The 72,089-nt window shown below is 41.5% G+C and overlaps 1 pseudogene; it reads left to right on the top strand.

The window, feature by feature from the left end:
- Positions 1-71,442: 71,442 nt before the first annotated feature.
- LOC122039322 lies at positions 71,443-71,514 on the top strand (annotated as a pseudogene).
- Positions 71,515-72,089: the final 575 nt, after the last annotated feature.

The raw sequence follows: 72,089 nt of genomic DNA, 5'->3' as shown, positions 1-72,089 counted from the left end.
ATTTTCGGAGGCAGTTGGAAGGACCATTTGCCATTGGTAAAGTTCGCCTACAACAACGGTTTGCATTCGACTATCCAAATGCCACCGTTGAAGTGTTGTGTGGTAGGCCTTGTTGGACACCCACCCTCTGGATGAGGTTGGGAAAGCCTAGTTGTTGGGACCTCATAGAGCCTAGCATGAGGCAGAGTTGGTCCGTACTATTAGACAAAGGATGTCAGAGGTATAAGACTGCCAAAAGAGTTAGGTAGACTAGAGTCGGAGACTCTAAGAGTTCTTTGTTGACGACCATATTTTTTTTTGCGAGTTTCAACCACGAAAGGGGTGAAGAGATTTGACCTCAGAGGTAAGCTGGCTCCGTGATATATTGGACCTTTCCAGGTCTTGGAAAGGATTGGAGCAGTAGCTTATCGGTGGACACCACCACCGTTCCTGACAGGAGTTCATGACGTATTATATATGTCTATACTGAGGAGATACATACTTGACCCGACACATGTGCGGACAAATATCTTAGTTTCCATTCAGCTTGACGTTACTTATGAGGAGGTTCCGGTACGGATTCTCGACCAGAAAGAGCGTCAGTTGCGGAACAAGACTACCCGACTGGTTAAAGTCGGATGACAGTATTATTTGGACGAGGAGGTTACTTGGGAGCTCGAAGATACGATCTGAGCTCAATATCCCCATATTTTCACTTGAGGTATATGACGTTATGGTTCCGTTCAGCATTTATATTGTTGAGCATTTGCTAGTACTTGCTGATAATAAATAACGAAATTTGGGGACCAAATTTTTATTAGTGGGGGAGAATGTAAAATACCGGGAAATGACGAATAATGATAAGGGAATTTTCCGGAATTTTTAGAAATTTTTTTGGGTATTTTTCGGAGCTTGTATGGACGAGTTAACCGGGACAAAAATGGGGTCCGGAAAAACCTGTTTAGGCTACCCATTTAAGCGAGGAAATGTTTTATTTCTTTTTGTTTTCTTTTCTCTTTTCTTTTATTCCCTTCGCCGTTTCTGCCTTGTCGCGACCCGAGCCCTAACCACCTCACGCCGACGCCTTCCTTCTTATTTTCTTCCTCTGCCGGCACAACCACAGGTGGAGCTTCTCATCGCCGGCCGACGAGAGCCAACCGAGGGTCTCCGTTCCTCTCTTCTGGCCGACTCCGAGCTTTTACCCTAGCGCCGGCCACTGACCTTGAGCCCTAGATTTGTCTCGGCCGTGGAGATCAGGACGCGCCGCAGCCATCTCGCGTCGCTCCGGTCGCTACAATTGGCGCCGACGCCTGCCGCCCATCCGAGGCCCTTCCTTTGATCACCGAGAAGAGCCCCTTCCTCTCCTCTTCCACTCACCGATCAGCCGACCGAATTCTTCTGCTCTAGATCTATTCCGCGTGGTCTTCACTGTGCCCTGCCGATGCTGCCATCTCTTGACCCGAACAACGCCGACCTCCTCCATGCTGTGTTCTAGTTCCAGATGCGGAGTCTGTTCTTCCACTGATCTGGAACAAAGATTTGGACTTTTTAGTTTACTGAGGTGGATCTTGATGAATTGTTGATTTGGTTTGCTTGTTCTAATTCCAGCAGCAACTATCTCTTGGCGTGGATCAGTGAGTACGAGGGTAGTCTTGTGCTGTGGATTATGGTGGATCTGGCAGTCATTGACTTCAGCAAGTTTCAGCAACTTCTTGTTCTTGAACAAGGCTGTAAATTGAGGTAAGTGTAGGGATTTGATATGTGTTGTGGATAATGGATTGATTTAGGTATGATTTGATTATGTGGTCATGTGTAGGTTTGAATTGGAGGTTGTAAATGGTTGTTGAGTATAAATTAGGTATGTGTTGAATTGGAGATGATATGGATTACTAGATGGTTAGTATATCACTAGTCGATGCATGATTAGTGTGGTTAGATTTAATTGCTTAGAATCTAGTCTTGTGGATTTTATTTAGCTATTTAAATTCTTATGAATTGTAGCTAAATAAAATATATTTATATTGGTGACACGGGACTTTGACGCGAGACGAGTATCTTGACGTCGTGTTCGGAACAGATTGGACTTTTCTATTGGAGGTGGGTACCTCTTGACTTATCTTTTATGATATTGTCATTTGGATATGCATAGTACTTTATAGCTGTAAACAATGAACATGTTTGTCTTTGGTATGCCACTGTTTGATATCCATAGCATGTTAGGTTTGTCGCTTGTTATGTATCCGTGCTTATATCTCGTGATTTGTTACCATGAGTATCTTATTGCCATGAGTACTTTATTACCATGAGTACCTTAGTTCCTAGAGTAAGTGACATACCATGCTCTACTGAGGTTAGGACTAGGTTCTGGATTTTTATTTCTGGCAGGTGTATCTAGATTATCTGATACCTAGGTTTTTATACTATACCTGACTTGTGTACCTCTATTTGTATATCATATATGATTTGTGTACCTAGACTCTGATTTTTTGATCTGTGTATATTGTTGGTACATATGTTATGGAAAGAGGATATGTTTAGGATCTAGGTTGTTATACCATAGAGGATCTGTATACCCTAGATTCGTGGATTGACCTACTGATACTATGGTACCCATATTATGTATATATGGATTTTTCTATGCTGATCAGGTTATTCCATACTTATTATGTTCAGGACATAAGTTTTTGATATTCTATCTGACCTGTGTACTATAGATTTTGGTATGTGACCATCATTTTTACAGTACCCCTTTTGTATATATGGATATGGTTGTGTTGATCAGTTTTTGTTATGCATAGTGACATGCATCATGATTGCATGCTGTGCGATTGTCGGCTCCACTATGGTTGAGCACATCGCCAGTTACATGTACTGCACACACCACCACTCATGGATTTGTGGTATATCAGGCAGGTGTGTGGCGGTTCTGCTGTTTGGCTACGTTGGTCATATGACTCGGCGTGGTAGCGGCGATCGATTCCTTCTGTTTAGCTCGGCATTTAGTGTAGCGTAATGGCCAGACGGTGGACTCTGTTTAGCTCCGTTGGTCGGTGACTCGGTGTGGTAGCCGTGAGATACCTCCCGTCATCGTGTCTGGAGATGAGAGCATTGAGCTTCCCATTTATGATTTGGGGTCACGGGACAGGAGTACTCCGACAGCATCCGTCCACTCGGTCACTCATCGGGAGTAGTGACGAGAGTGCACGGTTGTCACGACCCTACCCACTCGGTCTCACCATTTGTGTGTGAGATGGCTGACCGTTAGGGGTGACCAGGACACATCATTAGCATCATATGCATTGATGCATTTATATTCTTATGATTGTGTTTGCTGCATTGGTTGTTGCATTTTGGTTGGATGCATACTTTTGACTGCATACGGGATTATTGACACTTACGTTTGTGACCCTTTTATGCGGATAGGAGTTCTGGTGATCTGACTTCCTCGATTACCTTTCGGTTTGCCAATTCCCTATATATGATTAGGAAGTTTTATTTTGTTGCTATTAGATATATCTTACTACTCATGTCCATTGGTATTATTGAGTTGTTGAACTCACCCCGTTGACACTATCTTTTTCTACCGGGTTATTTATGGTGTCGCTTGGAGCATCCTGTCTGCTGGTCCCCACGTCACATCAGAAGACTTATCGGTTTCACGTATGTTTTGCTTGTTTTATGTATCAGTTTGTTTAGCTCTGTACTCTGGTTTTATTTTTGGAGGGTTGATGTTGTTATGTGGTGTTTTGTATTTGTTATTGGTTGTGTAAGCCTAGCCGGCTAGCAGTTTTGTGTTTTGGTTTTTGGTACAGCCGAGTAGGCTGCTTTATTTTTAACTGCGTGGTTGTGTCAGCCAGAGGCTGAATTTGATATTAACTGCGTGGTGTTTGTTTTCTTTTATTGTTATTATTCCAGCCGCATGTGGCTGAGGTATATAGTGCTTGTAGAAAAGTTTCAGATTGTCCGCCGTACAGGGGAGATGCTGCCGAAATTTCTTCGGACAGAGACTCCTCTGGGACGTGACAATTATCTCATACGCAAGCTAGCCAAATCCAATGTCTGAGTCAAGTCACTCTAAAAGGAGGTAACAACCCTTAAGGAAGTGACTAACCTAAGTTCCTTGACTAAATCTATTCAGACTGGAACTTCAACTCAAGTCCAACAATTTGAAGAAGAAAATTTTCGTCTGAAAAGTCAAGTAAGGAACTGAAGGATACATTAGAAAGTTTACCTTGGGTTCTAAGAATCTTGATTTGATTCTTGGAAAGCAAAGAGTCATATACAATCGATCAAGACTTGGGTATAAGGCTAAATACAAATTTAAATCCTATTTGTCTCTCATTAATTGAACAAATAGAAGAGTAGTCCAAGCATGAGTCCCCAAGTCTAACTTGATTAATCAAGTTAGACTTGATTAATCAAGTTAGACTTGATTAATATTGGATCCCCAAGAATCAAATCTACTACCTTGATAGACCCTATCGAGGCTATGATCCAGGGAGAGCCAATAGAAAGATCATCTTTATTATTAGATAGATTTGCTTGATGTTTGTGCTATTACTTTCCTTATATATGCTTAGACTAGGATAGTTAAAGACTCAAGCTTGATCAACACTTGATTAGTTAGACCTAAAATTTCCAGAAAGAAAATTAAACATTTAATTTCTTTAAAATACTTTGTTTAGAAGTGGTTGTTGCTCTAATACCCAAGAAGGCCTAGTGCCTCGTCACAGCCTGGAAGTCAATTATTGAAATGAATATTTAATTGACTAACTATTAAATCTTAGTATAACTCAAATATAAATCAATCGTTAGATATTAATCTAAGTTAAAGATAAAATTAATCATCTCACGAAATAGATAAGGTTCCCTGATTGATAATTTAGAAAAAGGGTGAGATGGATTTAAATTAAAATAAAAATTAATCAAACTTAAATTAACCTTAATCGAACCAAAACCAACTTAAATGAAATCAAATCAAAATTTAACTTAATTTTAAATCAAATCAAATTAAACTTAAAATTAAATTAAAATTTAACTTAACTTTAAATCAAGTCAAATTAAACTTAAAATCAAATCAACATTTAAGTTAACTTTAAATCAAGTTAAATTAAACTTAAAATCAAATCAAATTAAAACTTAAATTAAGCTTAACTCAAATCAAATTAAAACTTAAATTAAACTTAACTCAAATCGAATTAAATCAAATCAAAATTAAAACTCAAATTAAACTTAAAATCAAATCAAATTAAAACTTAAATTAAACTTATCTCAAATCAAATTAAATCAAGTTAAAACTTAAATTAAACTTTACTCAAATCAAATTAAATCAAATCAAATTTAACTTAAACTTTAAATTAAATCAAATTTAACTTAACTTTAAATCAAGTCAAATTAAAATCAAATCAAATTAAAACTAAAATTCAACTTAACTCAAATCAAATTAAATCAAATCAAAATTAAACTTAAATTTAAATTAAGTCAAGTTAAACTTAAATCTAATTAATCTAACTAAAGTTAAAGTCAATCAACCATCTTACAATCACCCATAGGTATAACATGATTGACAACCTATATTGGGTGAGATGAAAAATAAGGGGTGAATTCAATCAATCTATCTTATAATCCATTTAAATTGGATCCAAATCAAATACTTTATGGATAGGAGCATAATGATTTGGACCAATGGATATTAGATAGTGGATGCTCTAGACACATGAATGGAAACCAATTGAAGTTCATGAAGCTAAAAAAACTTAAGATAATCAGAATAGGTAATATCAAACTGAGTTCTAATTTTATAATTCAAAAAGTTTTATTAGTTGATATGTTTAATTTTAACTTACTTAGCATAAGTCAATTGTATGACTTTGGATACTTAGTAATGTTTTCTAATCTTGAATGTTTAATTAAAAATGTTGAAAACCTTAAAATTACACTTTAGGAAATTAGGAAAAATAACATCTACACAATTGACTTACCAACCTCCTCACTAATGTGTCTTTTGTCACAACAAGAGGAAACCAAATTGTGGCACAGAAGACTGAGTCACACTCATATTAGACTCATTTAAAAAATGAGTCAAAATGACATAGTTAGAAGTCTACCTAAATTAAAAAAACTTAAAAATACAGTTTATAATGCTTGTCAATAAGGTAAACAAATTAAGTCAACCAACAAACCTAAATCGAACCAACTTAATATTTGAGCTCCTAAATTTAGACCTATTTGATTTATATGGAGTCAAGTCACTAAGTAAAAACCAATACTGCTTAGTTATAATTGATGATTACTGAAGATTTACTTGGGTAAAATTTATAAAAACTAAGGATGAAACCTTTGAAATCTTTAATAATTTTTACAAATTAATAGAAAATGGAAAAGATACAAAAATTAAAAGAATAAGAAGTGATCATGGAGGGGGGGGGATTCAAAAATCATACGTTTACCAAACTTTATCAAACTAATGGATATTGATCCTGCCCGAGCGCTGAGTCGACAGACGCTGAGGACGTGGCATACTCCGCTGTCTCCGACTGGTGGTGTAGATCTCCGGCGAACCTGCAAAGAAGCCGAACCGGGAGGGGTTTCCCGGCGACGACCCTCCGACGCTCAAGTCAGGCAACGAGAGAGGCAGCATAATGTGGCTACAGTAAAGATTTGCGCATACCTTCGTCAACGTCTGGGGATCCTTATATAGGACCCCGGGGAGGCGTGGGCATGCTTCCCTATGCGTGCACGCTTCCCCAAACATACCTTAACAAGCCTCTGTCAGAAAAGTACCTTTGGCACCATTCCGCAATCATCCGAGCATATTCCGGATATGACGGTGGAAGCTTCCACCGTATGATCCTGTGTACGGTTCGGCCGCCAACTCTGCTGCTTGTCGGCGGCAGGTGTCTCGAGGATGATGTTATCCCCTGCCTCCTTTGTCCTCTTGCATTCCCTGTCTGTTCCAGGGCCGAGCGGGTCGATCGCTCGGCAGACATGTCACTTCTGCATCGGTCGTATGCTCGGATGAGACTGCTCCTGCCTATGTTGCCTTGTGCATCGGCCGAACGGACATCCCGCTCGGCCCTTGAAACCTTTTTACCTTGAGCATCGGAAACCCGACCCCTAGTCGGGTTGTCTTTCATTCGGCTCGGGGGGGGGGGGGGGGTTCACAGCCGGTCGGCCCGATTCATCCGCTCGATCGACCTTCTTCGCCCGGTCGGCCGGGTCTTAAGGTTGAATCTCTTGACCTTTGACCTCCACGCGTCGTTGACCTTCCGCCAACGAGGGTCCCCCACCCTTACCACCGGATCACATGCCTCCCCCTCAAGTCTAGTCGAAGGAGGCGCTAAGTCCGACTGATTGGACAGCCGGTTGGCCTGAGTGATACCGCCCTACCACTCGGGCATGTTCTTCCAAACGGCCGCTCGGCCCCTTCCGAGCGCTGGCTTTGCTGTCGTGTCGATGTTCCTCGCTGATGCCCTTCGGATTTCCTCGGGATTCATGTAAATCTTCTCCATTAAGACCAAGCACGCGCACTGTGCGCCGTAATGGCGCTCATTAAATATGCCCCTATGACATGTTGCCACGTGGCGCATCTGCTGGCGTCATCGTACGACTCGGCGATGTGTCCGATGGGACATTGGCGGTTTGAAATGAACGGCCCGATGGGGGCCTCGGTTCCTGTGACCTGCATCGGACGGTCGAGGTCGATCGGGCCCGACCTTATAAAGTCGTCACCTTCCTCCTCTGTCGTACTTTTGCCTTCGCGTGTCCCGCCGCCTTTCTTCAGTGCTTCTGCATTCCGGCGACTCCGCTTCACTATTTTCCGACGATTCCCCACCGTCATCCTTTGATCCCCAGCCTCTTCATAAGATTCCTCCGCCTTTCATCTCTATTTTCCTCGTCTTTTTTGTCGAGTTCTCATCTTCTGGTCGCTGTCCCTTTCATCGTCTCCTTGCCGTGTGTTATTTTCTATTCTCTTGGCTTTTGCTTTCTTGCCCGATCGGCTAATGGCCAGTTCATCCCGACCCGTAGATCCTGCTTTAGGTCCCTGGTATACTAACATGGAGTCTCGCTTCGATCGGCGTGACGCCGAGGCTTTGCTTGATGGTTTTGACATTTCGTCTGACTTTGAACTTATTCTACCCTCACCAACCGCTCGACCTCACAAACTGCCAAGCGGAGCCATTTGTTTTTTCCGCGACCAATTCACAGCCGGTCTGCGGTTTCCTCTTCATCCCTTCTTCGCCGAGGTTTGCAACTTCTTTGGTCTTTCGCTTGCCCAATTAGTTCCCAACACTTTCCGCCTTTTGTGTGGAGTGGTTGTACTGTTCAAGATACACCGCATCCCTCTCTGACCGGAAATTTTTTACTATTTTTATTATCCCAAGCTGTCCGAGCTGGGTACCGATCTATTCCAAGCTCGGCCCGATCTAGTCTTCTTTGATAAACTTCCTTCCTCTAATAAACATTGGAAGGAGTATTACTTTTATCTTCGTTTCCCCGATCGGGCTCCCTTCCGAACCAAATGGCAGGTCGGACCGCCTACTTCTCCTGAGCTAAAAAGATTTAAGACCCGACTGGACTATCTCGAGGCCGTGAACCTGCTTGCCGGTCTGAAGCTCGATATCACAACAAGCTTCTGCCTGAAGGCGTGCTGTATATATTCGACCTGAGTCCGAGCCGCACTCCACTTCCGAGCAGCTTCGGTAAGGATTTCGCTTGCACATGTACTTTGAGTGCTAACTTATTTTCTTCTTTTTCCTTTGTAGCAAATATCGTCATGGAATCCGTGATGCTCGGGATTTTGAAGAGGAAGGCCGAGGCGCTTGAGGCGGCAGCCGCCAAAGAGATGGAGCAGTTGGGCATCACCCCGATCGGCTCTCACGAGGGTGAGAGTGAGACAAACGCGGAAGAGTCGGCTGCTCAGGCCTTCCCCATGGAGGTGACGGGAGGTGATACTTCAAATAGGGAGCTAGCCGTGCAAGAGGAAGGCTTCGATCGGGAAGGCGAGCTCCCGCTCAGACAAAATAGGTGCCGGACGGAGACACCGTTGCGATCGACTACTTCTACTGTCCGCGTATCCGATCGGGCGGGATCCGATTCTCGAGGGAAAACTCCAATGGTGGAGGCATTATCCTACGATCGGACTCCATCTCAAATAAACTTGCCTGCCAACCCTATTGAGGCTATGCCGGTCAGCACTCTTCCACCTGCCCCCCGTCGGGTCCCGCGCTCAACTATTTTTTCCAAGTTCTCCACCCCGACCTTTGCTCCCTCTGCATCTGCTCACACGTCTCCCGGTCAGAGCCGCACCATCAGGGCCACCCTGCATCTTCCCACCGAGGAACTTTTGCCCGAGTCTGATCGACCGACCGCACCTGAGCATATGATCACCATGAAGGGGCCCCTCGTCAAGATGTGGGCCAATGCTCGGGCCTGTGTTGCGATGATTCCGCTCGGCAAACTGGCCAACAGCCATATGCAGCAGGCCACTGGGGTAAGTGTGTTTTCTTCCGAAGTCCTTTATGCCCTCTTTCCGACCGACTATCAATACTTTTGTTTATGTCAGAGATGGGTGGAGGAGATTGCTGTCTCCAATTGACTGGCCATGGTGGACGAAGAGCTGAAGAAGCTGAAGGGTTCCAGCGGTCCGTCCTCCCAGAGCCCCTCATATGCCGAGCTGCAGAAAGAGTTCAAGAAGACTAAAGACTCATTGGAGGCGGAGCGAAAGAAGACGATCGACCAGGCCCATACTCTGGCTGAACTCGAAAGACATGTCAAGACACTTGACCGGAAAATAAGCCTAGCCACCGATCGGAAGAAAATGACCATCGCCGATCTGGAGAAGAAAAATGTTGAGGCGCGGGGCCTGGAACAACGAGTTAAGGAGTTGGTGGAGCAGTTGGACGGCGAGAAGGCGAGCCGCTCGGGTGAAGCGATTAAACATAAGGACGAACTGAAGAACTTGCAGGAGGCTCTTGAAGCTTCCCAAGCTGCCTTCAAGGAGTATCAAGAGGCCGAGCCAGGCCGGGTCGCATCCCTGAAGCAGCAACACATCCGCTCGAACGAATTTTCTGAGAAGGTCTGCGAGCGGATGTATACTGCCTTTGAGTTGGCCATTACTGCCACGATTGACTACCTGAAGTCCAAGGGTCAGCTTCCTGACTCCACAACCATCCCGGCTGAAGACTACGTGGCGCTCCTCTCTTCCATCCCGAAGATCGTTTATGATTTCCTTGAGTAGTGTTTTTTGTAACCCTTCCGATCGGCTCTAAGAGCCTGAATTTTAATGAAGATATGCCGTCTTTTTATTAGCTTACTCTTTTTTTGTCAATACTTGTGTCTTCCGATCGGAGCGCGAACTACTGCCGTTCGCGTCTCCCCCTTTTTCTTCTCGTTAATCGTTTCTCGTCCTGCCTTGCTTTCCAAAGAAATTTTTCATGAAGTATTCTCTGTAACTAGGCCGCTCGCCAGAACACCCCCACTTTTTTAAATGGAATCCCCGATAGATGTTCACGAAGTACCTTTGGTAACTTGGCCGATCGACCTCTTGACTCACAGGTCGACCTTTTTATTATCTTTTCCCGACTGGAGGGTTTATAGTAGCCGGTCCGACTCTAGAGTTTAACGTCGCCGCTCGACGGTCTTCAAGCCGGGGGGTTTATAGTCGCTGGTCCGACTCTAGAGTTTAACATCGCCGCTCGACGGTCTTCAAGCCGGGGGGTTTATAGTCGCCGGTCCGACTCTAGAGTTTAACGTCGCCGCTCGACGGTCTTCAAGCTGGGGGGTTTATAGTCGCCGGTCCGACTCTAGAGTTTAACGTCGTTGCTCGACGGTCTTCTAGCCGGGGGGTTTATAGTCGCCGGTCCGACTCTAGAGTTTAACGTGGCCGCTTGAAGGTCTTCAAGCCGGGGGGTTTATAGTCGTCGGGCCGACTCTAGAGTTTAACGTCGCCGCTCGACGGTCTTCAAGCCGGGGGGTTTATAGTCGCCGGTCCGACTCTAGAGTTTAACATCGCCGCTTGACGATCTTCAATAATGAGCCTATGGCTCGGATAATATACGCCCAGCCGAATGGCACGGGGTCTTTGCCATCGAGCATATGTCCCGGATAATCTACGCCCGGCCGAACGACACGGGGTCTTCGCCATCGAGCATATGTCTCGGATAATATACGCCCGGCCGAACGACACGGGGTCTTCGCCATCGAGCATATGGTCCGGATAATCTATGCCCGGCCGAACGACACGGGGTCTTCGCCATCGAGCATATGTCTAAGATAATATACGCTCGGCCGAATGACACGGGGTCTCCGCCATCGAGCATATGGCCCAGATAATCTACGGCCGGCCGAACGACACGGGGTCTTCGCTATCGAGCATATGTCTCGGATAATATACGCCCGGCCGAACGGCATGGGGTCTTCGCCATCGAGTGTATGTCTCGGATAATATACGCCCGGCCGAATGACATGGGGTCTTGGCTACGGCATCATGCAGCTACCCGCTTGGTGCACCATGATCATGCCTTTGCTTTGTTCTTATAGCTTTCATTCCTGCAACCAAATGATACATCCGAATGGAATATTCATGAAATACATTACATCGGCGCACCTTTCATCCGGCCCGATAGGGCTGGAGGTGGTTTGCGCTCCATGGTCTCTCTAGCCGTCGTCCATCCTCATCCTCCAAGTAGTAGGCTCCCGATCGGAGCTTCTCGATGACTTTGAATGGTCCTGCCCAGGGCGCCTCCAGCTTGCCTACGTCCCCGACCGGCTTCACTTTCTTCCAGACCAAGTTGCCCACCTGGAATGCTCGGGGAATCACGCGGCGGTTGTAGTTCTGTTTCATTCTCTGCCTGTAGGCCATCAGTCGAACGGACGCTTTGGCGTGCTCCTCGTTGATCAATTCCAATTCTAGCTGCCACCGCTCAGAATTATCTTTGTCGTAGTTCTGGATGCGGACGGACTCTACGCCAACTTAGACTAGGACGATCGCCTCGCCTCCATACACCAGGTGGAACGGTGTTACTCCCGTTCCCTCCTTAGGGGTCGTGTGGATGGACCATAGGACTCCCGGCAGCTCGTCCACCCAGCTTCCTCCCATGTGGTCGAGCTGAGCCCTAAGGATTCGGAGTATCTCCCAGTTGGCTACTTTAGCTTGACCATTGCTTTTTTGGATACGCCACAGACATGAAGTGCTACTCAATGCCATATCCCTTGCACCATGTTTCGAGCTGCTTTCCGACGAACTGTCGCCCGTTGTCCGACACGAGCCGACGCGGGATGCCGAACCGACAGATGATGTGTTGCCAGATGAATTTCTTGACCATCTGCTCGGTTATCTTGGCCAATGGCTCATCCTCCACCCACTTGGAGAAGTAATCGACTGCCACCAGTAGAAACTTCCGTTGTCCGGTCGCCATAGGGAAAGGTCCTACGATGTCCATGTCCCACTGGTCGAACGGGCAAGATACTGTGGACGCTTTCATTTCCTCCGTCGGCTTATGCGAGAAATTGTGGTACTTCTGACAAGAAATGCATGTTGCGACTGCCCGAGTGGCGTCCTCATGCAGAGTTGGCCAGAAGTATCCGGCCAGCAGGATCTTTCTAGCCAGAGACTGCCCGCCCAGATGACCTCCGCAAGATCCTTGTGTACCTCTTGGAGAATGTACTCGGCGTCTTCCGAACTGACACACTTCAGCAGAGGTCGGGAGAACGCCTTCTTGTAAAGTTGATCCCTGATGAGCGTGAACCGACCGACTCTCCTCCTTAGTACCTGAGCTTCATCCCGATTGGACGGCGTGGCCCCTGAGCGTAGAAACTCCATGATGGCTGTTATCCAATCGCTCGGGAATGTGAGGCCTTCCATCCGGTCTATGTGCGCTACCAAGGATACTTGCTCGATTGGTTGCTGGATGACAACCGGTGATATTGAGCTTGCGAGCTTGGCTAATTCATCTACCGCCTGGTTCTCCGCTCGGGGTATCTTCTGGACCATCACCTCGGTGAAGTTAGTCTTGAGTTTTTCAAAAGCCTTCGTGTACAACCTGAGTCTTGCATTGTTTATCTCGAAGGCACCCATGAGTTGTTGAGCGGCTAGTTGGGAATCTGAATGAATCACCACTCGGCTGGCTCCAACATGTCGTGCGGCTTGCAATCCGGCTATGAGGGCTTCGTACTCTGCCTCATTTTTGTTACCCGATAGTCCAGTCGAACGGACAAATGCATCCGCTCTCCCTGAGGAGAAAGTAACAGGATCCCAATTCCGCTTCCGAGCTGAGTGGACGATCTGTCCACATATATTTTCCATGTAGCTTCGGGCTCAGGCTTTTGTACCTCGGTCACGAAATCTGCCAAGGACTGTGCCTTGATCGCCGAGCGGGGTTGATATTGGATGTCGAATTCTCTAAGTTCCATTGTCCACTTGATGAGCCGTCCGGATGCTTCAGGGTTCAAAAGTACCCTTGCCAACGGGCTATTCGTCATCACAATAATGGTGTGCGCCAAAAAGTAAGGGCGCAACCTCCGAGTGGCAAGGACCAAGGCGAAAGCCAACTTCTCGAGACCGGTGTAGCGAGACTCAGCATCCTTTAAGATATGGATTAAAAAATACACTGGTTGTTCTTCGCCGCTCGACCTTACTAATGCTGAGCCCACAGTATGCTCAGTTAAAGATAAATAAATGCGGAGTGGCTCACCTATGGCCGGCTCCGCCAACACGGGCAAGGAATTCAGGTAAGTCTTCAGTTCCTCGAATGCCCAATCGCACTCCTCGTCCCATTGAAACTTGGTGTCTTTACGGAGAATCTTGAAGAATGGCAGGCTCCGGTCGGCGGTCTTAGAGATAAACCTTGACAGCGCCGTTATCCGACTGGTGAGACGTTGTACCTCTCGAAGATTTCTGGGAGGCGGCATGTCTTGTAGTGCCTTTATCTTGCTGGGGTTCGCCTCTATGCCCCGCTCGGTCACGATGTAACCTAGAAAGCGCCCGCCTTTTGCTCCGAATAGGCACTTCTGAGGATTAAGCTTGACGCTATATCTTCTTAATGTTTGGAAGGTCTCCTCCACATCCGCATAGAGATCGGCCGCCCGGAAGGACTTGATAAGTATGTCCTTCACGTACACTTCCAAGTTGCGTCCGATCTGCTCCCTGAAGACCTTGTTCATCAGATGCTGGTAGGTTGCTCCTGCGTTCTTCAGCTCGAACGACATTACATTGTAGCAGTAGGTGTCGTCCGCCGTGACGAAGCTGACATTCTCCTGGTCTTCTCGGGCGAGCGGCACTTGATGGTAGCCTTGGTATGCATCCAGCATGCATATCAGCTCGCACCCGACCGTGGAGTCCACCAGTTGAGCGATCCGGGGCAGGGGGTAGAAGTCTTTTGGGCATGCCTTGTTCAAGTCTCGAAAATCGATGCAGACTCTCCACTTGTGTTGCCCGGCTTGGAGACCAAAACCACATTTGCAAGCCAACTTGGGAATTGTACTTCCTTTATGTGGCCGGCCTCCAGAAGCTTTTATACCTCCGCCCGGATGATTACATTCTGCTCCATGCTGAAGTCCCTCTTCCTTTACTTTACCGCCCGAGCGTCCGGCCGGACATGAAGTTCATGCTGCGCTACGCTTGGTGAGACCCTTGGCAGCTCATGGGTCGACCAAGCAAAGACGTCGCAATTTCGCCGCAGGCATTTGATCAACTTCTCCTTCTACTTCTCCTCCAGATCGGATGCTATGAAGGTGGTGGCCTCCGGTCGGGAAGAGTCAATCTGCACCTCCTCTTTTTCTTCATAAACCAAAGAAGGTGGTTTCTCGGTTATAGTATTTACCTCGACTCGCGACACTTTCCGAGCGGACTTGGATTCAGCTCAGACCATCTCCACATAGCATCTCCGAGCCGCCAGTTGGTCTCCCCGCACCTCCCCTACTTGATCTTCCACCGGGAACTTGATCTTCTGGCATAAGGTAGAGACGACCACCCGGAACTCGTTGAGCGCCGGTCGTCCCAAGATAATGTTGTATGCAGAAGAGCATCAACCACGATGAAGGTGGTGGTCCTTGTCCTTCTGAGCGGCTCTTCGCCCAACGAGATAGCTAACTGGACTTGGCCGACCGGCAAGACTTCGTTCCCAGTGAACCCATAGAGGGGGGTCGTCATTGGCAGTAGTTCAGCTCGGTCTATTTGCAGTTGGTCGAAGGCCTTCTTGAATATTATATTGACCGAGCTGCCTGTGTCAATGAAAATACGGTGAATAGTATAGTTGGCTATTACCGCTCGAATGATCAGGGCGTCATCGTGTGGGACTTCAACTCCTTCGAGGTCCCTAGGCCCGAAGCTGATCTCGGGTCCGCTCGCCCTTTCCTGGCTGCAGCCGACCGGGTGGATCCTCAGCTGTCTTGCGTGCACCTTTTTGGCTCTATTGGAATCTCCGCTGGTCGGGCCTCCGGCGATGATGTTGATCTCGCCCCGAGATGCGTTGCCCCTATTTTCCTCCTCCCGAGTGGAATGTCTTGGTCACTCATGCGACGCCTAATGGTGGACTCACGGCTGCTGACGGTGCTGCCGCTCGGGGGATCTCCTTTCTATCCTTTGAACGGGGCTCCGTTGTCGATGTTGCTGGTATGGTGAAGGCGATCGGCGACGGTAGCTCCTTGGCGCGGGATGAGCGATGGGGGGGGGGGAGGCTCCGACAGTCGCGGGTGTTGTGAGTAGCCGACTGATGGAGTGAACAAAACATCGGGGTCTATACCTTCCCCCATGGCTTGGGCCGATCAGCCGCGACTTGCTGGACGGAGTGCAGTCGAGTGTGCTGATGAGGACGAGCGGCTTCGGCTCTCGGTCCTCTGGGTGGCTGGTGACTGACGGGCTGCTTCCGCTTGGCAGAAGCTAGTTGGTCACTCAGGGCTCTCGGTCCTCTGGGGCCAGGTCGTCTTGGCTACCAGGATTCATAAACTCTAGTACTTTGCTTGGAGGTCTAGAGTTCAAATCCTGGGGAAGACAAAAATCCACTGGCCAGGGGTGGGAAGACCTAGTGAGTAACGACATGGCCAAGCGTCGTCGGTCGACGACATAAGGGGTCGCTAGTTGGGCTGCTAGTTGGGTCACCCAAGGGACAACCAAGGGGCCGCCAGTTGGGCCACCCAAGGGGCCGAGGGGCCGGGTCATTACACTAACCACTCCTCTCCCTTGGCTGGGACATAAAACTCATCTCCCACAACTAGTGCGGCTCCCTTGGCTGGAGTAGCTAGTTGCGGCCCACCTCTCTAAGCTAGGACCTCCTGAGTGGTAATGTCTATATGTATTAAGGCTAACTGACGTTGTCCGAACTCGTCATATGGACTACAGGAAGTAACCCTCCCCTGGGTCGTGTCTATCTCTAAGGTCGAAAAATATATGTCAAGATATGACAATAGGGCATGTGGACATTGAGTCTAGTGACAAGACCAGATGCACGTATAATGTTATGAAATATATGCAATGCTATATCTATATCTATATCTAAATGCTGACAAAGGGCATACAAAAAGGAGTGAGAAGGTTGCATCATTAGAACGTTCTGAGACGCGATCGACAAAATGCAGGCAACCAGGACCCGATACATGATATAGTCCCAGACCCTAAGAGAGAGTGACCTGAAGTCAGTCACTGCAGGTGATCTCTCGTCCCAAAAAGATATATATAGATAGTATCTAAGATAATATAGGAGTAGGGCTCACCAAATGGCAGGTCCCTACTAGGGTAATACAAATGAACACGTGGATGGCCTAAGTCCTAGACTAGTGCATAAGAGGGTGGGAGAAAATTGAAAATCCTTTCCACCAACGTCTATTAGAGTAAGTCAGATCATCTACTCTCTAGGTTGTTATAAAATCGAGCACACAAGTCATGATTAACTATATGGCTACAGTAAACCAGCCTATCTAGCTGGTAATGCTCAATCATCTGGGTAATAGATGTATAATATTTAGCAAAAAAAGATCTGCTTAATTATCTACACTTTAATGGAGAAAAGGTATGCCTAATGAACTTTAGCCTATGCCACTCAGTAGGAAACCTAGTATCGATGGATGGGGTACTACTGGAAGCAGGGTCTATGATCCGCCTTTTCCTATTTTAATACATGCACATATATAAAAAAATGCACAGAAAATACATACAGACAAATATAATGAAATGGGGTATACCTAGGAGGCATCTTGGGGTTGAAGGGGAGAAAATCAGGCTGAAAGGGTGCCTCGGCGTGACTTGATTTGTGAAAATGACACGGACAGAATGATCTCTGTACGCTAGAAAAACTAGTGTTGAGGGTGCCCTCATTCACATGGAGGGTGCCCTCAATGCGTTGTGGGATGCACCTCCTATCGGTGGGAGGCGCCTCCTATCGGTGGGAGGTGCCCTCCATAGCGTTTGGTGGGAAAATTCCCGCCGCTCCCGAGGGTGCCTCCTTTCATTTGAAGGCACCCTAAGGTGTTTTTTTTAAAAATTTTTTAATTTTTAATTTAAGTTTTAGGTTTTTAATTAAGTTTAAGTTTAATTTTAAGTTAGATTTAATTTTTAAAGTAATTTTAAGTTAGTTTTAAATAGGTTTAGTTGAGTTAAGTTATATTAATTTGGAATTAAATTAGTTAAGTTAAATTAATTAAGAAATTAAGTAGGTTAAATTAAATTGAATTGATTTAAGTAAGTTAAATTTAAATTTAATTTGACTTGACTTGATTTGTTTTAATAAGAGTTATTAATTGTTTTGATTAATTGAATATTAGATTAATTTATTAATTATTCGATTACTAGATTAATTAATTGATTAGATTAATTAGATTTATTAGTTGACTAGGTTAATTAATTAAATTTATTAATTGTTTAGGTTAATTGATTTGGTTAATTGATCTAAAGTTTTCCTCAAGTCCATCTCACTCTTTTCTAAATTATCAATCAGGGAACCTTATACGTTTTTGTGAGATGGTTAATTTTATCTTTGATTTAGGTTATTATCTAAGGATTGAGTTATATTTGAGTTAGACTTAGATTTTTCAATTAGTCAATTAAATATTCATTTCAAAGATTGGCTTCCAGGCTGTGGCAAGGCAGTCGGCCTTCTTGGGTATGGAGTCATCTACCACTTCTAAATAAAGTCTTTCAAAGAAATTGGATATTTAATTTTTCTTTTTGAAACCCCTAGGTCTAACTAGTCAAGTGTAAATCATAGCTAGGTCCTTATCTAACCTAATCTAAGTATGTATAATAAAAGCAGTAAGATAAGCATCAAACAATTCTATTTATAAATATAGATGATTTTTCTATTGGCTCTCCCTAGATCATAGTCTCGATAAGGTCTATCAAGGTAATGGATTTGATCCTTGGGGACCCAATATTGTCCAAGTCCAACTTGATTAACCAAGTTCGACTTGGGCACCCATGCCTAGACTATTTTTCTATTTGTTTTATTTATAATTGATAAATAAAACTTATATTTTCATTTAGCCTTAAATTTAAGTCCGGATCGGCTGTAAACGACTCTCTGTTTTCCAAGAATCAAATAAAGATTCTTGGAACCCAAAGCAAACCATTCCAACGTATCTTTAAGTTCTTTGACTTGAATTTTCAAATTGAAGTTTTATTCCTCAAGTTGTTGGACTTGAGTTGAACCTCCAATTTGAACTGGTTAAGTCAAAGGACTCAATTTAGTCTCCTCCTTAAGGATTGTTTCCTCCTTTTGGAGTGACTTGACTCGGAGGCTAGATTTGGCTAATTTAAGCATAAGGTAATTAACTAAATTATGCAGTTTACTTAATTGAGAAATACTTATAGTGGGTTTAGGCCCTTCAGAAACGGATACAGATTTGTGGCTTTGCTTGGACTCGATTTCGGATTCACTCTTGATTTCTGATTCTTATAGTTGTTCCCGAGTCGTCAATGGGAGGAAACTTTTCTGTTCGAGTTCTTCGTCAGAGTCTTCTGAAGAAGACTCATCCCATGTTGCTTGTAGTGCTTTCTTCTTCCTATGCTTCTTTGCTTCCTTTTGATTCGGACAGTTGGCTTTGATGTGCCCCTTTTGGTTGCAGCCGTAGCAGGTAACTTCAAACTTTGCTTTTGGACTGGATTGCACTGTCTTGGACTGAATCACCTTTTTGATGTCCTTCCTCATGAATCCTTTACTTTTTTTTTTTTGTAGAGTTTGCATACTAGGTTGACGATCTCGGTTGTGATCTCATCGTCGCCATCTTTTGAGTCTAATTCGTTTTCAGACTCGGGTTCAGTTCTGTGCTTTGCTTTTGGTTCCCAGGTTCTGCTTGTACCTGCAGCCAAAGTAATACCTTTCTCGGCTGGACACACATTAGTCTTTTCATGCAATTCAAATTCTGAAAATAACTCATCTAACTTAATTGATGAAAGATCCTTGGATACTTTGTAAGCATCTACCATGGATGCCCACAAAGTATTCCTCGGAAAAGCATTGAGTGTGTACTTTATTACATCTTAATTCTCCATCTTTTGTCCGATCCCGTGGAGTCCGTTTTGTAGATCTTGTATCCGCGTGTGAAGTTGGCTAGTCGTCTCACCTTCCTGTATTTTTATGTTATATAACTTATTTAAAATTAGATCGTGCTTACTTACTTTCGTTTCAGAGGTGCCTTCGTGCAGCTCGATCAACTTCTCCTATAGTTCTTTCGCACTCGAGAAGGGACCAACTCGGTTCAACTTTTCTTTTGTTAGACCACATTGAAGAGTACACGTTGCTTTGGCGTTGGCCTTGACCTTCTTTATTATACTTGCGTCCCAGTTCTCGCATGATACTAGTTTTCTCATGTCGTTGAGTGGGAGTGAGATGCCGATTTTGATGATCATCCACATCTCGAACTAGGTTTGGAGGTAGGACTCCATTCGGCCCTTCCAATAGCCGAAGTCCTCGTTAGAGAAGAGAGGCGGGAGGGCTGTGTTGTAGCCTTCTTGGTGGGCCATTATAGAAGTAAAATATCGCACAAACAAAAAACAAGAAACTTTGCTCCAAGACTTGGTCTTGAATTAGTAGTGCGGGATTAAAAAAAATATGTGAACTCGAGTGGTGTTGCACCAGCTTTGAGGAGAAATTTCGATTGCGATAAAAATATATTGGAAGGCGGTAATTTTACCGATTTCGATCGACTCCGAAAAATTAAAATTACCACGAAAAAATTGCTTGAATGGTGGTTTCACCAATTCGAAGCGACTCTGCTCTAATACCAATTGTAGGATCAAAAGCGCTAGAGGGGGGTGAATAGTGCTTGTAGCTTTCACGTCGTTTTAAAACAATCGATCAGAGTAAACGTTATGCAGCGAAAATAAAAGAAACAATTGCAAACTCGAACACCAAGATTTACTTGGTTCGGAACCTGTGGCGACTCCTACTCCAAGGCTCACACTCATTGAGTGTTTACTTTGGGCAATTCACTATCAATCCGGAAATATTACAAAAGGAGTATTATAATTTAAATGCAATAAATTAAGAGTATACCAACAACTCAAGAATGGAGAAAGTCGAGCTTGTAGTTGTCGGAGTAGCATTACAGCTTTGCTGGATTGTTTCATTAGCAGTGTGCAGTAGAAGAATCATGAATTTCGGTTGTCTTGAAGCATCTGGTCGAGATATGCTTATATAGCCTGTTGAGGGCGCAATTAATCGCATGGAGGGCGCCTCCAACCCCACCGAAGTCGCAACGTCGATAAGATCTACTTCCCTCGCTGCTTATCCGCCTGAGGGCGCCTCTAAGATCATGGAGGGCGCCCTCCACCCAGCGTCTAGGGCACCTCCAGCTCCATGGAGGGCACCCTCTGCCCTGCTGCGCGGAGGTCTTCGACTAATGCACCCGAGGCGCCTCCAAGCTCCATGGAGGGCGCCTCGGGTGCTGTTCATCCGAGGCTTTACATCTTTTTCACTCCCTACAAGATGTGTTAGTCTAAAATACAAAACATATCCTATAAAATAGAGTTATGTACAATAAAATTAGATTAATATAAATATTTGACAATCACCGGACTGTCTGGTTCTGACTTTGGATTTCCATCCGAAAACTCTAGGTCGAGTCGACGCCTACTGTTCCCTCACCGGGGAACGCATCCTCACCTACTCCACTTAGGAGAGTTTACATGTTGCCAGACCAGTCCTCCAGACTGATTGGACTTTTGCTCAGTGCCCGAGGCTCTAGGACTTTCTGCTAGACGTTCGCTCCATAACTCGTCTAGTCTTTCACCTGGTCTACGACCACCAGGACTTTCCACCTAGAGTCCCCGACCCTAGGGTTTTTGCCCGAAGTCTTCGACCCGCCAAGACTTTTCACTTAGGGTTACCACCCCCTAGGACCTAGGGTTACCACCCCCTAGGACTTAGGGTTACCACCCCTAGGGTTTTTCATCTGCTTAACCGCAGCTAGGACTTTTGCCTAAGTAGACTTAGGACTTTCCTGCAAACTCATTCAAACATGTTAGACCATAAATAACCTTAACTTTGAACCCTTTGCTATTATCAAAACTTAGGTTCGATCGTCGGATGCTTCCCGCACCAACACCAATGTAATTTTTAATGAAGAAAATAATCTACCTAACTCAATCAATGAAAATGTTAATCCGAATACAAGAAACATAGAAAATGATGAAGATAATGAAATTAGACCAAAATCAAGTGAATCATAAGAACCAAGTGTTAACCCTGAAATAATACCACCTAGGGTAAGAATCAACCACCCACCTGACCAAATTATGTGTTACCCAACCTTAGGAGTTTGAACTAGATCATCTTATAGAAATCTAAGTCAAATAGCACTGATTTCCAAAATTGAGCCCAAAACTATAGAGGAATCCCTACCTACCCCAGATTGGATAATTGTAATGTAAGAGGAACTAGCTTAATTTGAAAGAAACCAAGTCTGGGAACTAATGCTTAAATCCATAATTGATACCAAGTGGGCATTTAGAAATAAGCTGGATGATAAGGGAGAAATAGTAAAGAATAAGGCTAGACTAGTAACTAAGGGTTCAGCCAAGTAGAAGGTTTAGATTATGATGAAACTTATGCACCTGTAGCCAGATTTGAATCGATCAGGATGCTGCCAGCCTATGCAGCACATAAGGGATTCAAGTTATACCAAATGGATGTAAAATCCGCATTCCTCAATGGGTTCATTAAAGAAGAGGTTTATGCAAATCAACCCCCAGGATTTGAGGATTTAGACAATCCAAACCATGTCCTTAGGTTAAAGAAAGCTTTATATATATTAAAACAAGCACCTAGGGACTTGTATAAACAGTTGGCACAACGGAGCAAACAAGAGGGGGGGGGGGTCAATTGCCTGTCAAAATAAAATAAATACCTTTCCCATTCTTTCAATACTAATTAAAAGCAACTATAATAATAAATGAAAATAATAACTTAAAAGATGAGGCACAAGATTTACGTGGTTACAACCTAGGTGGTTGTTAATCCAAGACCAATGAAAGCACTAAAAGAAAATATCCTTCATTGAAGGCGGAGAACCCTGTTATACTCGTTGAAAGCTTAGAAAGTTGCTAGGAAATTAAAACAATAGTTGTTGATTATTTCTTAGGTCTAGGGGTCTTTTTATATCCATTGGGAAATTTTATCCGAGACTAGAAGACACCTCCAATAGGCTGGAAGGTGCCTCCAGCGAGGCGCCAAAGGTTAAAGTTTTATCCTTTGGCAATGGTAATATCAGCCTGGTCGAAGGCGCATTCCATAGGGATGGAAGACATCTTTATATTGTTCATTGAAGATACCTTCTAGCCATGGAAGATGCCTTCAACAGTGAAGGTGCAGAGGCGCACGGAGGTGCCTCGGAGGCGCCTTCAACTCCCTTTAAAGGTGCCTCCAACAGTATTTCCAGCCTTCTTTTTGCTCTTTTGCTGCTCCGATCGCCTAGGTGATCACGGCTATCCGGAATAGGGCTCACCCGAATCCATTTTCCGGCCTTCTCCTCGAGCAGGCTTCCGCTCCGGCTTCTCATCTCTCAGAGTATCGCACTCATTCTTCTCATCCATCGGTGTACTCTTCCACAGCACCTCGTCCCTCAGATGCACCGAGCTCGTCGGTTCCCTTCCTGTGCCATTGTTCTCGCTAGCTACGTTTTCCACTCGACTTCTTGTGTTCCTAAGCTCCTGCACACTTAAACACAAGGATCAAAACACAACAGGACCTAACTTAACCTAATTAATTATATCAAAACTACCATGGAGTTCTAACAATCTCCCCCTTTTTGATGTGCATCAACCCAAGTTCAAATTAGGGTAAAAATAATGCAATAAAAGTATTGTAAAGAAATTGCAATAATAACATTTTAGGAACATTAAGTATAATGTTGCAAAATTTTAAAAAAAAAACTCCCTAAACTTGCACCTATTTCTTACCCTTTGATCACATCAAAAAAATGGAAAAATAATATTAGAAATTAGAAAATTAATTTTAGGGGTACTTAAAAACATTCCATAAAGTCATATGTTGTATTTGACAAGAAAGAGTTTTAAATAAAACATTTTGTCAATTCTAAAAATACAACTAATCCTTAAAAATTTTAAAACTTCTTAAATGACTATGACAGTAAATCGTTTAACAGTTAGCAAATTACACATTAAATTCAATAATTGGCTTCTAAGTTGTGGCGAGGCACTAGACCTTCTTAGATATTGGAACAACAACCACTAAACACAACCTTTTAAATAAATTAATATTCAATTTCCTTTTTAACCCTTTTAAAATTAAAATAATTTTAGTCTAAGTATAATCTTGGAACCCAATATAAGTTCCTACCTATTGGATTAATCAGAAATTTGGGGGTACATAATTTTTACAAATATTTCTAATTTATCCTTGGTGATGTCTAATATACCAGTTTAGTCTACCATACTTTCTAGATTTTGGTTTTTTTGACAATTGTTCAAATTCAAGCATGCATGGTCATTTTTTAATTTTTTGATTTCTATCTTCAATTTTTCATTTTCTAATTTTAGATTATCATACAATTCTAGAGGATATGCATTAGCTAATTATCTTTTTAAATCAATACTTTCTTTTTCTAATTTGTACAAATTTTTAGCAAGAATTTTGATAAAATTAAAAGACTGCCCGAGAGATAATGCACGTACCTCACTTATCTCATGATCTGATGCCCCCCTTCATCGCAACTTTCTTCTGATGATCCTCCCCTTTCATCGATGCTCATTTCTAAGTTGCTCTCATCTGTTGGATCGAGACGCGCTAGAGGGGGGGGGGGGTGAATAGCGCTCGCGGCTTTCACATTTTCGAATTCGTACGAGTAAAAACAAATGCAGCGGAATTAAAGAACAAGCAGATGAACATAGTGGATTTACTTTGTTTGGAGCCTGTGACGAGTCCTACTCGAAGGCCCGCGATCCTTGATCGCTTTCCGTGGGCAACAACTATAAGCACGAGAATTATTACAATCTACATACAAATGAAAATAGCAATTAAAAATACCGACAACACTTAGAGAATATGAATTCTGGAGCTCAGGGTCGTCGGAAAGTAGTCGCAGCACTTCGGGAACCTTTCGTTAGTAGCTAATCGCGTATAGGGATCGCTTGGAATACTTGTAATGAGCTGCTGGTCGAGATCCCTTATAAAGGGTGTTCAAGGCGCCTTCCACTATTCACCAAGGCGCCTTGAATGAGCCGAGTCAGCTGCTGAGATAAGGGCTGAACTGGTCGAACCTTATCAGGTTCAAGGCACCCTCATCAAGCTGTCCAAGGCGCCTTGGCTTCCTTCAAGGCGCCTCCAAGCTTGCTTCGCAGCCAGCTCAGGTTTTGCCCCCGAGGCGCCTCCAAGCTCCATGGAGGAGCCTCGGTACTGTTCATCCGAGGCTAATTTTGCACTTTGGTCCCTGCAAGATATGTTAAACACAAAAATACCTTGCAGCACAAAGTTAGCTCATAACACATAAGTGATAGTATAAAAGTGAAAGTTTGACAGTCTCCGGACTGTTCGAGTCTGACTTCGGGTTTCCGACCGGAAACCCTAGGTCGACCCGACGCCTACTGTTCCCTCTGCGGAGAACGCGTCCTCACCTACTCCACTCAGGAGATTTACCTGCTGCCAGTGCGATCCTACAGATTGACTGGACTTTTGCTCAGCACTCGAAGCTTCCGGACTTTTTGCTGGACATCCGCTTCTCGGCTAGTCCAGTCTTTCACCTGGTTCGCGACACCAGGACTTTCCACCTAGGGTTACCACCCCCTAGGACTTTTTCCTGAAGACTTCGACCTGCCAAGACTTTCCGCATAGGGTTACCACCCCTATGACCTAGGGTTACCACCCCCTAGGGTTTTTACCTTGCCTAACCACAGTTAGGTCTTTTCCTAAAACGCTTAACAGATTTGTTAGATCACTAAACATCTTAACTTTGAATCCTTTGCCATTTATCAAAATACGAGTTCGATCGTCGGATGCTTCCCGCACCAACATCATCTTCTTCTTGGTGGTCGGCCAGTAGGGCTAGTCCGGAGAAGACCTCGATCTCAGACCTAGAGGATGATGATTCATCCCATGTGGCCTTCAAGTTCTTATGCTTTGGTCTGTTACCCTTGGCTTTCTCCTTCTTCTTTAGTTGAGGGTATTCATCCCTGATGTGCCCTTATTCTTTAGTTTAGGGAAATCATCCCTGATGTGCCCTTCTTCATTATAGTTATAGCATCAGACCTTCCTTTTGTTTCAATAATCATTTTTTGTCTACGATTTAAACTTATTAGATTGAATACATTTATTAAATTTTCTTACCATTAAAGTCATTTCGTCTTCATCAATTGACTCTTCAGAGTCTGGATTGCCCATTCTTACCTTTAGGGTGATGTTCTGATTTGGTCCCTTTCTTTGTCCTGCACACCGAGATTCATGTAATTCAAAAGTGGAGAAAAGATTTTCTAAAGTACTCACCTCGAGATCTTTGGAGATATAGCAGAAGTCTACTATAGATGGTCATTCTGGTGTTCTCGGGAACACATTTAAAACATACCTTAGCATGTCCCGATTGGTTACCATTTCTCCGAGGTTTGTTAGGCTAGTGATTAGCTCCTTGATTCTTCTATGCAGTTGAGCAACTGATTCACCTTCTTCCATTCGGAGATTGCTGATTTGGTTCTAGAGTAGATCCCATTTTTCGAGTTTAGCTTTGAACGTACCTTTGTGTAGTTCTAGGAACTTCTCCCAAAGTTTCTTTACTGATTCGTGGGTGCCGATTTTGCTGACTTCTTGCAAAGGTAGCATGCTCAGCATATGGAATTTGGCTTGTCCATTTGCCATGAAATCTGCTTGTTCCTTCTTGGTCCATTGATACTCCTCTTTGTCTTTCGGTGCTATAAATTCATATTTTAATATTAACAATAATTCAAAATCAGTTTTAAAAAAATACCTCCATGCATTTGTTCTAAGATGCAAATTCTCCCTTGAACTTTGGTGGGTAAATTATCGGTTTGATCATTGTTTCGGTGCTTCAGTCGGCAGTTAGTCCTTCTGAGGTGGTTATGTTCTGATACCACTTGTTGACGCAGCGGGGTCGACAAGAGGGGGGTGAATTGCCTGTCAAAATAAAACAAATATCTTTCCCGTTCTTTCAACTCTAATTAAAAGCAACTATAATAATAAATGAAAATAACAACTTAAAAGATGAGGTACAAGATTTATTTGGTTACAACCTAGGTGGTTGTTAATCCAAGACCAATGAAAGCACTAAAAGAAAATCTCCTTTGTTGAAGGCGGAGAAGCCTCTTACACTCATTGAAAGCTTAGAAAGTTGTTAGAAAATTAAAACAAGAGTTGTTGATTATTTCTTAGGTCCAGGAGTCTTTTTATAGCCCCTGGGAAACTTTATCCGAGGTTGGAAGGCACCTCCAACAGGCTGGAAGGCACCTCCAGTGAGGTGCCAATGGATAAAGTTTTATCCTTTGGCAACGACAATATCAGCCTGGTCGAAGGCGCCTTCCATAGGGCTGGAAGGTGCCTTCATACTATTCATCGAAGGTGCTTTCCATCCATGGAAGGTGCCTTCAACAGTGAAGGTACGGAGGTGCCTTCAACTCCCTTTGAAGGCACCTCCAGCAGTATTTCTAGCCTTCTTTTTGCTCTTCTACTGCTCCGATCACCTGGGTGATCGCCGCTATCCGGGATAGGGCTCACCCGAACTCATTTTTTGACCTTCTCCTCTAATAGGCTTCTGCTACGACTTCTCGTCCCTCGGAGCGTCGCGTGCATCCTTCTCATCCACCGTTGTACTCTTCGACAGCACCTCGTCCCTCGAATGCACCGAGCCCGTCAGCTCCGTTCCCATGCTATCCTTCTCGCTAGCTACGTCTTCTGCTCGACTTCTTGTGTTCCTAAGCTCCTGCACACTTAGACACAAAGGTCAAAATACAATAGGACCTAACTTAACCTGGTTGATCACATCAAAATTACCACGGGATTCCAACATAAATGACTATCAACATACCTAATATCTAAAGGATTTAACCAAGGTCAAATAGACCAAACCTTATTTATTAAAACCTTAGAAAAATAAATTTTTATTGCTCAAATTTATGAAGATGACATAATTTTTGACTCGATAAATACTAAATTTTTAAAAGAATTCATTAAATTAATAGAAAATGAATTTGAAATGAGCCTAGTAGGAGAGCTTAATTTTTTCTTAGGATTACAAATAAAACAAACAAAATAAGGAATTTATGTGTTTCCTAGAATCTATCACACACCACTCACTTACGCTCCCTCTCTCTATTCTCTCTTTCCTGCTTGATATGAGTTATGGTGAGTGAGCCCATTAGGTGACATGGAAGCCAAAGTCAAGAGGAAGGGGTGGCGCTCAAACCTGGTCAAGCATAAGGCTCTCTATATAGTCCCAGACGGGAAAGACTTGTCAGGCCTAGAGATGCTTAGACTTATCTAGTCTATAATGTATGATCGGCCGAGCTATGGCTGACTGAATACAAGGCTCTCTACATATGCCTGGACAAAAAAGACTGGTCGGGCCCAGAGATGCTTAGCCTTATCTAGTCTAAATGTATGATCGATCGGACAATGGTCGACTGAATACAAGGCTCTCTGCATAGGCCTGGGTGGGAAAGATCAGTCGGGCCCAAAGATGCTTAGCCTTATCAAGTTTGTATCATATATACAACGGGCCACGTAAAGGCCAACCGGATGAAGGATTCTGTGTATGTGCCTAGACGGACATAAATCTGGCTGGGACAAAAAGGCATCTAGCCTTGTAAATTCTTTAATATATGTACAGTCGAAGGGAGACCGATCAAAATGTAGGGTTCTCTATATACGCCCAACAGGGAAAGGTTGACCGAGCCTAAAGATGCCTAACTTGGTCAAGTTCCTAAGATATGAGTGGTTAGATAAGGGATGATTAAATATAAGGTTCTCTGTGTGTACTCAACCGGGCAAAGCCCGAGCAAGTTTTAAGATACTTAGCCTTATAAAACTTTCATCATACGACCGACTTAATGACCCGTTGAGATATATTTAACAGAAGGTATTCTCAACCTATGACTGGCTTAATGACCAGCCAAGATATATTCAACAGAAGATATTCTTAACCTATGACCAGGTTAATGATCGACCGAGATATATTTAATAGAAGGTATTCTCAACATACGATCGGCTTAATGATCGGTCGAGATACATTCAACAGACAAGCAGTTGACAACATTAAGACAGCTTGGCAAGTTTGTCAGGGAATATTCCCTCAAAGCTTCTTCATTAAGCAGTTACAACGACACCCTCCCGTAGGTACTTCATGAAAAACTCAACTCTCAAGCAACAAAGGAGGTACATCTAGGGTAGAAAAAAGATTCCTCGGAAGATTATTGCACGATGCCTAGGTTGTACTTCTCTCATCTTCTAACAAACCGAGGGTCATCTCACAATTGAGGAGGTTATGTGAAGTGGTATAAAAGGGGAATCCTTTACCCTGGCAAGGTACACAAACACCAACATGTGCATCTGAAGCCCTACTTTCCTATATTTTCCATGACTGCTCTTCTTCCACTTTTTGAGAGAGGAGATTGACTTGAGCATCAGAGGGCCTAACCAAGGTTTCCCACCCTGGACTTAGGTCACTAATAGTTTGTTGGCTCGTCTGACTGTGTGCAGGATCACCGAGGAGTTTCCTTCAGATCTTGAGAGGCTTCTTGTTCATGAAACAATCATTCATTGGAGCTAGCGTGCCATCTCATTGCTTTCAGACAAGATCACTCCTCTTTCTCTAAACCTTCTCTTCCCTCTTCTCAACCTCTCTTCTAGTGTTCGTGAACCAGCCTTTGATTGTCTAGATAATTCACCATATGAAGTTAACTAGTGCTTAATTAACAATCCCTATAGGATCGATATTTTTATTACTAATGACGTAGTCATGCACTTACAGCTTCGTAACAAGTTTTTGGTGTCGTCGTCAATGACTATTTTCGATTAACATTAGTTGATTAGCATATGAGTTACTCTATATATTTTTCTTTTTCTTTTACTTTTTGCATTGTCTTTTTTATTTTCATTATGTATTTTATTTCTTGTCTTTAAATTCTATATTTATTTTTTTAAAAAATCAAAACAAAAATTGGTTGAGTACCTTGATTATTTTATATCTCCTATATCCATGTGCTATATGATGATTACTCACTGTGTCTTGTGAGTTCAGTGCTATTATTTCAAGTGAGACCAAAAAATTTCTTTAACTATGGATAAGTACCTTTCATGGCAATCTGGAGGCTTAAATGCAAAGTATAATTTAGATGATGAGCAAATGTCGAACATCTGTAGTGCATGTGGTAGTCAAACCCATTCGTCTACCATATGTCACCTCTTCTAAAATGAAGTTGGCCCTTCCATAGAACAAACTGATGATATCTGTATGGTTTGTGGCAGTTCATCCCGTCCAACTACTATATGTCACTTCTTCTAACATGTTGTTACCTCCTCGATAGAACTTCAGAATGTAGGATTGATGACGTGTTAGGGGGGGGGAGTGAATAACACTAGTGGCTAATTCGTTCGTTTCAGAAAGCTCAGAATAATGCAGCGGAATAAAGAAAAGAAACAAATACAATCACTAACAGGTTTCTTTTACTTGGTTCGGAGCTTGTGACGACTCCTACTCCATGGCCTGTGACCATTGATTGCTTACATTAGGCAATTACTAATAGCTCAAAAATTCTTTACAAGTAAGCAATTACAAGTATAAAACTAAACAAAGTGTACCGACAATATAAGGATGAGTAAAAGAGTCGTTGATTGTTAGAGCAGCAGTTGAGTGTTGTTGAAGTGTTTCGGAGTAGCACATAGGAGTGCAAGTAGTCTGATTTTCGGGGTTATTGAAGTGCTGGCCGAGACCCCTTTTTATAGCCTCTTCAAACCTGATCCAGATCCTCTAATCCCAGGATCAAGTTTTGACTCAACCTAGATCGGTCGACTAATCCCTAGGTTCGGTCGATCAAACCTACTGAATCCTCTAGGCCTTCTGTCTAGATATATCCTCTCCAGATAGTGCCTTCATTCGGTTGACCGATCCCACCGTTCTATTGATCGAACAACTGATGATCTTCGCCTCATCTGATCCAATCAACCAGGCTCAGCTGAGTCTCTTTCTATCCTCGATTTCGTCGACTGATCCTGAAGTTCGGTCGATTGATCCCGAGGTTCGGTCGATCGATCCCACAATCAAACCCGATCTGATCTCTGGCAATCTGATCCTACTATACTAGGGTCCAGTCAACCGATCCAGTCATTCAATTGACCGATCAAGGCTAAGTCTAACCCTGTAAAACTTGTTAGTTTCCTACAAAACAGAGTTAGACAAATAGTAATTAATATGTAAATAAATAACTTGACAGCCTTTGAATTGTCAGGTTCTAACTTCGGATTTCCTTCAAAAACCCTAGGTTAAACAAACACCTATTGTTCCCTCAGTGGGGAACGCGTCCTCACCTACTCCTCTCAGGAGAAGTTACCTGTTGCCAGACCGGTCATCCAGACCGACTGAACTTTTGATCAACACCCGAGACTTCAGGTCTTCATGCTAGACATCCGCTTCATGACCCGTCCAGACTTCCACCTTGTCTGCGACCACCAGAGTTTTCACCTAGAGTCTTCGACTCTTGGATTTTGTCCAAAGCGCTCGACCCACTAAAATTTTTTGCCTAGGGTTACCATCCCCTAGGACCTAGGGTTACCACCCCCTAGAGTTTTCCACCTGTCTAACCGTAGCTAGAACTTTCCATCACCTAGGATTACCGCCCCTAGGACCTAGGGTTACCACCCCCTAGGGTTTTCCACCTACCTAGAATCTACTAAGACTTTTGCCTAAGATAACTTAGGACTTTCCTGCAAGCTCAATCAACCTTGTTAGATCACAAGGCAACTTAACTTTGGACCCTTTGATATAATCAAAACCTAGGTTCAATTGTTTGATGCTTCCTGCACCAACACAGAATCTATTCCAACCTATACATCAATACATGTATGATTCGGTTCCTAGTACTTCTAGCTACAACTGGAGAGATCAACAAATTTATACCTTTTAACCCTAGCACACTTCTGAGGAGGATGAGCAGTTACTATTACAACAGCATATCCCTGACTCACCTCAACACCACAATCAAGATGGGATGGATTATTAGAATTTTGAGTACAACAATATTCAAAGTATTAAGTAATTTTCTCAAGCAAATCAGAGTCCATCAGAATTTCAAGATGATTCACTATTAGATAGACCACAGTAGTTACAATATTATGAGCTGACTAACTGGGAGGACTCCCAAGACTCAGATCTTCCTACTCCTAATCAAATGAAGACCAAAATATAAGAATTAGAAGAGCTCTTAATGCAAGAGGGGATCTTATTTCTCCGATTCCTATAGCAAGATGTTGTGTTAAGTCCAAATACAGAGCCTTAGTTGAGGATGATTTGGAGGGGATGGAATTTAAAGCTAAAGGCAGCTGTGATCATGATGCTACAACTCTATAGGACTCCTCTACTGCTTTACATGGTGATGATATATTTGATGATACTCCAGACACTAATAGGACCATTGATGTGTCTTTAACCAATCTTGCTATTGTTCTTACTACAACTTCTAATAGTACATGCTTGAGTGATGATGGGATTATTGAGGAAGCAAATGTTAATATTTGTGTGCATCCCTCCGAGTGATAAGTGGTGGATAGCCGTGTTGGCGCTACTCAGAATTCCATTCTATTTCCCCTGTACAAAAATTTGTATAAGCACGGAACTTTTCCTAGCAACCCATGTGCTTTTCAGAAGTTAAACATGGATTGCAAATGAAACTTAACATTATTAATCCAAGTTCAACCCATGTGTTCATCAGAAGTTAAACCATATTACAGAAGTTGATTAAATATCTATTTCAAGGATTGGCTTCCAGGTTGTTGGCGAGGCACTTGGAGTTCTTGGGTATGAGATCATCCACCACTTCCTAGTCAAAGCCTTTCAAAGAAATTGAATATTTAAACTCCTTACAGTAAACCCTAGGTTAAACTACAGAGACCCCAATCAAAGCACAAGATTGCTAGCCTCTTATGTTGGTACTTCAGGATCCATACAAAGGAAAAATAAACTAGTACACAGCGGAAACAATTAACTAGTTATACCTTTCTTTGTAGCTTAAAGACCTCTTGATCTTCTACTGTATTCCTCTCTTTCTCTTGGACGTCATGTGGGCGATGATCTACCAAGATGCAAAAACCACCCAAGTCCTTCTTTCTTCCAAGACTTTCGGCCACCAAGGGATCAAAGCTAGGAACACCACCTCTTGTTCTTCTTTCTTCCTTGCAACCTGCCGGCCACAAGATGGTTGAAGCCTCTTGATGCCGTCGGCCTTAGGTGAGAAAGCAAGGGGAGAATACGAATATGAGGGGGCCAACCACAAGGAGAATAGAAGAGGAATAGAAATTGTGTAGATGATTATTTCCTCTAAGGCACCATCTATCCTCTTTTATAATCCTTGGTAATGGCTAAAAAGGAAAGATTTTAACAACAATTAAAATCTCTCTTTTAAATTTTTTATTGTGGATGGCTACAAAAGGAAAGTTTTAAAATTAAAAAAATCCCTCTTTTAAACATTGTAGATAGCTATAAAAAGGAAAGATTTTTAAAATTAAAACCTCTCTTTTAAATCATGGTTAACAAAAAAGAAAGTTTTAACAAAAATAAAATCTCTCTTTTAAACCATTGTAGATGACTACTAAAGGAAAGATTTTTTAAATTTAAAACTCTCTTTTAAAACCATATGAATGGCTTCAAAAAAGGAAAGTTTTTAAAATTTAAAATCTCTCTTTTAAAACATTGTAGATGGCTAAAAAAGAAAGATTTTAAAAAAAATTTAAAAACCTATTTTTAAACTCATCTTGGCCGACCTTTGCTTGGGCACCAAGCAAGGATGTGGCCGACCATAAGGATGACTTGGGTGGATGCGAGGCTTTATACATAGAGGCTACAACATGGACCTAGAGGAGGAATTAGTTTTGGCCTCCTGATAAGCTTGAGCTTCCTGTGTTTAACCCGAACACTCAACTCAAGTTCATCAATAATAACTCATACCACTAAAGAGTTATTATTGAACTACCGCACCAATCCCATATTAAATTATGGGCTCATTCTTATCATGAGTGCATTAATCTCCCTGTGTTTAAGATATCGAATGTCCATTAATTAAATGAGTTACTGACAACTCACTTAATTAACTTCTAGCTCCAAGAGTAGTACCACTCAACTTCATTATCATGTCAGAACAAAGTCCACCTGCAGGGTTTACATGACAATTCTTATGAGCTCCTCAAGGGGACATCATCATCCTAATAAATAGGACACAATTTCCTTCTATAATCAACAACACACCATATAAATAATATTATTTCCAAACTTATCGGGCCTATTGATTTAACGAATAAATCTCACCCTTTGATAAATTAAAAAAATAAATATTAAGTACATGTGCTTGTTATTATATTGGGATTAAGAGTACACACATCCATAATAACAGAGGTTCTGTTCTTTTATGCAGTCAGTATAAAAGGAACAACCTCAAATGGTCATGCTCTATACACACATAGTGTATTAGTGTAATTTTATAGTCAAGATAAATTAGTACCAAATTGCACTATAACCATTCCAATGGTTTGCCCCAATCCATCTTGGTTGTGAGCTTCTATTTTTAATTTATAAGAAATTGATAACATGATCTTCTATATGACACTACACACCTTGTTATCTACAATATAAATTAAATGGACAACTGCATTTAACTAAATGCAGACATTTGACCAATGTGATTCTCATTTCAAAATAAATGTTTATACAAAAGCTAGGCTTTTAGTATACATTTTAACAAGCTGGAGACCCCAAGGCTGGACACTCCCACTTTTTCCTATACTAAATTTTCATCAAAACAAGTCCTCAACATCAACTATGACCATTGCGCTCTTAGCCTGAGTACTTTAGGTGAGCCTTCTCCAACCGTCAAGAAGAATCTTTAAGGAGAATAAGAAGGAGAGAGCAATTCCTCAAGATGTGATTTCCATGATGAAAGCTCCCTTCTTATTTTGGGCCATTAGTTGAAAGGTTCGGAGATAACTCACTCCAACAAGATCACAATTTTGATGAGCCTAATAAGGGGTCAAGCTAATGAACTTAAACAAGATGCAACCCAAGTTCAATCTTGCTTTCATTTTAGTTTTTATTTCTTTCTAGTTTCTTTACTTTGTTCATAATTGATATGCGCAGATTATATACACTTATATGCATGTTTGGACGCACATCTATTTGTATTCAATTAGCATAATCTATATTTATTGCACCCTATTTCTTTATAATGTCCTACTTCCATTATATTTTGTTCGGAGATCTACTCTTTGCTTATTTTTATTGACAGGATGCTATTTGGAGCGAAAATGGAGCAAAAACACACACGAGAACAATTTTGGAAGAAATCAAGCCAAGGTCGTGTGACCCACACGGTCGTGCTTCCCCACCAGAGGCAAATCATGCCACGACCGTGTGAGCCACACAGCCGTGTCAACTTCCCCATGACCAGGCAACACACGGCCATGCCAAATGGCACAACCATGCCAATGTTCCAAAGACAAAGAAGACCACGGTCGTGTGACCCACACGACCGTGTCAACTTACTAGAGGTGCGGAAGGCCATGGCTGTGTAAATCCACACGGCCGTGTGACTTTGGCAGAGAGGAAGAAGGCGATGGCTGTGTGAGCCACATGTCCGTGTGACTCAAAGTTGGGTGAGGCCGTGTGGATTTCACACGGTCGTGTGACGAAGAACATGGGGTCGTGCCACTCCAAAACAGAGTTGTGCTGAATTCTGGGCAGCTTGTAGACTGATCCTAAAATGGACATAACTTTGTGTTTCATTGGAGTTTCGGGCTGTTCTTTATACCAAAATGTAGCTAACTTCAAGATATACAACTTTACTTCAGATCAAATAGAGAGAAAGCATTGTCTGCCCATGCTAAATGGCACAGTTGTGCTTCCCAACTATGGGTTCATCTGGACCTCCACCCAGATTGCAGACCAAACTTTGAGCCATCATAACTTTTGGCTCGGTCTGAGACATGGCTCAATCAAAGTATAAAATTAAAGATAATTTCAAGAGCTACAACTTTGGTTTAGGGTGAACCACGAGAAAACCTGGTTTAATGGGTGAAAAATCTGGTTTACCGGACTCCTATAATCTTGATTTTCCTGGGCAGTTTGGAGGAGGTATAAAAGGGTCAAGATCCTCATTCTTTGACTCATCTTGGGTTTGGGACTTTGTCCCTCTCCTTGGGGAAGGGTTATCCCCTTAGGAGAAAATCCTAGAGCTTCATTCTCCTCTTTTCCTTCACGATCCATCCATCTCCGGAGCAAGGAGGCATCCCCAAGACATCGGAATCATCGACAAGCATCTCTTCTTCCCCTTCTTCTCACATCTAGGGTTGTAAGTATGCTTTACTTTATGTTTTGGGATTGTTCTTCCTTTGAATGACATAGATCTCCAAATCTAGGATGTAGGAAGTATTTGTGATGTGATGGAGATGTAAAACTATGTGGATTTGCCATGTTTCTATTCAATGACTTGTTAATGCCTTGTTCATATTTGATGAAGTGTGTGTGTGAAGCTTGTATATATATCTTTTGCATATTTTATCCAATAGTTGTGTAGAATTGTTAATCTTGTAGGGGGGATACCCTAGATCGTATGACCGAGGGGCATCGTGACAGGGCTACCCCGCTAACGAACGTCTAGGGTATCACCTTGAAGGGAGAAGCAAATCTCCACAAGGAAGTAGGGGATCAGACATAATCACTATTTCTATCTCTATGTTATTGTGTGTTAGTGTGTTTCTATGTTGTATGACCGAGGGGCGTCGTGACAGGGCTGCCCCGCTAATGGACTTCATAGGAATCACTTCCATTTAGTAGCATAGGACATGGAGTAGGAGATCATGCCGACTTATCCACTGCAGGGGAGAGTCGGTAATGAATCTAACTTCCTACAAGAGTATAAACATAGAGGATAGGAACTAAGCAATCTATGTAACATCGCCTAGCATCACAAGGAAACTGAAATCCTAGAATCACACCTTAACTCATCTCTCACATCCTCTTAGCTCAACCCCTTTCAAGGTCCATTCTCTCTCTTCCCTCTTTTCTTTCTCTTACTTTCTTTCCCAACTAATCTTACGTTTATCTAGATAATTCTTCGTGTGAAGTTAACTAGTGCTTAATCAATAGTCCCTATGGATATGATATCTTTTGTATTACTGACGACGTAACCGTGCATTTCCGGTGATGTAACAATAATATCTCTAATCCCTCTACTTAATTTTTCTTGTCGATTTTCTTTTGTAGAATTCAAAGTTGTGGAGGAATGTGAGCATCGGATAGAGGAATATCCTCAAGCTCATGAATGTCAACCATTTGGATCTCATTACTTGGTAACTTCTCTAACTTCATAAATATCCTCCATATTTCATTTCTAGTTTCCATTGGGACAATAAAAAATTTAAGTCTGGGGATGTGTTAGATTTAGTTTAGTTTTTTACTTATTTCTTTTAATAATTTTTTCCTAGTTGCATCACTCATCATGTCATTGTTGGTTGTTCCTCATAGTAAAATGCTAGTATGTTTCATCTAGATATTTATCTTGTGTGATTTGGTATGCTAGTATGTCTATTGATCTATATTTTTCTATTCATAGTAGCATGTAGTGAGCATTGTTATTTCTAGAAGAATTTAAATTTTGGCCTAGTTTTAGGATCTCTTCACATTATGCTTGACTTTGATGGTAGATATTTTTGAAAATAGTCATAATTCATATAATCGAACTAGTACTCTTGCTTCTATGGTGACCTCTCAACTACATTTTATTTATTGGATAAACCTAGATCATGCAAGATCATTTGGGAAAAAATCAATCCCTAAAAAAATAAAGGTTTGTTCAAGTTTGATACTTTTAAACAATCAAAGAAAGAAAAAAATAAGGGATAAAAAATAGTTATCGTGAGTGGAAACTAGTAATTTATCCCTTTGAGACTGAGTTAGATTACTGGAAAAATGAATGCTATATTTTTCTTGATACTGAGTATTCCTTTGAGACCTTATGTAGATGATGCATGGTATTTTTGTGGAGGATGAACCTTGCGTGTGGCAGGTAAGTGCCTATCACTGGAAGTATGAGGAACATGGTTAAATTAAAAATTAACTAGGCTTATAGATTGACACTTGAGAAAGTTAAGCCACTCATCACACTGAGCACAAAGAACTTCTACTTAGACCACACTCAAACAATTTTTATCTCATGCTTATCAATAAAACTATATGATAGGTTTATATTGATTCATTAGGGATTATTATATGCCATCTACACACATAAATCTAAATGGTGGGTTTTGTTTGAGAACAAGCAAAGGTTTAAGTCTGGGTGTGTGATGTGCATATATTATATATACTTTTATGCATATTTTGACGCATATATACTTGCATTTCATTAGAATAATGTATGTTTATTGTACCCTATTTCATTGTAATATCATATTTCCACTTCATTATCAGAGATATACTCTTTGTGTATTTTCTTGTTGACAAGACACTATTTGGTACAAAAATGGAGTAAAAACTTACACGGGAGCAACTCTAGAAGAAATCATGCTCAGACCGTGTGAAACTACACAGTCGTGTGGCCATCTTGAAGCAAGGCAAGCTCTGGCCATGCCAAATGGCACGACCGTGACAAGTTTCCAGAGAGGGAGCTGACCCCAACTATGTGGATTTTCTAGAGACAAAGTAGCACACAACCGTGTGAATCCACATGGTTATGCCATCGGACCAGACCGTGGCCGTATGGTTCTACACTGTCATGCCATCGAACCAGACTGTGGCTGTGTAGTTTCACATGGTCATGGCACGGGTCGTGCCAGTCCCGTGCCCAGCACTATATAAAGGGGGTTTCTCCCCGTTTCATGAATATTTGGCTTGGGGCTTGCCCCCATTCCTTGGAAAAGGGTTCTCTCCCTTGGGGGAACCTGAGATCTTCCATCTTCACTAATCCATCCACCTATGGAGCAAGGAGACTCTCCGAAGACATCGACAATGCGTAGCTAAGCATCTCTTCTCCTCATTTCTTGTATTTGAGTTGTAAGAATGTTATCCTTCATGTCTTTGGTTTGTTCTTCCTTTGCTATAAAGTAGATTCTCTAGATCTAGGATGTAGAAAGTAGTTATGAAGTGATCATGGATGTATGAACTATGTATTTTGATATTTTCTTATTCTATGAAGTATTTATACCATGTTCTACGTGTGTTGTACTTTGTATGTATTTGACAAAATGTGTGTGAAGTCAATTCATGTAGATGTATGGTTTTTATTGTTGGTTGCTACTCGGAAAATCTAATGGTTCCACTGTACAAAAATTTTGTACAAAGGTCTGAATCTTTTCCTAGCTACCATGTGTTCTTTTAAATTAAACTTGGATCGCCTGCGGAACTTAACACGTTTGATCCAAAGTTTAATCTATTTGTTCTTTTAGGTTTAGACTTGGATCTCCTGCGGAACTTAACACGTTCGATCCAAATCACCTAGGTTATTAATTCCATTAAATATTAATTTCCAAAATTGGCTTCCAGGACTGCATGGCGAGACACATGACCTTCTTGGATATGGGAACAACCACCACCGCCTAGACAAAGCCTTTTAAGGAAAGCTAATATTTAATTTCCTTAAATAACTTTAGGTCAACCGAAAAGAACAATCAAATCACAAGGAAAATAAAAATAAAGAACACAACATCGAAAATAAAATTGAAATACTAGAATCGCATGCCTCTTGTATTTGATATTTTTTACATGAAGATAAAACTAGTATGATGCGAAAATAAAATACTAGTATACCTTTTCTTTTGCAAGCAAAAACCTCTAGGTCTTCTACCGTATTCCTCTTCTAACCTCGGACGTTGTGTGGGCAACGATCTTCCGAGATGAGAAACCACCAAAGCACCTTCTTCTCCTTTCTTCAAGTTTCGGCCAAGCACAATGCTTCCAAAAGATGAAGATCTTTTTCCACCAACCAAGCTCCAAGGGATGCAAGCTTTCTCTCCTTCTTCTCCAAGCTAAGATCCGACCACCACTTAATCTCCTAGAGGAAGAGGAGGTTCAGCCACAACAAGGAGAAGAGAGATCTTGAAGGGGCCGGCCACACCAAGGAAGAAAAGAGGGAGAAGAATAATAAAAGTTGTGTGTCATGAAGACACCCCAACCCTCTCTTTTATAATTCTTAGCTTTGGCAAATAAGAAAATTTAATTACAATAAAATTTCCTTAACTTTCCTTGACATGAATTAATTAAGAAAAATTAAACAAAATTTCCTACTCCTTCATGTCATGGCCGACCACATCATTAAGAGCAAACAAGGCTATTTCAATCAACAATTAAAATTCCTTATTTGTCTTTGAAAATTTTAAAAAATAAAAATTCCCTTTAAAATCCCTTCATGGTTGATAAAAAGAAATTTCTATAATTTTAATTTTTCAACATGTGAATAATTTACAAAGAAGAAAAATAAAATATCTTTCCAATCTACAAATAAGGAAAGAGATCTAATCTCTTTCTTTAATCTTTTGTAGATCCTTTTAAAAGAGATATTTTAATTTGTAATCTCTCCAATAAATTATATCTTTCACATAAGAAAAATTTAAAATTAAAATTCTTTTTAATTTAATGGGGGTCGGCCACCTAAGCTTGGGTTCAAGCTAGGGTCGGCCACCCATGAACCAAGGCTTGGCCAACCCTAGCTTGATCCACAAGCTAGCTTGGCCGGCCCCTACATCATTAGTACGAATGTGGGTATAGTACTCTATAAATAAGAGGCTACGATAGGGACCGAGAGGAGGAATTGGTTTTGGTCTCCTGATAAAATTAAGCATCCCGTGTTCGCCCCGAACACACAACTTAATTTTATCAATAATAATTCATTTGTTGGGTTTTACGGGCCGCGAAAACTACTTTTTCGCGTCGTGGAAACCCCGAAACTCCCTAGCCAACAGATCCGTGCAAATAAAATTTTTTGAAAAAACTATGAGTACGACTTTACCTAGATCTACACTTAGATCTACATGGAGAAAATCTTATACCTTCGATGCGTGCCCTTCGCGAGTCCCGCTTGTCCAAGGAGATGCCGGATCTCTAGTTGTCAAAGTAGACAACTCTCTAGAAGTATCCACACGAACAAGATGTGTTCTCTAACACACAAGGATGGAGAAGAGAACACCACAAGTGTGCTAGCACTTCTTGATGCTCTCGGATGGGATTGGAAGAAGAAGAAAGGAAAAGAAGAGAACACACTCTAAAATCTCTATGTGACTTTCACTAACCTTTCTTCTTGGATTAGATTCACTCTCCTTTCTTCTCCCTTGCTTGAAACCCACGACCAAGAGAAGAGAAGGAGCAAGAAGAGAGCTTAGGAGGAGGAAGATAACTTGAATGAGAGTTACTCACCAAAAGAAAACTTCTCTTTTTCCATCAAGTGGCCGACCACTACATGTGGTGTAACCCCCTTCACATTAATCACAATTAATGTGGAGGACATTAAAGAGAATAGTTGTAACCTCCATGAGGTGGCACATGTGATGATGTGGCACATCATCATTAGTTCTCCTAATGCCAAGTCACAAATGATGTGGCATAAAGTCAAGTCAAACTTGACTCTTCCTCTTCCTCTCAAGTCAAGTCAAACTTGACTTAATCTCTTTCATGGTTGATCTAATCCAACCATTTAATTCAAGCCAATTTAATATAATGAATCTAATTCATTTAATTAAATTGATTCAATGAGTCATAATCTAAATTAGACTCATTGAACACATGAATCAACTTGAGTCCAACTCAATTAGCCCAATTAGGATTACTCTTAATCCAATTTGATTCATCACATGAATATAATCCTCTTGGTTCATCATATGAACCTAATCTCCATCCACTTGTTCTTTGTGTGTGACCCAATAGGTTCTTGTAACGTTGACAATGCCCCTAAACTCATTTAGAAGCATAAGTAATGAGCGGTATCTAGCAATACATCATTACTACCCAAGTTACAAGAATGTTGAGATCCAACATCACCTTGTGACTACTAATTGTGACTCCTCACAATATATGACAAGTGTCCTTCTATCCTAGACATCTAGATTGATTAATGTGAGGCATAGACCGTGTCATCCTCTGACCAATCTAAATCTTGAACTCCAAGTACACTCACTCAATCAAATGAGCTCAATATCTCATATTGACTCATTTGGGCATGGCCATGCACTTCGTGGTCTCACTCTATCAAGAATATCGATGTCACTCCCATCATATGGGAGGGATAGATCCCATCTACATCACTCACATCCCTCTGCATAATTCGTTACATACCCAGTAATCGCCTTTATAGTCCACCCAGTTACGGGTGATGTTTGACGAAACCAAAGTACATAACTCCTTATGTAGGGAACCATGGTGACTTCAGGTCTAAGGACTAGTAGTCATACTAATAGCCACATGAGAAAGTATATGACACTCATATAACGATCCATGATACTTTCTCATGGCGGGTCATTCAGTATACATTCTCTAATGCATACCCATGTGTCAACTTGATATCTCTATATCCATGACTTGTGAGATCAAGTCATCGAGTTGACCTACATGCTAGTCTTATTACATTAACATTGTCCCTGAATGTTAATGCTCGACTAGGAATGATTAAGAGTAGTGTTCCCTATATCATCTCACCATCGATTCAACCAATCGATTGATATAGGTAAGAACCTTCTACTCAAGGATGTTATTATACTTAGTTTATTTGGCATCAATACAAGTAAGTATAATAACCAAAAACCAAATGCATTTATTTATATAGAATATGCTACAACAAGTCCATAATACAATTATCAAATCATTGGCTCTAGGGCTCTAGTTAACAATCTCCCACTAGCACTAGTGCCAATTAGTGTAGGCTCTAAGCCCTAATGACCTAGTGTGACCATCATGCTTCCTCTGTGCCAAAGCCTTGGTCAAGGGATCTGCGATGTTAGCCTCTGTGGGTACTCTACAAATCTTCACATCTCCTCTCTCGATAATCTCTAGAATGAGATGGAAGCGCCGTAGTATGTGTTTGGTCCGCTGGTGTGAGCGAGGTTCCTTCGCCTGTGCTATAGCTCCATTGTTGTCACAATAGAGCTTTTTGGGGTCAACAATGCTAGGAACCACCCCAAGTTCAGTGATGAACTTGCGAATCCAAACTACCTCCTTTGCTGCCTCTGATGCAGCAATGTACTCGGCCTGTGTTGTAGAATCAGCTACTGTGTCCTGCTTCGAACTCTTCCAACTCACAGCACCACCATTAATGCAAAATACGAACCCTGACTGCGATCGATAATTATCCTGGTCGGTCTGGAAGCTAGTATCACTGTAACCCTTTACAGCTAGCTCATCATTGCCTCCATATATCAAGAAATATTCTTTAGTCCTTCTTAAGTACTTAAGAATATTCTTGACCGCTATCCACGCCATGTGACATCGGCAAAAATCCCTTCTTGGAGTTCTGCATGGCAAACCGAAGGAGTACCTTGTCAATATATGTACTCTGACTTAGGCCAAGCAATCTCTTAGATCTATCTCTATAGACCTGTATCCCTAGAATGCGGGATGCCTCACCTAAGTCCTTCATTGAGAAGCAACTCCCTAGCCAGGTCTTGACAGACTGAAGCATAGGGATGTCCTTCCCAATGACTTTGTGGAACAACATCATCCACAACACTTTGTGGTTCCAGTTCAACTTCCATCGAGGCATTTGTGCTATTGTTCGCATCTTGAACTTCTTCAAGATTGAATGTGCTCCCACTAGTCTTTCAAGAAATAAAGTCCCTTTCTAGAAAGACCCCAGTCTTTGCCACAATTACCTTGTGCTGACTGGGAATGTAGAAGTAATATCCCTTAGTTTCCTTGGGATATCTAATAAAGTAGCACTTGTCAGATTTTGTTCCTAACTTGTTTGAGACTTGACGTCGAACGTAAACCTCACAATCCCAAATCCTCATGAAAGACACTTGGGCATCTCTCCCAGTCCATATCCTATATGGTGTCTTTATCACGACCTTGGATGGAACTCGGTTGAGTATAAAAGCTGCCGTGTCTAGAGCATAGCCCCAAAGGTATGTCGGAAGATCTGTGTGACTCATCATAGATCGTACCATATATAATAGGGTACGATTCCTCCTTTCAGAAACACCATTCTACTGTGGTGTTCCAGGAGGAGTGAGTTGGGATAGAATCCCACACTCAGCTAGGTAGTCATGAAACTCATGGCTAAGGTATTCCCCACCTCGATTTGATTGAAGTATCTTAATACTCTTGCCAAGCTGGTTCTGTACTTCATTCTTGAATTCTTTAAAATTTTCAAAGGATTCAGACTTATGTGTCATCAAGTACACAACCATATCTACTGAAGTCATCAGTAAATGTGATGAAGTACCTATAACCGCCTCTAGCAGCGACATTGAAAGGGCCACATACATCACTATGTATGAGTCCTAACAAATCAGTCGCTCTTTTGCTGTGCCCACTAAAGGGAGTCTTGGTCATCTTGCCTAGTAGGCATGACTCACACGTCTCATAAGATTCAAAATCAAATGAGTCCAGCAAACCATCCTTATGGAGCTGGGATAAGCGCTTGTCATTTATATGACCTAAGCGACAGTGCCAGAGATAGGTTTGGTTCAGGTCATTTGACTTGAACCTCTTGGTATTTATGTTATAAATAGGGCTTTCAAGATCTAGAATATAGAGTCCGTTTATCAGAGGTGCACTACAATAGAACATATCATTTAAATAGACGGAACAACATTTGTTCTTTATTGTAAACGAGAAACCTTTCTTGTCCAAACAAGAAATTGATATAATGTTCTTAGTTAATGCAGGCACATAACAACAATCGACTAACTCTAGTACAAGCCCAGAGGGCAGAGATAGAAAGTAAGTCCCTACAGTAACAGCTGCAACCCGTGCTCCATTGCCTACTCGTAGGTCCACCTCGCCCTTTGTCAATGCCCTGCTATTTCTCAGCGCCTGCACATTAGTACAAATGTGAGAAGCACATCCAGTATCTAATACCCATGATGTAGAAATAGATAGATTGACTTCTATAACATATATACCTGAAGTGGAAGTTTCACTTCGCTTCTTCTTAAGATCCTCCAAGTATACCTTGCAGTTCCTCTTCCAGTGCCCGGTCTGACCGCAGTGGAAGCAGGTAGCATCCTTGGCGACCCCTCCTTTAGGCTTCAGTGCCTTGCCTTTGCCCTTGGCTTGGGGCTTTCCCTTACCTTTGGGCTTGCCCTTGCCCTTATGTGTTGGACCGTTGGGCCGGTTAGAAGAGTTGGTAAATAACCTGTCAATTAAAAACAAACAACCTTGGTTACAACCGATGTGGTTGTTAATCCAAGGAAGATTAAGCTCAAAAACTCCTTCGGGCGGAGAAGTCTCTTACAGCGTTTAGGCACAGAAAATAGAATCTTAACTACAACTAAAGCATACAAGTGTTTGGAATAGAATGATCGTGATTATTGAAAAGCTTCTGGACCAATGCTATATTTATAGCCTTGGTCGGGGCGCCTGGAAGGGTTCCGGGCGCCCTGGGGGGATGAAACTTTATCCCCCAACGTCCAGAACGCAAAAGAAGCGTTCTGGTCAAACTTCAGGTTCCGGGCGCCCCGGGCTGCTCCGGGCGCCCCGGAGCCAAAAGTCAACCCAGTTGACTTTTGGTCCGTGCTCTCTTCTCCGGTTCAGCTCGCCTCTGGTCCGGGTCTTTCTGCTCCGGCTCCGCTTGCTTGGGTGATCTCTGACATCCGGAATAGGGCTCACCGGAACCCGTCTTCCGGTCGTCTCGAGCGTGCTTCCCTCCGGCTTCTCGTCCCTCGGAATTGCCGCGTGTCCCTTCTCGTCCACCAGCGTACTCATCCGCAGACTTCGTCCCTCGGTCGCACCCCGTGCCGACCTTCGCGCTAGCTGCGTCTCTTGCTCCCCGAGCAATCTTCCACTCCGGCTTTCGTACCTCGGAACCACCGCGCGCACTTCCTTCTCGTCCGCCGGTGTACTCTTCTGCAGCACCTCGTCCCTCGGATGCACAGCGTGCCGTCCTTCTCGCTAGCTGCGTCTTCCGCTCGAGTACCTGTGCTCCTAAGCTCCTGCACACTTAGACACAAGGTTAGAAACAACGCAGGACCTAACTTAACTTGTTGATCACACCAAAACAACCTTGGGGTTCCAACAATCTCCCCCTTTTTGGTGTGATCAACCCAAGTTAAGCTAGGGTCAACACAGATATAAAACAAAATTAAGTCAATTAACTTAATTTGCAATTTAAGTGCAAAAGGGTAGAAAAAATTAGATTTAAAAAAAAATTAATTTTCAATATTTCTACCTCCCCCTAGACTTATACTTTCTCTTCTCTCCCTTTGATCACAATAAAAATGGGGTTTAAAAAAAAACAATCTAAGGGTTAAAGACTTAGAAAAAAAATATCTCCAAAAAAAATTTCTAAGTCATTAAGAGCAATTTCGAGAATCTTTGAAAATTTTGTAATAATTTTCACAAAAAAAATCATTCTAAGCCCAAATATATATGCAAGAAAATTTATCAGAATTGATAACGTAAAAAAAATTTTCTTTGCATTTATTTAATTGTTGTTCTAATGCTCTTTATCAACAGGATTTAAATTTCCATTTTAATTTATCAAAACTTCTTAAATCACACTGTTTCAAATTTAAGGCCACAAATATTAAACATGCAACAATTTGTATCATGTTAATTTCTATTATTTTTTTAATTTCAACTTCACAAAAATATTCAAATAGCATAAATTCTAACTTGATAAAATTCCTCAATAATATAAAAAAATCTTTCGGCAATGTGCAAAATTCGTTTGAAAGAATATTTTGTAATTTGCCAGAATTTTTTAACAATAAGAATTTACAGGAATCTATTAATAATAGATTTCTTAATCCGAAAATATTTTTTGATGAATCAATTTCTAATTCATAAAACTTTTTCAATAAAGTAATTTGTAATTCCAAATTTTTAGGATCAGAAAAAGTTTTCGATAATATTTCTAAGTTGCATAATTCTTTCGAAAAACTTCTTTGTGATTCACAAAAGTTTTTTAGCAAAGTTTCCAACTTGCAAAATTCTATTGTTAAGATATTTTGAAATTCAAAGAACTCTTTCGATAATATTTCAAATTTGCAGGATAAGTTTGACAATTGATTTTCTAATATAAAAAACTCTTTCGATGATTCGCAAAAATTTTCAGGCAATTCTTCGATTGAATCATTCAATTGATCAGAGGTTCGAGTCCATACCTGACTTACCTTGTCAGTAATTGATTCTCCCCCTATCGAGTTGCTTTCTTCCGAAGATTCTCCCCCTTCATCGATCTCGGGATGTACTTCGGCTGTTGTAGTAGTTACCTCGATTTCAGACTCTTCTGTCGGTGGCTCGGTGTCTATTGAGGTGTCAGCTTCTGAAGGTTCTTCGTAGAGCTGCAAGAACTTTTCCCAAAGTTCTTTTGCGCTTTCATAATCTGCGACTTTTTTGAAATCTTCCTTTGGTATTACATTCAGAAGATAATATTTTGCCCGCCCATTTGCCATAGACTCCTCACGTTGCTTTTCGTTCCAGAGGCGTAGATCGAGTCTTTCTCCGTTCGTGTTCTTTGGTTCTTCATAACCAAATTTCATTATTAAAGAAATACCAGAATCTGAGTTAAGGTATACCTCCATGTTTTGTTTCCAGATGGAAAACTCCCCCTCGAATGCAGGTGGGTAGTCGCTAGCTCCGGCCATCGTTTTTGTTGCGTCAGACGGCGGTTAGTCCTTTTGAGGCGTACTCGGCTCTGATACCACTTGTTGGACCGTTGGGCCGGTTAGAAGAGTTGGTAAATAACCTGTCAATTAAAAACAAACAACCTTGGTTACAACCGATGTGGTTGTTAATCCAAGGAAGATTAAGTTCAAAAACTCCTTCAGGCGGAGAAGCCTCTTACAGCGTTTAGGCACAGAAAATAGAATCTTAACTACAACTAAAGCATACAAGTGTTTGGAATAGAATGATCGCGATTATTGAAAAGCTTCTGGACCAAGGCTATATTTATAGCCTTGGTCGGGGCGCCTGGAAGGGTTCCGGGCGCCCTGGGGGGATAAAACTTTATCCCCCAACGTCCAGAACGAGTTTGCCCCGGACAGTTCAGGGCGCCCCGGACAGCTCCGGGCGCCCCGGACAGTTCCGGGCGCCCCGGAGCCAAAAGTCAACCCAGTTGACTTTTGGTCCGTGCTCTCTTCTCCGGTTCAGCTCGCCTCTGGTCCGGGTCTTTCTGCTTCGGCTCCGCTTGCTTGGGTGATCTCTGACATCCGGAATAGGGCTCACCCGAACCCGTCTTCCGGTCTTCTCGAGCGTGCTTCCCTCCGGCTTCTCGTCCCTCGAAATTGCCGCGTGTCCCTTCTCGTCCACCAGCGTACTCATCCGCAGACTTCGTCCCTCGGTCGCACCCCGTGCCGACCTTCGCGCTAGCTGCGTCTCTTGCTCCCCGAGCAATCTTCCGCTCCGGCTTTCGTACCTCGGAACCACCGCCGGTGTACTCTTCCGCAGCACCTCGTCCCTCGGACGCACAGCGTGCCGTCCTTCTCGCTAGCTGCGTCTTCCGCTAGAGTACCTGTGCTCCTAAGCTCCTGCACACTTAGACACAAGGTTAAAAACAACGCAGAACCTAACTTAACTTGTTGATCACACCAAAACAACCTTGGGGTTCCAACATTATGTTTCTGAACCATCAGAACAGTGTTGGGTTTAGCCTTCTTAAGGTGCAGCTCAGCAGTTCTCAACATGCTAAGCAGCTCAGGCAGTGGCTTGTCAATCTCATTCATGTTGTACTTTAGAACGAACTGACTATAGCTATCCGGCAAGAATTGCATGATCAGGTCAGTGGCCAGCTCTTGGCCAAGTGGGAACCCCAACCTTTGTAGATTCTTTATGTACCCATTCATTTTGAGTACATATGGGCCTACGGGAGCCCCGTCTGACATCTTGCACTGAAACAGTGCCCTTGAGATCTCAAATCTCTCATGCCTCGCTTGTCCTTGATACAGTTGACGAAGATGTTCAACCATATCGTAAGTGCCCATTAACTCGTGTTACTTCTGAAGCTCAAAGTTCATGGTCGCGAGCATTAGACAAGACACATCTAATGCATCATCTTGATGCTTCTTGAAAGCATCTCGGTCAGCTCGCGGGGCAGTGACAGGAGGAGCCTCTGGAATGGGCTGCTCCAGAACGTACAGTTTACGTTCTTGGGTGAGAACTATTCTCAAGTTCCTGTACCAATCCAGGAAATTTGCTCCGTTGAGCTTGTCCTTTTCAAGAATAGATCGCAGAGAGAAAGTGTTCATATTTGACGTCATGGTTATCTACAATAGAAAAATACAAAAAATAAATATCATATTCTTTTAATCATTTAATTAGGCCTTTAACTAAATGATGCTCCCACTGAATTCTATAATTCTTGTGGGACAAGATCCACATCATACTAACCCTTGAGTTAGCTTTGGCTAATACGCCCAAGATTTAGTATGATCGGTAGGTAACGATTACCAATTACATCTCTATGCAACTCTTGTTTATAGGATCAAGATCCGCATTGATATTAAAACTCGAGTTAGCTTTGGCTAATACGCCCGAGAATTAATATAAACGTGATTCTGTCCTACCTTTCCAACCGTTGGAAGAATGCCTATAGTTGTACTCGATCCAACCGAGTAAACTAGGAATACTCAATCTAATTGAGTTTGTACTCACCCATACGTTGATAAGCGGGACCAAGATTGTCCCTCCGTACTCTACCAAGATAATATGTGTTGCTCTGCTTTGGCAGATTCAACAACACATGCGATCGAGGTAGTGATAGGTATCACGGCACAGTAGGCATTAGAGTCGACGTGATTTAGATCTAATCTAATCGATGATGCGTATCATATACTTGATTTAGATCTAATCTAATCATGGGGTGCATCATGTGCACGATTTAGATCTAATCTAATCGTTAGACACTAATTAATTACTTAATTAAACATGCATCACATACACAAGTAATTAACTAAATTTTGTGATTATGTCATGACCCTACTATGATCTTCTCAAGCCAATGAGAAGATCAGATGGTCAACCTAAGGTCAACAGCTTCTCAAGCTCCTTCCTTTGACCACCTCGTGTTGCTCGCGCCCTCCTCGTAACTCCGTCTCGAGTGGACCTTCCACCGCTTCAAAATTTACATTACAATTTTGAAACTTGAGTTACATTCGAGTCTAAATCTAATTTACAACCAGAATATAAATAGGGAGGCACGACGCGCAAGTCGCGTATCAAATACAACACACACAAACACATGACGGCACGCAGGCCGTATTATAAATTACAACACAAATCCAATCATATTGGGTCTTTTTGGGCCATGACTATCAAAAAAATAATATATAATTCAAAATTATATATTTTCATAATTTTCTGTAATTTTTCATAATTTTTACAATTTTTATGAGTAAAATTTCCCGGCGGTCCCGTTTAGCGGTTTTCGGGCGCAATCGCGGAACGAATCCCCTTGCGGGGCCAGGGGAAGCACCCCTACCCGCGATCTAACCATTGCGAGGGTTCCTTTGCGATCTAACAGTGCCTTAGCCCGTTGTCCCAAAAATTTTTGGGGCGAAACTTGGCCGTTTTGGGAAAAACTTCTCGGTAGTCGAAGCCTACAAGTGTCGAAACACTTGTGCTTCGCTTCTACGAGAAAAATACCCATAAAAACTATAAAAATCATAAATTTACAGAATATTACAGAATGTTTATTTTTCATAAAAACCAAAATAAACTCGTATTCATCTTCACACGTGGCTTTGATACCACTGTTGGGTTTTTCGGGTCGCGAAAACCGCTTTTTCGTGTCGCGGAAACCCCGAAACTCCCTAGCCAACAGATCCGTGCAAAGAAAAATTTTCGGAAAAACTACGAGTACGAGTTTACCTAGATCTACACTTAGATCTACATGGAGAAAATCTTATACCTTCGATGCGTGCCCTTCGCAAGTCCCGCTTGTCCAAGGAGATGCCGGATCTCTAGTTATCAAAGTAGACAACTCTCTAGAAGTATCCACACGAACAAGATGTGTTCTCTAACACACAAGGATGGAGAAGAGAACACCACAAGTATGCTAGTACTTCTTGATGCTCTCGGATGGGATTGGAAGAAGAAGAAAGGAAAAGAAGAGAACACACTCCTCTAAAATCTCTATGTGACTTTCACTAACCTTTCTTCTTGGATTAGATTCACTCTCCTTTCTTCTCCCTTGCTTGAAACCCACGACCAAGAGAAGAGAAGGAGCAAGAAGAGAGCTTAGGAGGAGGAAGTTAACTTGAATGAGAGTTACCCACCAAAAGAAAACTTCTCTTTTTCTATCAAGTGGCCGGCCACTACAAGTGGTGTAACCCCCTTCACATTAATCACAATTAATGTGGAGGCCATTAAAGAGAATAGTTGTAACCTCCATGAGGTGGCACATGTGATAATGTGGCACATCATCATTAGTTCTCCTAATGCCAAGTCACAAATGATGTGGCATAAAGTCAAGTCAAACTTGACTCTTCCTCTTCCTCTCAAGTCAAGTCAAACTTGACTTAATCTCCTTCATGGTTGATCTAATCCAACCATTTAATTCAAGCCAATTTAATATAATGAATCTAATTCATTTAATTAAATTGATCAATGAGTCATAATCTAAATTAGACTTATTGAACACATGAATCAACTTAAGTCCAACTCAATTAGCCCAATTAGGATTACTCTTAATCCAATTTGATTCATCACATGAATCTAATCCTCTTGGTTCATCATATGAACCTAATCTCCATCCACTTGTTCTTTGTGTGTGACCCAATAGGTTCTTGTAATGTTGGCAATGCCCCTAAACTCATTTAGAAGCATAAGTAATGAGCGGTATCTAGCAATACATCATTACTACCCAAGTTACAAGAATGTTGAGATCCAACATCACCTTGTGACTACTAATTGTGACTCCTCACAATATATGACAAGTGTCCTTCTATCCTAGACATCTAGATTGATTAATGTGAGGCATAGACCGTGTCATCCTCTGACCAATCTAAATCTTGAACTCCAAGTAGACTCACTCAATCAAATGAGCTCAATATCTCATATTGACTCATTTGGGCATGGTCATGCACTTCGTGGTCTCACTCTATCAAGAATATCGATGTCGCTCCCGTCATATGGGAGGGATAGATCCCATCTACATCACTCACATCCCTCTGCATAATTCGTTACATACCCAGTAATCGCCTTTATAGTCCACCCAATTACGGGTGACGTTTGACGAAACCAAAGTACATAACTCCTTATGTAGGGAACCATGGTGACTTCAGGTATAAGGACTAGTAGTCATACTAATAGCCACATGAGAAAGTATATAACACTCATATAACGATCCATGATACTTTCTCATGGTGGGTCATTCAGTATACATTCTCTAACGCATACCCATGTGTCAACTTGATATCTCTATATCCATGACTTGTGAGATCAAGTCATCGAGTTGACCTACATGCTAGTCTTATTACATTAACATTGTCCCTGAATGTTAATACTCAACTAGGAATGATTAAGAGTAGTGTTCCCTATATCATCTCACTATCGATTCAACCAATCGATTGATATAGGTAAGAACCTTCTACTCAAGGATGTTATTATACTTAGTTTATTTGGCACCAATATAAGTAAGTATAATAACCAAAAATCAAATTCCTTTATTTATATAGAATATGATACAACAAGTCCATAATACAATCATCAAATGATTGGATCTAGGGCTCTAGCTAACATCATTCCACTAGAGAACTATTATTGAACTACCGCACCAATCCCAAATTACATTTTTGGGCTCCTTCTTATTATGAGTGTGTTAGTCTCCCTGTGTTTAAGATGTCGAATGCCCACTAATTAAGTGAGTTACTGACAACTCATTTAATTAATATCTTAGTCCAAGAATAGTACAACTCAACCTTATTGTCATGTTGGACTAAATCCACCTGCAGGGTTTAACATGACAATCCTTATGAGCTCTTCTTGGGGACATTATCAACCTAGATCACTAGGACACAGTTTCCTTCTATAATCAATAACACACACTATAAGTGATATCATTTCCCAACTTATCGGGCTTATTGATTTATCGAACTAAATCTCACCCATTGATAAATTAAAGAAATAAATATCAAATATATGTGCTTGTTATTATATTCGGATTAAGAGCACACACTTCCATAATAACTGAGGTCTTTGTTCCTTTATAAAGTCAGTATAAAAAAATGACCTCTAATGGTCCTACTCAATACACTCTAAGTGTACTAGTGCAATTATATAGTTAAGATAAACTAATTCCTAATTACACTACGACCTTCCAATGGTTTATTCCTTTCCATTTTGGTCGTGAGTTGCTGTTTATAATTTATAAGGTACTGATAATATCATCTTCTGTATGTGACACCACATACTATGTTATCTACAATATAAATTAATTGAACAACTACAAAAAAATGTAGATAATTTGACCAAATGTGATTCTTTATTCAAAATAAATGTTTACAAAAGCTTAGGCTTTCAGTATACACTCTAACATTTATCACCATGTTGAGGAAGAGCCTTGGATTGTAAGACCATGGGACCTTGTGACAGAAGGTATCCCTTACTTTCTATGGTGTTCCCTTGAAACAAGGATCAATTCTTTACTAGGAAGATTAATTAAAGTTTAGAGGGTTCTCCTAAATTAATGTTATAAAGTAATTTATGTAATCTAGGAACGTATGACCAGGGGGTCCTAGTGACAAGGATTCTCTCTTAATTGAACTTCCTAGGTTACCTCTTTTACTTAATTGCATTAATCTATGTTTAGGAAGTAAGTCAGATAACTTTAGGAATGTATGACCATAGGGTCCTAGTGACAGGGATTCCCTTTTAACCGGACTTCCTAAGTTACCTCTCTACTTAATGGCATTAGAACTTGGGAGACTCTTTAGTGCAACTTATGCGAGGGTTGTGCTAGGCTTTATTTAGATTCCCTACATGAGTATAAGCATGGAGTTAGGTAGATGAACAATGCATAGGGACATTAACTAGCATCACAACAAAACCAAAATCCTAGAATTTATCACATGCCACTCAATTACGCTCTCTCTCTCTCTCTATTCTCTCTTTCCTCCTCTTTCTCTAAACCTTCTCTTCCCTCTTCTCAACCTCTCTTCTAGCATTCGTGAACCAACCTTTGATTGTCTACATAATTCACCGTACAAAGTTAACTAGTGATTAATCAACAGTCCCTGTGGGATCAATATTTTTATTACTGATTATGTAACCAAGCACTCGCGACTTCTTAATAGGAGACATTAATTATGGATCTCATTTTACCAAGCACACGGCTAAGGTAGGGAAAGCCACTTCAGGGACTATTATGATCGATGGCTATATCTCCCACATCACTCAAGATTTAGGGTATTATTTGAGTGGGTTAAAAGATATTAAGAGATGCTTAAGCATTGATATGGGGGTTGTGTTTAGCCTCTAGAATAAAGGTTCCAGAGAGGGGATTCATATGCATTTATACTTAAGAGTCAATAACCATTTAAATTTCCAAATCCTAGCTACACCACCATGACCAACCCCGCAAATTGGAGGTTAACATGAGCTCCACAAATACCTCAGTTTAGTGAGTCATTTGTTCCCCTTTCCAAGGGACCACATGCCCCCACAACACACTTAGACAGGGAGGGTTCATCCATCGAGAGAGATTTTGAAACTGAGTCTCACAGGCATTCTTTTCCTCACTCTGAGCACATTCTAGAGCCTCTTGTATATAATTTTTCTGATTTCCACTCTAGTCTTGATGTTATTAATGCATAGCAGGTCACTATGAGAAAGTTCTTTGAGCAGCAAAGTGGGAACTAGACTAGTGAATTTTGAGACTCAGAGGGACATTTTCAGAGAGAAAATGTGCATTACCAGGAGGTTCACTCATATTTTGAAGCCGAAGCAAAGAGTAGAGAAGAGGAGACAAGAGAGTGCGAAGTGCAAAGAAAATTACGCCATGTGATGAGACAGTTCATAGGGGACCAAAGAGAGCAATGGGAATGGGAACAAAGCCACCATGAAAGAGAAGAGATTGCAGCTACTCAAACTAAGCCTATGTACCTTTGGTAGTGACCACACAATTTCATAGGCTCAAGTAGAGATGGAAGGGAATCTCATCCACCTTTTCCTCCTCTAGATGAATAGCATTGAGACATGGTAAGCTCTTTTGTACATATTATTTAGTGGTACCTGTAGTTAGGAGTTTTATTTTTTTCATTTGGTAGCATATTGAGTTTTAGTTATTGAGTGAGAATTGCTTAGGTTGATATTCTTTATATTGATCTTGAAGCATGAATGGCATGAAGTGTCCTTCAAAAGCATGATTTATGTAATAGAGTTTTGTTGGCCCAATGTGGACTTATTATTTTATTTTTGGTGATTTATGTTTTCCTATCTCTTGGTAGATTAATCTTGATAAAGCATGATTGGGTTGGTTTGTTTTCACTATAACCTACTTGATAGTTTTATATTTCACTATACTAATGGTTTGTTTCCTAAGGGATGAGTTAGTATAAGCTAGTCATTATTCAATCATTATTCATTTAATTGGATTAGTACCATGGTACCATAGGTGACCTTTTTTTCTCAATATTTTAGTTACTAGACTATGCTCGGTTTATGTAGGGCCATTTGGAAAAATCAAATTCTCATATGAAAAAAAGAGGAAATGTTTGAGATGTTTAAGATACAATAAAATACTTGAGTGAAAAGAAAAAAATAAAAAAAGAAAAGAATGGAAATAAAGGGATAAAAAAATAGTTGTCATGGGTGGAAATGATTAAATGCCCCTATTGAGAACGAGTTAGGTTACTGGGGAAATATTTATCTATTTCACCAAGCATGACTTTGAGACTTTGTGTTGAGAAAAGAGGACGAACCTCGGGTATGACAGGTAAGTGCCTAATGCCGAAAATCTTGGGAATACAATTGAATGATGACTTGACTAAGAAGAAATTTGAAACCTAGGAAATAAATCATGCACTGTGCACTTAACTAGCTTGTAGATTTGGTGAAACTAATTGAGTACTTGTGCTTTAAGTTGATACCATTTGATAGGACTAGACGGGTTCACTAAAATTAGGGATAATATTCACATGTTCCTTTTAGATTCATATTTGCATGGGGATAACCAAAGGTTTGGTCGGGGGGGGGGGGGGATTTGATAAGTGTGAAGTATATAAGGTCTTCATCATATTTTTGCATTATATTCGACCCACTTTTTCATGCATAATTCGAGATAATTTGATTCTATGCTTCATTTCATATGTTATTGTTCCTAAATACTGCTCTCATTTATTGTGGATGATAGGAGCAAAGATTGAAGCGAAAATGAGGAGTAAAAAGACCAAGGCAAGAAGCCTTGCCTACTGCGGGCGGCTATGGCCAGCGTCGCGGGCGGCTATGGCCAGCGTCGCGGGCGGCCGTGGCCAGCGTCGCGGGCGGCCGTGGTCAGCGCCGTGGGCGGCTGTGGTAGGATTTTCACCCTACCACGGGCGGCCGTGGTAGGTTCAACCGTTACGTGTCATGGGTGGTCGTGGCTAGCACCATGGCCCATGGCAGGCTCGGTCGCCATGCCACGTGTTGGGTGCTACTTGGAATACAATTCTGTTTCCCCTGTACAAAAAAAAATTATACAAGCACAGAACTTTTCCTAGCTACCCATGTGCTCTTCAAAAGTTAAACTTGGATTAGAAATGAAACTTAACATTTTTACTCCAAGTTCATTCTTCAAAGTTAAACCTGGATTGAAAACGAAACTTAACATTTTTACTCCAAGTTCGTTCTTCAAAGTTAAACCTGGATTGGAAATGAAACTTAACATTTTTACTCCAAGTTCAACATTTGTGTTCTTCTGAAGTTAAACCATATTATAGAAGTTGATTAAATATTTATTTCAATGATCGGCTTCCAGGTCATAGGCGAGGCACTAGGCCTTCTTGGTTATGGGATCATCCACCACTTCCTAGACAAAACCTTTCAAAGAAATTGAATATTAAAACTTCTCACAGTAACCTTAGGTTTAACTACAGAGACCTCAATCAAAGTACAAGATCGAAACACAAATCGAAGCACAAAAATGAAAACATAAAATTGCTAGCCTCTTGTGTTGGTATTTCAGGATCCATACAAAGAAAACAAAACTAGTTGTACTGCAGAATAAATAACTAGTTGTACCTTTCTTCGTAGACAAAGGCCTCTTGATCTTCTGTCGTGTTCCTCTCCTCTTCTTGGACATTGTGTGAGCGACGATCTACCAAGACAAAAAACACTCGAACCCTTTTTGTTTCCAAGACGCCTACCACCAAAGGATGCAAAGAAAAGAACGCCTTCTTCTTCTTCTTCTCCTCCAAACCACCGACCACCAAGGTGCTTCGTCTCTTCGTTTTCTTTTCCTCCAAGTTCCGGCGACCAAGAGAAAATGGGGTGCCGACCCTAGAGGGAAGAAAAGGGAAGAAGAAAAGAAGTGGGGCGCCGACCCTAGAGGAAAGAAAAGAATGAATGGGGTGCCGACCTTAAGGGAAAGGAGAGGGTTTTTAGTTGTGGAGAGAAACTTATCAATTCTTAATTGAATTGTTGATTGTTGTGGCACAACCTCCTCTCCTTTTATAACCCTTTGCCCCAGATAAAAAAGGAGAAAAAGAAATAGATTTTTGTTTAAAAAAATCTCTAGAAAAGAATTAACATAATTCTTTTTAGAAAAATTTCTTAAGAAAGAATTAGTATAATTCTTTTTAGAAAATTTCTAAGAAAGAATCAATATAATTCTTTTTAGAAAAATCTCTAGAAAAGAATTAACATAATTCTTTCTTAGAAAAAATTCTTAAGAAAGAAACTAATATAATTATTTTTAGAAAATTTCTAAGAAAGAATCAACGTAATTCTTTTTAGAAAAATCTCTAATTCTGTTGAGAAAAAATCTCCCTTTTTTTCTTTTCTTTTTCTATTCTTTTCTTTTCCTTTTGGTTTGGCCGACCCCTTGCTCGGGCACCAAGCAAGGCTTGGCCGGCCCCTTTCTAGGGTAGGAAGCAAGGCTTGGCCGGCCCCTTGCTTGGGCATCAAGCAAGGATGTGGTCGGCACCTTTCTTGGGTAGGAAGCAAAATCAAAATGGGTGAATGCGAGGCTTTATAGAGGCTACAACAGGGACTGAGAGGAGGAATTGGTTTTGGCCTCCTGATGGACTTGAGCTTCCTGTGTTTGACCCGAACACCCAACTCAAGTACATCAATAATAACTCATACCACTAAAGAGTTATTGTTGAACTACTGCACTAATCCCATATTATAATATGGGCTCCTTCTTATCATGAGTGCGTTAGTCTCCTGTGTTTAAGATATCGTATGCCCGTTAATTAAATGAGTTACTGACAACTCACTTAATTAACATCTAGCTCCATGAGTAGTACCACTTAACCTTATTATCATGTCGGACTAAGTCCACTTGCAGGGCTTACATGATAATCCTTATGAGCTCCTCAAGGGGACATCATCAACCTATATTACTAGGACACAATTTTTTTTATAATCAACAACACACCATATAAATAATATTATTTTCCAACTTATCAGGCCTATTGATTTAACTGAATAAATCTCACCCTTTAATAAATTAAAGAAATAAATACTAAGTATATGTGTTTGCTATTATATCGAGATTAAGAGTATGCACATCCATAATAACAGAGGTTTGTTCTTTTATGCAGTCAGTATAAAAAAAAACAACCTCAAATGGTCCTACTCAATACACACATAGTGTACTAGTATAATTTTATAGTCAAAATAAACTAATACCAAATCACACTACAACCATTCCAATGGTTTGCCCCAATCCATCTTGGTTGTGAGCTACTATTTATAATTTATAATGAAATGATAACATTAGTTTCTGTGTGACACCACACACCATGTTATGTACAATATAAATTAAATGAACAACTGCATTTAACTAAATGCAGACATTTGACCAATGTGATTCTCATTTCAAAATAAATGTTCATACAAAAAGCTAGGATTTTAGTATACATCCTAACAATCTCCCACTTATACTAAAAGACTGTGCTGCCATATATGTTGTCATACATCTGATTCTCATCCCCTCAACATGGCCATCAAAAGCTCTCGCCGGAAGGGCCTTAGTGAAAGGATCCCGGTTATCTCCTGATGCAATCATCTTGGCGACAACAACTTTTCCTCATTATATGATGTCTCGTATTAGGTGGTACTTGCGCTCAATGTGTTTACTTACCTTATGGGCTCGTGGTTCCTTCGAGTTTTCTACTGCACCACTATTATCACAATAAATTGTGATAATTTTGGGCAAACCAGGAATCATATCTAAGTCCATCAAAAAGTTTATGACCCATACTGCTTCTTTGGCTGCCTCAGAGATTGCCACATATTTAGCTTCCATGGTGGAGTCCGAAACACATTTCTGCTTAATGTTCCTCCATGTTATGGCTCCACCTCCCAAAGTAAACACATACCCCGAGGTTGACTTACTACTGTCCCTATCTGATTGGAAATCCGAATCTATGTAACCGACAGGGAGTAAATCATTTGCCTGGTAAACCAGCATATAATCTCTAGTCCTTCTCAGGTACTTTAATATATGCTTTACGGTAGTCCAATGCCCCTATCCTGGATTACTTTGATATCAACTAACCATGCCCACGACAAAACAGATATCCGGTCTTGTACACAACATTGCATACATTAGGCTTCCTACAACCGAAGCATAAGGAACTGCCTTCATCTCCTCTATCTCCTTTGACGTTTTAGGACACATCTCTTTAGATAAAAGTACTCCATGCCGAAAAGGTAGAAAACCTTTCTTGAAGTTTTGCATGCTAAAACAAGCTAGGATAGTATCAATATATGAAGCTTGGGATAAGCACAACATTATTTTCTTACGATCCCTTATTACTTTGATCCCAAGAATATGTCCACATTCTCCCAAGTCCTTCATATCAAATTGCTTGGACAACCATACTCTTACGTCTGACAACATTTTGACATTGTTGCCAATGAGCAAAATGTCATCTACGTATAGTACAAGAAATACCACCACGTTTCCATCACATTTCTTGTATACACAAGACTCATCTTGACACTGAATGAATCCATAAGACTGGATTAATTCATCAAACTGGATGTTCCAAGATCTCGAAGCTTGCTTCAGTCCACAAATGGACCGATTGAGCTTGCATACAAGATACTCTTTGCCCTTTGCAATGAATCCCTCTGGTTGCTTCATATGGATGTTTTCTTCAAGACTTCCATTAAGGAAAGCTGTCTTGACATCTATTTGCCAAACCTCATAATCTATATGATCAACAATAAATAAAAGAATCTGGATAGACTTGAGCATGGCTACCGGCGAAAAGGTTTCCTCATAATTGATTCCCTCCTTTTGGGTTTACCCTTTTGCAACAAGTCTTGCTTTGAAGTTTCCACCTTTCTTTCTATCCCTCTTTTTCTTTTGTAGATCCATTTACATCCAATGGCTTTTACACTATTTGGTAATTCTACAAGCTCCCAGACCTGATTAGAATATATAGATTCTATTTCAGAGTTCATTGCATTTTGTCAAGAAGCTGCATCTTTATCTTAGAGTGTTTCATCATATGTCCAGGGATCAGGTTCATGTTCACCAGGGATCAAGTCCGAAGACTCTCCCAAAAACATGAATCTATCAGGTTGTCGAATAACCATCCCACTACGACAAGGCACTACCTGTAATTATACATCATTTGTGACATGCGTTGTAGTTTCTTGTGGTATCTCATCTTGTACCGTTGGTACTAAAGTAGATGTGTCTTCTCTTATTTCCTCAAGAATAATTTTACTCATGAGCTTGTAGTTCATCACATAGTCCTCTTCTAAAAATTAGGCATTGATGCTAACAATGGTCTTCTGATCTTTAGGTGTTGTCTCTCCGCAAGTGTACGGAAATATCGCAAGTAATATAAAAGATTATCATATCCACAAGGACTGGAATAAACACTAAGAATATCTCAAAATGAATTAGCTAGACAACAAATCAATGGATTAACAAAGTCTAGGTGTAACTATGAAAAGTAAACAAAAGAATGAAAGAATAGGCAACAAGAATAAAGGCAATGATAAAGCTTATTCTAGGAGTTTTGGTTTCTTTGTAAGGTTCTTCAATGTAAACGATCTACCAAATCCTTTTTCTCAATTATCCATCATTTGTAGAAGGTTGTCGGTTCTCTCTTGCAATAGAGAACCGACCTAGGACTGAAATCTATACCTATATTGATCAATTAGGAATGAATCTATGTTGTCCTTACACGGGCTTGTCTGTCACGAGCCTCCCTCAAAAAATCAACATAAGAATCCATCACTTATCAACCCATCAAGATATAAAGATTAATACATAAATCTATCCTACCCTCTTGAAATACCTAATTTCTCCTTCAAGATAATCTCTCAGACGCCCTTACACGGGCATGTTCCTGTCACGAAGATCCCTTGGAAAATCGAATGAAGAATTACCTCTACAAGATCCACAAGAACTCCAAACATTCAATCAAGCATGGTAATTAAGCACAATCACAACATTCCATACAAGATCAAATAGATACAAACAGGACAAAATCATAGAAATGGAAAATTGGCATATCCACAAGAGTTTTATATCAAGATTTCCTTACAAATACTCCCTCCATCCTAGAACAAGATATCTACTCCATAAATCAAAGAAAGAATCCGAAAGAAACAAAGATTACAAGCATTTCTAAACCCTCAAATCCAAGAAAGGAGAGAAAGAAAACTTATCTACGGAGAAGAATGGTCTTCGGATCCAATCCTTCGATCTTGGAGTCGAATCGATGAAGATCTTCCCTTAGATCACCCAGAAATCCACCCAAGAATGGAAGGAATCACCCAAATCTTCCTTTCTCCCAAAGGGGAGAAGACCCCCTTTCAAATCTTGAAGGAGGCCTTATATAGAAGAGGGGTTTGGGCGCCACACGACCCCAAGGCATGGCCATGTGAGGTTCACACGGCCTGCTCCACTCTCTTCTCTGCTAACCTCACACGGTCGTGGCTTGCCTCTATCAATGCTCCCCTTGCACGGCCGTGTAGATCCATACGGCCTGCACTGCCTTCACCTCTGGAAACCTGGCACGGGCGTGTGGTGCACACGACCAACACTCTACTGCTCTCTGGAAACCTCACACGGTCGTGTAGCGCACACGGCCGAGGCTTCTCCTGTCTCTGGAAAACTGACATGGTCGTGTGGTGTACATGACCCAGGCTTCCTTGGGCTTCAAAACTTGGCACGACCGTATGAGGTTCACACGGCCATGCCATCTTCCTTCTCTAGTGCAGCTACATGGCTTCTCATCCTTACACGACCTGGGCAATCCCCCATGGTAGGGCCGTGTAGGGTTCAAGTGTCATGGCTTCCTCCATTGCTTTTCTTGTAGATTTGGCCTCGAACACACATCTTTCACCAGATTCGACTCCTGTATACAAAAAATGCACAAAAGCATATCTCCGAACAAAGAGAGTAAATATGCTAAAAAGGAAAGCTGAAAGTACGAAAATGCATAGATCAAGCATGCTCAAAGTATGTGAATGTGCGTCTAAACATGCTAATAAGTGTATACAATCTACACACATCACACCCCCAGACTTAAACCTTTGCTTGTCCTCAAGCAAAATGCTGTAATCTGGATTCATATGCTTTACAATGCTCTTATATCCCTAATGCATTCTCCTAATTCTATCAAAAGGTTTCATTAGTAAGCATGATCATGAAAACAAGTTAAGCAAGGCTCAAGCGTAAGTACCCTATGCACAGTGCAAAGACAACTTAAAACTCTTCAAGTTTCAATCTATGTCCTAGTCAAGTCATCATCAAATTTGAATTCCTAATGTTTCCAGTGATGGACAAGTAACCAGTGATAGGCACTTACTTGCCAAACATTTGGTTCATATTTCTCAATCAACCCATGGTCTCAAAGGTGTGCTCAATCTTAAGAGAAGCTAAGCAGTCATTTTCCCAGTAACCCAACTCGGTCTCAAAGGGGTGACTTGCTAGATTCCACTCATGACAACTATTTTTTTATATCCTTTATTCACTTTTTTCCATTGCTTTTTTTTCACACATTTTCTTTTCATAAGCATTTGCATTGTGCAAATCTTATTTCACAAGTGTACTTTAAGCACAAATGTTGGGATATTTTGATTTTTCCAAATGATCTTGCATGAGTTGAGCCTCATCTAGTAACTAAAATGAAGTTTGAAAAATCACCATGGAAACCAAGTACTAAACAAACAAGATGAATCATGACTATTTCAATAATATCAACCATTCAAGCATCAAGTCAAAGTGTAGTGAAAATAAGATCTTTAAGGTCAAGACAAAACTAGAACTCATCTTCAAATGATACTTAACTTATATCATGCTACCCAAGATAGAGAAAAGAGGTACATTAAGCATACTACTAGCATCATTTGAACATCATGAACCTAGATAATGAGCATGCTAACATTTAATCTTAAAGACAAGAAAGCATATAAGTGAAGTTTGATGTTCTAAAGATGTATGCCACAAGATTTCAAAAGATAGTCAAGTGACTATCAAAACAAGCAATCAAAGCAAGACTATCGAAATAAAGTGCAAAATAAAAACTAAACATGCAAAAAACAAGAAAACAAGCAAAAAACTGAAAACTAGAATGCAAAAAAGAAATCAGTTTTGACACCCCCCCCCCCCAGACTCAAACTTTTCATTGTCCCGATGAAAATCAATATGGTGGAGGTGGAGGTGGAGGGGGACGAGGAAAAGGGTGCCTACGACGTGGCTGGCCAATGGGAAAACTAGGGAAACCTGGAGTTTCGCTCAGGATTATATGATACTCAAACAAAGCATCTACTTGTTGACTAGTGACACTCATGCTTTGCATAAAATCTCTCATTCTAGCTTGATCCGTATCATAATCCTGGACAAATTCGACCACTTGACCCTGAAAGTTCCTCGTGAACTAAAAGTGCTCTTGTACTTCTCTAAATTGATTATCTGATAAAGAGAAGCGACCTTCCAACATTCTTCGTTGTGCATCATGCTTCTCGTGCAGTGATTCTAGAGAAGTACGAAAATCAGAAAAGTCAAATATGGAGGGACCCGTACCATAGGCAAAAGAATGCCTAGCAGGATCCGGATGTCCGGAAGGTTGTGGGTATCCAGATGTCGAGGGCTCAATGTGTAGCTCTGTGTCTCCGGATATAGAGGGAACATTTTCGAGGTCGACATCGGTGATTACCCAATTAGCAGGGTTGCGAATTGAAGTTCGTTCAGGACAAGGAAGAGGTAGAGGAAAACCATTCCTCCTAGGAAATGCAAACCCATTCTCATCCCGAACGATCATATTCATGGCAAGACATGCATCCATGTCAATCATATCATTGCCATGAATAACTTCCAACCCTTCTAAATCAAGTTCCAAGTTAATGGCTACTTGGGTAATCAAACCACCAAGCACTATTGATCCCGAAGATGCCCTCGCAGCTCTCACTAAGGTTTGCAGAAAATGAAAGCTGGAATCAAAATCAACCTTATGTAGCATAGCCCATAGAGAATAAAGTTCTACTTTCTTGATGACTCCATCACTTTCCCCCCTACCAAAAATAGTTTTGCTCATGACTCTATGTAGATATCTAAAAATAGGGTTTTGCATGTGAGAAGCCTTGGCTCTAGAGGGCTCATAAGGGTGATCTAATCTGGTGATTGAATTTCAAAAATGATTCCAATTAAACCTAGAATCAAACCTTCGAGAGCTACCGGAAAACAATCCAAAACAGGTGTTAAAGTCACTAAATGTCCATTGAAATTCTTGATTCATTAATCTAAAAGTTATCTTGCCAACATAATCGTCCTCATTGGTAAAATGGACATCTAACGAACTCAGAAACTCCAAAATAAGGCGAGGATAAGTTGGTAGATGTGAGTACAACATATCACTCCAATCTAGGAACCCTATCATCCAATCTACATCATCCCTAATTTCCATCATATCTAAAACAGTTGGGTCCATATACCTGGTACACACAATCTTTCTGTTGACAAGAATTGCAAATCTAGTAATTTGATCATCATTTCTAAATACGATATTGAATTCATTGTCGTTACCTTCATTGTATGAAGTCCTCTTCCCCTTGCCTTTGACTGGTTGTTTTCCTTTGTCTTTGGACGACTCTTTCCCTTTGTCTCCATTTGATTCACCACCCCCCTTTGAGAAGTTTCTTCAAAAGGCTAGACATAGTGTCAAGTTTGAGTTGTAATGGGTACTGTTTATGGGTTGGAGAAATTAGATCTTGAGGAAATAGGTCTCGAAGAGCAAGGTTTTTAGGTTAAGGAGATGGAGATCTTAGATCTAGGAGAAGAGAAGGATCAAGATCTGGTTGAAGTTTGTGGAGAAGGGAAGGTTTTAGAACTAGATCTGAGAAAACTTGGAAGAGAGGTTGGAGAAAAGAGGGGTTTTGGAGAGAAGGGGGTGCAAAGATGAAGAGGGTGTGTGGGGGACACAGCCTGGATCTGGCCGTGTATAGTAGACACGACCTGGAAAAATTTCCCTACACGGGCCGTGTAGATCTACACGACCCCTTTCCTCTCCTTCTCGGTTTAATTCACACGGTCGTGCTGATTGGCACGGCCATATCCTTCTTCCTCTCGGCCTTCTTTGCACGGTCGTGTCTGAAACACAACCTCAATAGCCTTCTTCTCTGGAATCAGTACACGGCCGTGTCAAATGACACGGCCAGTGTATGCTTCTTCAATGGTTCCTTCACATGACCATGTGGTAGACACGACCGAGAAACTCTCCTCCTCTGGATTCTTCACATGGTCGTGTCTGAGACATGGTCATACACCTTCCCTTCTCTGGAGACTCCACACGGCCGTGTCATGTAGACACGGCCCAAGCATCTCCCTTTTCTGCACCGTAAGCCTGGTCGTGTGCAGCACACGACCATGCTCTGTTTTGCTCTAATTAACACTTCTCCTCCTTTCTAGCTCTTCCAACACTCCCATGCCCATGAAGAAGTCATGACCAGCTCATGAAAGTGAAATTTCAACCTGAAAAACAAAACAAAAACCAAATAAAAACACTACTAATGAACAATAGAGACATGAAATGAAACTAACTAAAAAGAAACCCTTGGGTTGCCTCCCAAGAAGCGCTTGTTTAAGGTCTTTAGCTCGACCAATCTAATTACTCCTCTCTTTTCCTTACCCTGGAAGGCAGACATATTTGTCATTTTTGTTGGGAGGTCTCCTCCCAACATCTTCCATCACATAGTTTTCTTCATTTGGTGGCCTCCCATGAGGATGGAAATTCCATTCCTCCAATTTGTAAATGCTTGTCCTGCTACAAGCATTCAAGAGAGAAGAGACATGGTTAGAGGCTTTAGATAAATCATATTCCAACCGTTCCTTACCAATTATCAAAGAAAGTTTATGATTCTTAACATCTATAATAGCTCCTGCTGTAGCAAGGAATGATCTTCCCAATATGATAGGGATTTTTGGGTCCTCCTCCATGTCTAACACAACGAAATCAGTGGGAATTATACTCCCACCTACTTCTACCCACACATCTTGCACAATATCCATAGGGTACCTGCAGGAGTGATCAGCAAGTTGTAGTGCCATGGTAGTAAGTTTAAAGTTTGTGAGACCTAACTTATTACAAATAGAATAAGGAATGAGGCTAACACTTGCCCCCAAATCACAAAAAGCTTTTTCAATAAATTCAGTTCCTATATTGCAAGGAATATAAAAGCTTCAGGAGTCCTTCAACTTTGGGGAAGTGTTCTTCTCCAAAAGAGCGTTACATTCCTCTGTAAGCGCAATGGTCTCAATATCTCCTTTCCTCCTCTTATTTGACATGATGTCCTTCAGGAATTTGGCAAACTTGGGCATTTGAAGGATTGCATCAACGAGTAGTACTTCAACACATATTTCTTTCACCTTCTCCAAGAATTTGCCAAACTCTTCATCTTTCTTTAACATAATCAATCTTTGAGGAAAAGGGACTGCTATACTTTGATGGTTGAGTGGAAGAGTCTCTTCAACCTTAGTGGTACTCTCCTCATCAACTTGATTCTAATTTGGTATTGGAGGAGAGAGCTCTTCTTCATTGTGCATCCCTTTTGGAGCAGTCACTTGGGGATCTCCCAAGGTTCATCCACTCCTAAGCTCAATTCTATTACAGTGCTCCATGGAATTAACATCAGGCTTTCCAGGTAATTGTCCTGGTGCTCCAGAAGATGAGGAAGCTAGTTGGGCAATCTGACTTTCCAAAATCTTTTAATGTCTATCAGAATTATCCATTCTCTGAGTAAGCTTCAAAATATCTTGTTTCATTTCATTCTGAGCTTGTTTCATTTCATTTTGATTGAACATAATTTCTTCAAACATCTTTTCAATTTTGGACATAGGAAAACTTTGAGAAGATTGTTGATGAAAATTTTGTTGCCCTGATTGAAAATTAGGCCTTGCCCCCATGGATGGTCTTGATCTTGGTTATTCCTATAAGAGAAATTAGGATGACTCTGTAGGACCGTTGGGTCGGCTAGAAGGGGATGTTGAATAGCCTGAAAAAAAAAAACAACAAAGACCCTTCTCGAACTTTCAACAGAACCCTTGCATAAAGTAAATTAGCAGTAAATAAAAAGCAGAAAGAAGAGGCTCACAACTTGACTTAGTTACAACCAAGGAGGTTGTTAATCCAAGGAATGAATGTGCACTAAAATATCTCCTTCAGGCGGAGAGGCCTCTTACAACAGTGAAAGTACAAAAGACAGAAGCTAAACTAGAACAGAATCGCACAAGTGTTTGGAATGTAAATTTCTGAGTTAATTCAAAGCTTTTGGACCAAGGCTATATTTATAGCCTTGGTCGGGGCACCTGGAAGGGTTCCAGGCGCCCTAGGGGGATAAATTTTATCGCCCAACGTTTAGATTGAGTCAAAGCTCAATTCGGTCAAAAACTGACTCCCGGGCGCCCGAAAGGGTTCCGGGCGCCCCAGGCTTGTCCGGGCGCCCCGGACTGGTCCGGGCGCCCCGGGCTGGTCCGGGCGCCCCGGACAGTTTCGGGAGCCCCGAATGCTGAGTCAACTCTGGTTGACTTTCGTCCGGGTCCTCTGCTCCAGATCCGCTTGATTGGGTGATCTCTGCTATCCGGAATAGGGCTCACCCGAACCCAAGTTCCTGTCTTCTCGAGCGGGCTTCCCTCCGGCTTCTCGTCCCTCGGAATCGCTGCGTGTTTCCTTCTTGTCCGCCGGTGTACTCATCCGCAGTCTTCGTCCCTTGGACGCACCGTGTTTCCTTTTTCAAAATATTTTTTCAAACTGTCCAAGGAAACACGACAATTATTTTTGAAAAAAAAATGTTTGAAAAAATTTTGAAAGCATTAAGTAATTCTAATTTTAATGCTTTAACATAAAGTTAATTAAATATTTATTTCAATATTTTGACTTCCAGGTCGTGGCAAGGCACTAGGCCTTCTTGGTTATTGGAGCAACAATCACTTCCTTAGACAAAGCCTCACAGAGAAATTTATTGTTTAATTTTCTCACTGAAAAGCGCTAATTTTAATTTTAAAACTTAGACTAAGCAAGATTTTGGAACCCAATAAAGGTTCCAACCTACTAGATTGATTAAAAATTTCTTAGGGACATATTTCTAGAGATATTCTTAATTTGTCTCGGGTGATATCTATAATACCAATTTAAATTTTTAAATTTTCTAGAATTAGATGTGCATGCATAGTTTTTTAAATTATCTACTTGAATTTTCATATCTTTATTTTTTGATTTCAATTTCTCATTTTCTAATTTTGATTTATCTAATTCTTCTAACGGGCAAGTACTAGCTAAAATTATTTTTAAATTTTTTATTTATTTTTCTAATTTACAGCAGTCTTTGGTTAATAATTTAACAAACTTAAAAAGTTTGTCGGGAGGAAGAGAACGTACCTGACTTACCTTGTCGAGTTCGTTGTTCGTGTCTCCCCCTGAATTGCTGCTTTCTTCTGACGAAGCTCCCCCTTCATCGATGCTCATCTCGGAAGAGATTGAATCGCGGTCGTCGTCTTGATGACTCACCATCAGTGCGAGTCTGGAGAATGCCTCGACTTCCAATTCGGACGACGTATCGTCCCACGTCACCTTTAGGGCCTTTCGCTTTTGTATAGGCTTCTTACCCTTCTGCTTGTTTTTGTTCTTCAGCTTGGGGCAATTGTCCTTAACGTGCCCTTCTTCGTCGCAGTGGTAGCAGCGGATTGTCCTTTTCTTCTTCCCCTGCGAATGGTTAGTAGATCTGGATTTACAAAGTTTCTTAAATCTTCTTACCATCATTACCATTTCCTCGTCGTCAAGAGAAGATTCCGACTCAGGTTCGTCTCTCGAGGCTTTGACGGCGACGTTGTTCTTGGGCTCCTTCGTACCTGCAGATCTTGATTCGTGCACTTCAAAAGTCGAGAAAAATTCTTCTAATGAAATTTTTTCTAAATCTTTTGAAATGTAAAAGGCATCTACTAGTGATGCCCATTTCGAATTTCTTGGAAACAAATTTAACGCGTACCTGAGCGAATCTCGGTTACTTACCTTTTCTCCGAGATTCGTGAGTCCGGTGATTATTTCTTTTATTCTGGAGTACAGATGTGCGACTGTCTCGTCTTCCCCAAGTCACAGGCTGGTGAGCTGATTGCGAAGCAGATCTCGTCTAGCGAGCTTGGCTTTGGACGTACCTTCGTGCAGCTCGAGGAACTTCTCCCAAAGTTCCTTTGCCGAGTCGTAGCGCCCGATCCTGTTGACTTCTTTAGGTCGAAGAACGCTTAGCAGATGGTATTCTGCTTTACCGTTCGTCACGAATTCAGCCTGCTCCTTTTTTGTCCATTTACATTTTTCCTTACCTTCTGGAGCTATATAGCCAGATTCCATTGTTAAGCTTAATTCAAAATCTGTAGTAAAAAATACCTCCATCAGATTCTTCCAGGAGGCGAAATCCCCTTCGTATTTCGGCGGGTGGATGATTGGTCCGACCATCTCGTTGCTTCGTTCGGCGGTTAGTCCACCTGAAGCGCCTCGGCTCTGATACCACTTGTAGGACCATTGGGCCGGCTAGAAGGGGGGGTTGAATAGCCTGAAAAAAAAAACAACAAAGACCCTTCTCGAGCTTTCAACAGAACACTTGCATAAAGTAAATTAGCAGTAAATAAAAAGTAGAAAGAAGAGGCTCACAACTTGACTTGGTTACAACCAAGGAGGTTGTTAATCCAAGGAATGAGCGTGCACTAAAATATCTCCTTCAGGCGGAGAAGCCTCTTACAGCAATGAAAGTACAAAAGACAGAAGCTAAACTAGAACAGAATCGCATAAGTGTTTGGAATGTAAATTTCTGAGTTAATTCAAAGCTTCTGGACCAAGGCTATATTTATATCCTTAGTCAGGGTGCTTGGAAGGGTTCCGGGATTCCTAAGGGGGGGGATAAATTTTATCCCCCAACGTTCAGATCGAGTCAAAGCTCGATCCGGTCAAAAACTGACTCCCGGGCGCCCGGAAGGGTTCCAGGCCCCCCGGCTTGTCCGGGTGCCCCGGACTGGTCCGGGCGCCCTGGACAGTTCCGGGCGCCCTGGATGCTGAGTCAACTCTGGTTGACTTTCATCCTGGTCCTCTGTTCCAGATCCGCTTGATTGGGTGATCTCTGCTATCCGGAATAGGTCTCACCCGAACCCAAGTTCCGGTCTTCTCGAGTGGGCTTCCCTCCGGCTTCTCGTCCCTCGGAATCACTGCGTGTTTCCTTCTCGTCCGCCGGCGTACTCATCCGCAGTCTTCGTCCCTCAGACGCACCGTGTGCCATCCTTCTCACTAGCTGCATCTCTTGCTCCCCGAGCAATCTTCTGCTCCGGCTTTCGTCCCTCGGAACCACCGCGCGCTTCTTTCTCGTCCACCGGTGTACTCTTCCGCAGCACCTCATCCCTCGGATTGCCATCCTTCACGCTAGCTGCATCTTCCACTCAACTACCTGTGCTCCTAAGCTCCTGCACACTTAGACACAAGGTTAGAAACAAACAGGACCTAACTTAACTTGTTGATCACACCAAAACAACCTTGGGGTTCCAATAGACTCTTTCATCCAGGGTTGTAGGTATTTGAGTATGGGTTGTTCTGCCTCTGATTGAAACCCATGATTGCATCACATTGCTCTAATTGATTGATTTGTGCAGTTATAGCCCCCAATGGACATGAGTCATTTAGGTGTTCAGAACTTCCACATACTTCACAAGAAGCAACAATGGCATTGGCTGTACTTGAGCTAGCTCCCATATTCTCAAATTTTTTTGTAAGAGCATCCAGTTTTGCAGCCAACAAAGTCACTGCATCAACATCAAATTTTCCTGATGCTTTTGTTGTTGGGTTCATACAAGGATAGCCACCACTTCTTTCATTAGCCCATTGATGGTGGTTTTGTGCTACGCTCTCGATTATCTCCTCGGCTTCATCTAAACTCTTGTTCATAAGTGTCCCTCCAGCAGCTGAATCAAGGGACACTTTTGTGTGATAGTTGATGTTGTTATAAAACGTGTGTAGCACTAACCATCTTTTCAAACCATGGTGTGGGCATTGTCTGAGCATGCTATTGTATCTATCCCATGCTTCAAATAAAGATTCTGAGTCCGCTTGTTTGAAGCTTGCAATAAGGTTCCTCATATGAGCTGTTTTACTTGGGGGATAGAATTTGTCAAGAAATTGTTGCTCGCATTGCTCCCATGTGGTAATGCTATTTGGAGCCAAAGAATTTAACCATTGCTTGGCTCTATCTCTCAAAGAAAACCCAAACAATAGTAGACGCACTGCCTCTGAAGGAACACCATTCATTTTCATTGTACCGCATATTTCATAGAAGACCTCCAAGTGTTGATTTGAGTCTTCATGCGGTCCTCCACCAAATTGATTTTGCTGCAACATAGATATGATTACAGGTTTGATTTCAAAATTATTCGCCTCAACTGAAGGCCTTGAAATACTAGATCGAAAACCCCTAGAATAAGGTGCTGCATAATCCTTTAGTGGTATGTTCGCCATAATAGAATGCTCTTGTTCTTCTTGCTGTCTTTGCAGAATTTTTCTTCTATGAAATGTTCTGTCTATCTCAGGGTCTAGAGGAAGAAGTTCTCCTGCAAAGTTAGATCTTCGCATATACAAGAACAAGATAGCAAGATATGTTTACAAAAGAAAGAGACAGAGAAAGAG

The sequence above is a fragment of the Zingiber officinale genome, chromosome 1A (genome assembly GCF_018446385.1).
Source record: "Zingiber officinale cultivar Zhangliang chromosome 1A, Zo_v1.1, whole genome shotgun sequence".
Taxonomy (NCBI): Eukaryota; Viridiplantae; Streptophyta; class Magnoliopsida; order Zingiberales; family Zingiberaceae; genus Zingiber; species Zingiber officinale.
Note: the sequence above shows the minus strand (reverse complement) of the source record. Positions and strands in the feature narration are given on the sequence as shown.